Source organism: Rutidosis leptorrhynchoides, chromosome 11 (genome assembly GCF_046630445.1).
Source record: "Rutidosis leptorrhynchoides isolate AG116_Rl617_1_P2 chromosome 11, CSIRO_AGI_Rlap_v1, whole genome shotgun sequence".
NCBI lineage: Eukaryota > Viridiplantae > Streptophyta > Magnoliopsida > Asterales > Asteraceae > Rutidosis > Rutidosis leptorrhynchoides.
The window spans coordinates 353082032-353154120 of record NC_092343.1 but is presented as its reverse complement, the minus strand read 5'-3'; the positions used below and the strand labels follow the sequence as shown (position 1 = coordinate 353154120).

At 34.1% G+C, this 72089-nt stretch overlaps 2 protein-coding genes and 1 long non-coding RNA gene across 4 annotated transcripts; 1 reads left to right on the top strand and 2 right to left on the bottom strand.

The window, feature by feature from the left end:
* The first annotated feature begins 8537 nt into the window (after positions 1-8537).
* LOC139877043 (uncharacterized) lies at positions 8538-26575 on the top strand. 2 transcript variants are annotated; one of them, XR_011768437.1, is made up of 6 exons: positions 8538-8715; positions 8803-9352; positions 12738-12814; positions 12880-12944; positions 14210-14403; positions 26485-26575. It is a non-coding gene; the product is annotated as an uncharacterized lncRNA (long non-coding RNA). The 2 variants fall into 2 exon arrangements; XR_011768436.1 differs by lacking the exon at positions 26485-26575 and having other exon boundaries at positions 14210-14558.
* Positions 9819-11791, bottom strand: LOC139877194 (F-box protein CPR1-like). The gene is made up of 3 exons (XM_071864605.1): positions 11684-11791; positions 11551-11597; positions 9819-10989 (listed from the first exon to the last, which is right to left on the bottom strand). Exons 1-3 carry the CDS (start codon positions 11789-11791, stop codon positions 9819-9821), a joined length of 1326 nt encoding a protein of 441 aa, XP_071720706.1.
* Positions 26576-40626: 14051 nt separating the features above from the next.
* LOC139875848 (uncharacterized) lies at positions 40627-68097 on the bottom strand. Its single transcript, XM_071863141.1, has 4 exons — positions 67525-68097; positions 66228-67192; positions 40950-40956; positions 40627-40842 (listed from the first exon to the last, which is right to left on the bottom strand). The coding sequence occupies exons 1-4, from the start codon at positions 68095-68097 to the stop codon at positions 40627-40629; spliced, it is 1761 nt and encodes a 586-aa protein (XP_071719242.1).
* Positions 68098-72089: the final 3992 nt, after the last annotated feature.

Below are 72089 nucleotides of genomic sequence, written 5' to 3'. Positions count from 1 at the left end.
TCTTTCAACCAGTCCATACCGATTATCACATCAAAACTCCCTAACTCTACTGGTATTAAATCAATCTTAAATGTTTCGCTAACCAGTTTAATTTCTCGATTCCGACATATATTATCTGCTGAAATTAATTTACCATTTGCTAATTCGAGTAAAAATTTACTATCCAAAGGCGTCAATGGACAACTTAATTTAGCACAAAAATCTCTACTCATATAGCTTCTATCCGCACCCGAATCAAATAAAACGTAAGCAGATTTATTGTCAATAAGAAACGTACCCGTAACAAGCTCCGGGTCTTCTTGTGCCTCTACCGCATTAATATTGAAAACTCTTCCACGGCCTTGTCCATTCGTGTTCTCCTGGTTCGGGCAATTTCTAATAATGTGGCCTGGTTTTCCACATTTATAACAAACTACATTGGCATAACTTGCTCCGACACTACTTGCTCCGCCATTACTCGTTCCGACACCATTTGTTCCTTTCGTTCTATTAACCCCTGGTCCGTAGACCTCACACTTCGCCGCGCTATGACCATTTCTTTTACACTTGTTGCAAAATTTGGTGCAGAACCCCGAGTGATTCTTTTCACACCTTTGGCATAGCTGCTTCTGATTGTTGTTGTTGTTGCGGTTATTATTGTTGTTGGGATGATTGTTGTAGTTGCTGTTGTTGTTGTTGTTGTTGTTGGGCCATTTGTTGTAGTTGCGATTGATGTTGCGATTGTTGGGATAATTGTTGCGATTATTGTTGTAATTGCTGTTGTTGTTGTATTGGTGATTCTTATCACCGTTTTCCTCCCACTTTCTTTTGACTTGCTTCACATTGGCCTCTTCAGCAGTCTGTTCTTTAATTCTTTCTTCAATCTGGTTCACTAGTTTGTGAGCCATTCTACATGCCTGTTGTATGGAGGCGGGCTCGTGTGAACTTATATCTTCTTGGATTCTTTCCGGTAATCCTTTCACAAACGCGTCGATCTTCTCTTCCTCATCTTCGAATGCTCCCGGACACAATAGGCACAATTCTGTGAATCGTCTTTCGTACGTGGTAATATCAAATCCTTGGGTTCGTAACCCTCTAAGTTCTGTCTTGAGCTTATTGACCTCGGTTCTGGGACGGTACTTCTCGTTCATCAAGTGCTTGAATGCTGACCACGGTAGTGCGTACGCATCATCTTGTCCCACTTGCTCTAGATAGGTATTCCACCATGTTAACGCAGAACCTGTGAAGGTATGCGTAGCGTACTTCACTTTGTCCTCTTCAGTACACTTACTTATGGCAAACACCGATTCAACCTTCTCGGTCCACCGTTTCAATCCGATCGGTCCTTCGGTTCCATCAAATTCCAAAGGTTTGCAGGCAGTGAATTCTTTGTAGGTGCATCCTACACGATTTCCTGTACTGCTAGATCCAAGGTTATTGTTGGTATGTAGCGCAGCCTGTACTGCGGCTATGTTTGAAGCTAGAAAACTACGGAATTCCTCTTCATTCATATTCACGGTGTGTCGAGTAGTCGGTGCCATTTCCTTCAAAATAGTTAAATGGAACAAGTTAATCATACAGAATGTTAAGAGTAGTTAATAGTATTTCGTAGCATAATATGAACTCATTTATAAAAGCTTTTTCTTCATATTAGCGTTTTATAAGTTTAAATTCGGGTAGTACCTACCCGTTAAGTTCATACTTAGTAGCTAATATACAATTCAACTACTACAATTCTATATGAAAAACTGATTGTAATAATATTTCGCGTTCAAACTTTTATACAATATTTTACAAACTTACAATACCGCTTATTTTACATAAAGCATGAAATATAGCACACAATAACATTGATACAAGATAGTTGTGAAGACAATTCTAGCTAGTACACAAGTCGTTCGGCAAAGGCAATAAAGACACGTAATTCATACGTCCAGAAACAAGTCATGCATTCTGGTTTTACTAGGACTACTTCCCATCCTTGGTCTTGTGCAACATAACCGTTATGGCCGTTGATAAGACAGCGTGTTGTAACGTCATCAAAGGGACAAGGGTTACGTAATGTCCAACAGTCCCGTAATAATCTAAAAACCTCATTTCTTACCCCAATTACCGACTCCGTCACTTGTGGAAACGTTTTGTTTAATAGTTGTAGCCCGATGTTCTTGTTCTCACTTTGGTGAGAAGCGAACATTACTAATCCGTAAGCATAACATGCTTCTTTATGTTGCATGTTAGCCGCTTTTTCTAAATCACGAAGTCCAATATTCGGATATATTGAGTCAAAATAATTTCTTAACCCGTTGCGTAAAATAGCATTTGGGTTCCCCGCAATATATGCGTCAAAGTAAACACATCGTAACTTATGGGTTTCCCAATGTGATATCCCCCATCTTTCAAACGAAAGTCTCTTATAAACCAAGACATTCTTGGAACGTTCTTCGAATGTCTTACAAACTGATCTCGCCTTAAATAGTTGTGCCGAAGAATTCTGGCCGACTCTAGACAAGATTTCATCAATCATGTCTCCGGGTAGGTCTCTTAAAATATTGGGTTGTCTATCCATTTTGTGTTTTTAAACTGTAAAATAGACAAGAGTTAGATTCATAAAAAAAAAAATACTTATTAATACAAGCAATTTTTACATATATCATAAAGCATAAGCACACTATATTACATATATTACACCACACGAATACAACTATCTTATTCCGACTCGCTCGTTTCTTCTTCTTCGGTTTTGGTTCGTTTTGCCAAGTTTCTAGGGATATATGATGTTCCCCTAATACGAGCCGTCGTTGTCCACATTGGTTTAGAAAAACCTGGTGGTTTAGAGGTTCCCGGGTCATTGTTAGAACTTAAGGACTTCGGGGGTTGACGATACATATAAAGTTCATCGGGGTTGGAATTAGATTTCTCTATTTTTATGCCCTTTCCCTTATTATTTTCTTTTACCTTTTTAAATTCAGTTGGGGTTATTTCTATAACATCATCGGAATTCTCGTCGGAATCCGATTCATCGGAGAATTGGTAATCCTCCCAATATTTTGCTTCCTTGGCGGAAACACCATTGACCATAATTAACCTTGGTCGGTTGGTTGAGGATTCTCTTTTACTTAACCGTTTTATTATTTCCCCCACCGGTTCTATTTCTTCATCCGGTTCCGATTCTTCTTCCGGTTCCGATTCTTCTTCCGGTTCCGACTCTTCTTCCGGTTCCTCTTCGGGAACTTGTGAATCAGTCCACAAATCATTCCAATTTACATTTGACTCTTCATTATTATTAGGTGAGTCAATGGGACTTGTTCTAGAGGTAGACATCTATCACATAATATCAAACACGTTAAGAGATTAATATATCACATAATATTCATATGTTAAAAATATATAGTTTCCAACAAAAATGTTAAGCAATCATTTTTAAAGAAAACACGGTCGAAGTCCAGACTCACTAATGCATCCTAACAAACTCGATAAGACACACTAATGCAATTTTCTGGTTCTCTAAGACCAACGCTTGGATACCAACTGAAATGTCCCGTTCTTATTGATTAAAAACGTTCCATATTAATTGATTTCGTTGCGAGGTTTTGACCTCTATATGAGACGATTTTTAAAGACTGCATTCATTTTTAAACAAACCATAACCTTTATTTCATCAATAAAGGTTTAAAAAGCTTTACGTAGATTATCAAATAATGATAATCTAAAATATCCTGTTTACACACGACCATTACATAATGGTTTACAATACAAATATGTTACAACAAAATAAGTTTCTTGAATGCAGTTTTTACACAATATCATACAAGCATGGACTCCAAATCTTGTCCTTATTTAAGTATGCGACAGCGGAAGCTCTTAATAATCACCTGAGAATAAACATGCTTAAAACGTCAACAAAAATGTTGGTGAGTTATAGGTTTAACCTATATATATCAAATCGTAACAATAGACCACAAGATTTCATATTTCAATACACATCCCATACATAGAGATAAAAATCATTCATATGGTGAACACCTGGTAACCGACAATAACAAGATGCATATATAAGAATATCCCCATCATTCCGGGACACCCTTCGGATATGATATAAATTTCGAAGTACTAAAGCATCCGGTAATTTGGATGGGGTTTGTTAGGCCCAATAGATCTATCTTTAGGATTCGCGTCAATTAGGGTGTCTGTTCCCTAATTCTTAGATTACCAGACTTAATAAAAAGGGGCATATTCGATTTCGATAATTCAACCATAGAATGTAGTTTCACGTACTTGTGTCTATTTTGTAAATCATTTATAAAACCTGCATGTATTCTCATCCCAAAAATATTAGATTTTAAAAGTGGGACTATAACTCACTTTCACAGATTTTTACTTCGTCGGGAAGTAAGACTTGGCCACTGGTTGATTCACGAACCTATAACAATATATACATATATATCAAAGTATGTTCAAAATATATTTACAACACTTTTAATATATTTTGATGTTTTAAGTTTATTAAGTCAGCTGTCCTCGTTAGTAACCTACAACTAGTTGTCCACAGTTAGATGTACAGAAATAAATCGATAAATATTATCTTGAATCAATCCACGACCCAGTGTATACGTATCTCAGTATTGATCACAACTCAAACTATATATATTTTAGAATCAACCTCAACCCTGTATAGCTAACTCCAACATTCACATATAGAGTGTCTATGGTTGTTCCGAAATATATATAGATGTGTCGACATGATAGGTCGAAACATTGTATACGTGTCTATGGTATCTCAAGATTACATAATATACAATACAAGTTGATTAAGTTATGGTTGGAATAGATTTGTTACCAATTTTCACGTAGCTAAAATGAGAAAAATTATCCAATCTTGTTTTACCCATAACTTCTTCATTTTAAATCCGTTTTGAGTGAATCAAATTGCTATGGTTTCATATTGAACTCTATTTTATGAATCTAAATAGAAAAAGTATAGGTTTATAGTCGGAAAAATAAGTTACAAGTCGTTTTTGTAAAGGTAGTCATTTCAGTCGAAAGAACGACGTCTAGATGACCATTTTAGAAAACATACTTCCACTTTGAGTTTAACCATAATTTTTGGATATAGTTTCATGTTCATAATAAAAATCATTTTCTCAGAATAACAACTTTTAAATCAAAGTTTATCATAGTTTTTAATTAACTAACCCAAAACAGCCCGCGGTGTTACTACGACGGCGTAAATCCGGTTTTACGGTGTTTTTCGTGTTTCCAGGTTTTAAATCATTAAGTTAGCATATAATATAGATATAGAACATGTGTTTAGTTGATTTTAAAAGTCAAGTTAGAAGGATTAACTTTTGTTTGCGAACAAGTTTAGAATTAACTAAACTATGTTCTAGTGATTACAAGTTTAAACCTTCGAATAAGATAGCTTTATATGTATGAATCGAATGATGTTATGAACATCATTACTACCTTAAGTTCCTTGGATGAACCTACTGGAAAAGAGAAAAATGGATCTAGCTTCAATGGATCCTTGGATGGCTCAAAGTTCTTGAAGCAAAATCATGACACGAAAACAAGTTCAAGTAAGATCATCACTTGAAATAAGATTGTTATAGTTATAGAAATTGAACCAAAGTTTGAATATGATTATTACCTTGTATTAGAATGATAACCTACTGTAAGAAACAAAGATTTCTTGAGGTTGGATGATCACCTTACAAGATTGGAAGTGAGCTAGCAATCTTGAAAGTATTCTTGATTTTATGAAACTAGAACTTTTGAAATTTATGAAGAACACTTAGAACTTGAAGATAGAACTTGAGAGAGATCAATTAGATGAAGAAAATTGAAGAATGAAAGTGTTTGTAGGTGTTTTTGGTCGTTGGTGTATGGATTAGATATAAAGGATATGTAATTTTGTTTTCATGTAAATAAGTCATGAATGATTACTCATATTTTTGTAATTTTATGAGATATTTCATGCTAGTTGCCAAATGATGGTTCCCACATGTGTTAGGTGACTCACATGGGCTGCTAAGAGCTGATAATTGGAGTGTATATACCAATAGTACATACATCTAAAAGCTGTGTATTGTACGAGTACGAATACGGGTGCATACGAGTAGAATTGTTGATGAAACTGAACGAGGATGTAATTGTAAGCATTTTTGTTAAGTAGAAGTATTTTGATAAGTGTCTTGAAGTCTTTCAAAAGTGTATGAATACATATTAAAACACTACATGTATATACATTTTAACTGAGTCGTTAAGTCATCGTTAGTCGTTACATGTAAATGTTGTTTTGAAACCTTTAGGTTAACGATCTTGTTAAATGTTGTTAACCCAATGTTTATAATATCAAAAGAGATTTTAAATTATTATATTATCATGATATTATGATGTACGAATATCTCTTAATATGATATATATACATTAAATGTCGTTACAACGATAATCGTTACATATATGTCTCGTTTCAAAATCATTAAGTTAGTAGTCTTGTTTTTACATATGTAGTTCATTGTTAATATACTTAATGATATGTTTACATATCATAATATCATGTTAACTATATATATAACCATATATATGTCATCATATAGTTTTTACAAGTTTTAACGTTCGTGAATCACCGGTCAACTTGGGTGGTCAATTGTCTATATGAAACCTATTTCAATTAATCAAGTCTTAACAAGTTTGATTGCTTAACATGTTGGAAACATTTAATCATGTAAACATCAATCTCAATTAATGTATATAAACATGGAAAAGTTCGGGTCACTACACCTTCACCACTTCTTTGATAACTTGATTGAACCTTGAACACACCTTGTTTTTCGTAATAACATGTTGTTTTGTATCTTTGAGCTCTTTTTTCTTCGTTAAAGATGTTAAACATGTTCTTGGACAGTGGTGAATTACATTTCCTTGCTTCTCGACTTTGATTGTAGAAGTGTTGTCTGGTGTAGTCAAATGTATATTCAATACACGCTTTGATCGGCATCATACGGGCATGACGTAACACATTGTTGAGGGATCAGCAATATTTGTCGTTGTGTTACCCCAACGACTCCCCTCTTTGTCCATATATACAGTCCACTTGCCTAAATCAGCATCATGCAAATATTGCCAAACCTCCACACTAGCTTTTTTGATGGCTTTGAGGGAATTCTTGTAGAGTATTTAATTGGATGTCGAACCGACTGTCCAACACAAGTGTTTGAGCGCTTTTACTTTAGTATATTACTCAATAAGTTGCTACAAATGTGACGCAAATAGTACCTATGTTCCCAACCGTATGTTTGAGCACCCATTGCATGTAGGATACATGGGTGTCGATCAGAGATGACACACAACTTTCGTTTAGCTAAGGAGTTATGGAGAAAGATTAGAATTTGGATCGATATAGGCACGATGCGTGACTACTCTTCTTGGTCGGATTAGGTCGTTTGGTTTAATGCGTGGAGCATAGCTTATGATTCTAAGGTTCGGGTTTATGTTATTGTTGCTTCCTTGCTATGGCACATTTGGAGATTCCGAAACGACACGTTATTTGGTTCCCGCTCTTTGAAGAAGGATTTATTTGACTCTATTCATAATTTTTCTTATAATTGGTTATGTAATAGAGGTAAATATAATCTTCGTTGGGACCATTGACTCATGAAGCCCTTGTAATCGTTTGTTTTTTGGTTTCTAACTAGCAAAATTGGCCCGCGCGTTGCCGCGGGGCGTTTTGATTGCGTATTCATATTAAACGGAGCGTATTATAGGTGTGTATATGTTTTGAATATAGTCTTAGGTATTGAACGTTTTTTTAGAAGTGTGCGTTTCGGGTATAGTTAGTCCCGTTGTGTTCGTAAGATTTTTTTAAGATGAACAGTGGGTTAAAAAATTTTTACGCGAGTCGAGCGGAAAGATATGTCCCGTTGAAAATATAGGTGAAGTGTGTTTAAGATTTTTAATTAAAATAATAAGTTTACATTTTGCACCCCTGATTTGGGGGTTGAACTTGAAAATTGGTCAAAGTTAGAGGGGGTGTTTGGTTCGTTTTTACCCCGCGATCGTGGGTTTCCCCCGGTGGCGATTCTAGAATGAAAACCTAATGGGGTCCTAATTTTTTTTTTCAAAACTAATTATAATTTGAGGGTACTCTAGTGGTTGTTTACCTTTAAATAACCATAAATTTTAAAAATATATGGGGTCCTATGATTAAATTTATCAGTGTCCTACACGATTTTAATAGTAGACCGTCTAAAAAAAATTTAATTTAATGGGGTCATAGGACCCCACTCCACCAAGGGTGGAGTCGCCACTGGTTTCCCCCCTTGTATCTCCGCGATCGCGGAAGTCCCTTTTTTTCCCACTGTTGTCGTTTTGACCAAGATTTGGGCTGGCGTTGGGCCAAATCGACCAAAATCCGCGTGGTAATTAGTGTATAGGATGATAATGATAATAATGGCTTGCTAGCGAGATATTTTTAATAAAAATAGTTTCCTTTTGCTGGTCAAAAAAATTTATTTTCATATTCTCGCTCTTCAAAAATTAAAAAAATGGACGATGAGATTTTTAAAAACCCTAACGGAGCTCCGAACCAAAAGTGGAACAGATACAAAACCCTAAAATGTTAAATTCGAAACCAAAAGTAATTGTGATAATGGGAGCAAATGGTTCCCGTAAATCATGTCTCGCAATTGACCTAGCTTTACAATTTCCCTTCGAAATCATCAAGCTGATTCAATGCAGGTTTTGTACACAATTATACATACAAATACACTACTATATCTACAGTTTCTGATTATTGTTATATATTAAATTTGAATTTATGATTAGGTTTACCAAGGATTGGATATTATCACTAATAAAGTTCCAGTTCGTCATCAAAAAGGTTCAATTTAATTTCCTAATGCAGTACATTTTGATAAAAGGGTTCACTAAGAACTATATATTGGTGGAACCCTAAGAACTACTCATTTCACACGAATTCAATTCATTTAAGTTTTCGAGAGGATCGTAAAACGTGGAATTCAAATTTTCGGTAAATGACATTTAGATGCATTTATGCTAATGTGAGTTTTTGATTTATTACAATGACTATTGATTCAAAACTTTGACAATCACTTTAGTTAAGCTTAATAAATATAGAAATTGTGAAATTTTCAAATTAGATAGCTTTGGTTTGAAATTTGAGTTGTTCTTAGAGGTTTTAGCAAATAGTTTTTGTTTGATCATTCTGCTATTTATATACGATCTTTTAAATATGTATGATAAATGATAATGATATGCATTGTTTATCGTCGTTGGAGTGCCACATCATCTTTTGGGTTCAATTAGCCCCGTGGTTGAGTTTATTACAAAGGATTACAAGGACTATGCAAACACGGTGAGTTTTTTCACCTTCATATATATATATATATTCACACACAATGCATCACTAATAATTGATAAATCAATAAATCAATCATTTAATAATTGAACTAAAATGAGGAATGTTAAGATAGTGGCTTCATTGTGATTCTCATGTTATTAGGTATACATGAATTTTTTGTTCGTATTGTCTTATTCTTTTTTTTTTCTATATGTTTAAAGTGATTAGACGATAATTGCATTTTCAAGCTTTGAAATAGTTCTGGTGTTACAACAACAGCAATACCCAACCCCATGAAAGTTTTTATATGCGATAAAATTCTATAAGCATATTTATTTATATATCATAACTAAGTCACGCATGTATTTAGCTAACAGGGAGCTACACAAAAAAGACCAAAGAAAAAAAAACATAACACGTCAACCTTTACTTTAAGTCTTTGCTCCTTTTACCAACAACTTCAATTTAAGTCTTTGCTCCTTTAGATAAGAAGGCTCTCATGATAGACACATCTAATTGCATAGAACCCACTGAGACCATTTGGTATGATTGTCTTAGTCTCATTTTCAAGATCATATCGTACCAATAATTTATGGCCTACTTCAAACATAAGTTCCTTACCGTTCTTCAAATAAGTTAGTGGTCTTACACATGGACGAACACTCCTTACGTCAGGCATTGTCACTGTAACCAACTTCTTCCATGATTCTATCACTCTATATGTTCCCATCACCCAAACGTCCACAGTCGCACAATTCGTTTCATGATATCCAACAACACAAAGACACTCATCTAATTTACCTAAGTCGACAGCCATGTATCTGCTAGAGTATTTAGGTTGTTCAACCAACTCGATGTTATGTCTGGCAATGTCAAACGAAACTATCAAATAATCCGTATCTTGAGAGGGATCTTGAGTAGCAACCCAATTGATACAACCACCAATAAACACCCAATGTGAAATTGAACCACTACACGAAACCATACGACCTCTCCATCGTCTTTGTTCGCATATTTCGTGTTCGCATATTCGGTAAGGAAAATCTTGCAATAATAATTGCCAAGAATTCAGTTTCGTACTGTACACACTAATGTTACTACTAATCACATTTGAGTTAGGTTCACAATAGTGTGACAATTCAACTATCTTGTAGTCATCATTTTCATGATCGTATCCCATTGCATCCGTAGTAAATACGTATCCAACATCTGGTCGATAGCCTATTGGCGGTGTTTGTATAAATCTATGCCTTCGGGTGGAAGGGTTCCATAGTAATATATCTCGATGATTTAAACCCTTAGATAAAAATAATAGCCCGTTGCACGAACCTATAATTTGATCGAATGCCACATAGTTGTTTGAGGGAATTACCAACTTATCCGAATCTGAACTCCAATCTAAACATAATGAAGTCGAGTGATTTTTTGGTTCAAGAAGAGTGCAAATTTTTTCTTTTTTCTTCGATTGATTCAGATGAAGATTGATAAAGTATGGACTGTCAATCAAATCTTTCCAAGATTTAGAAACCGATCTAAATCTAAAAAGAGATCTAACTGGCAAATGTGTGAGGATTTCGACTATTACTGGTGGAACGTCTGACATATTTGTAAGAGAATTGGGATCTTTGTTTTGATGAAAAAGAAGAAGATAACTTAGGTATATATAGAAAGTGCATTATATGTTATTAATAATCACAACCACACCATTTATTCAATTTCGTGACTAAAACGCAAACATTTTCCACTTTATTTCCAAAAAGACAAAAACCACCGACTTTACTTACTAACCTTTTTACTTTCCCGAAGAAAGAAAACCAACTCACGCATACATGTCCAAACCCAAGAAATAAATTGTATCTGCATATGTAATTTTCTTAATAACGTATAGGCAAGGTTGTAAAAGTCGTGAGTCGGGGATGAGCTGGTTGGGACCTTGGAGGGACGAGTCGGTCGAGGCGGGGATGAGTCGGGCGTTGACCAATCGACTATTATTAATAAATAAAGTGAACACACACATATACACACATTTGTATACGCATATAAATATCAAACATAAAACATGAAACGTAAATATCATAAAACGTAAATATTTAGTCATATTGGAAGAGGCACACATAAACCATATCTTTAGCTAATTGAGAAAAAGATCAATGCTAACAAGGCAAACTACTTATATCATATCAAGTCATGGGTGGCCCAGCCCCCAGGCATACCTGACAATTGAGACCCATACTCTCAAATTTGGGTCAAGTTTTCGGGTCTTGAAAAAAAAAGCCTCACAATGTAAACCTCAGAGCTTAGAAAAGTGGTATAATGGATTTCCATCCAACCTATCGAGTACTATACGAAATATAAAGCAACAGGTTTAGTGGTATCAATTCCTAAAGCTGAAGAAGTAAAGATAGGTCTAATGGGTCTTATGAATGGGTCAAACTGGTCGAGCATAAAGATCATAGTAAGTTTCATCCGTCAAACATTATGAAAACATTCATGGTTATATAATTTATTATGTGTCATATTTTCTTATACTTATAATAAATATAAATGATAATAACTAAAATATTTTTTTTTTACCAATTTGACTAATGACCCGTTTCGACCCATTACCCAACCTAACCCATTTGGACCCGTTTAAATATCTGACCCGTTTGACCCAATGACCTTTTTCAGTCCAAAACCATTTTGACCTGCTACCCAAACCAACCCAACCAACCCATCCTGACCCGTTTGCCGGGTATAGGCCCGGGTAATAAACTTCAATTAATGAAACCATTCTAATGGAGCATATTACAATGCCAAAATATCATAGAATAAACTTATTAAATATTTCATACTCAATATTTAAGAAGTCGCACAATATCTTTTTGTTCCTTAAGATCTGAACAAACAGAAGATACCAAAGGGCCTTTGACTTAATCAGCGGTATGTGAAACTCATCAGTCTATATATGCAGTATGTAAGTTCAAGTCTCATTTCAGGCCATATGCATATATGTATGGTTTGTATTTAGAATGTGGGATATTTTATAGGTTTGTCGTTCAAAATAAAAGTTGGTGTGACAAAGGCAGTAAACAAAGGATATATGATTGTCGTGTGGAAATCGTGTGCCTTCTCATTTTTAGAGAAGAAAAATCATAGGTCATTAGATATTAAAGTAGCAATTATATTACATCATACTAATATATGAGCAAGATATAATACATGTGCTGGTACTCATTACACCAATGCGCTCTTGTTAGTAGACCCTATTACAGAACTAATCACACAGATTATAAATTTACATATACATGTATATACATGTATAATGTATCATATAATGTTTAAGGACATATTTCTACTACGAATGCAACATGTTATAATAACATTTTTGGCTCATGAAACCTAAATCATACTTCTGCAGATAACTCCTTAGCTTCATTTATACACCTTATCTGGTGTTCTTGCTAGCAAATATTTTCAGGAGAAAAGAGTATGGAGGTTGGTATTGCTTATTCATTTAAAATGCTTTTATGAATAATCCTGATTATTATTAATATAATCAGTAATCTACATTTATCAACTTCATGGTGTTTTAAGGGTAGCAAAATGCACCAGTTGGTCAGATAAGGTAACACTTTTCTGTTATCAGTTATTTTATTTATTAATTGTTAGCTTTTCAAATATGATTACACTTGTTATATTATTTTTTAGTAGTATTTTTGTTTATTTAATAAAAGGATTTAAGAGGTTCTATGGAATAAAACCACACTACAAGCACCCTTCCACCCATTTGTAGTAGTATTTTTGTTTTGATTCATGATGGGTTGACCCGAAACTTGTTTTTATCTGGTATTTATTTAGTTATCTATTTATGTTTTCATAATTTGTGTACTGGTAGAATTAGAGAATATATACGAGTACAATAACAATCTTGTTTTCCAGAATAGTGATTTAGTAGGTTGTCTGTATTAAAAAGTACATATAGGCCTTTACATTGTTTTTGGCCCATTTGGCTCCTCATTTTAAATACACAATTTTTAGTATAACTTAATTGACTCTTAACTCTTAAGACATAAACATAACCCGAAATGCTCACTTTCATACCAACTGGGCTGATGTTGCCACCTTTTTATTAGCCATAACAGACCATTATTAAAATGCTTTACTTATCTCTTGTAAAATTGTCAATGTTTTAGAATTTCTAATAATATTATTCAATAGAAAAAGAAGATTCATTAGGCTGCAAACGTTGTTTTGCTGACAGAATGTCTCTCAGGTATGACTTTTGGTTCCATGCCTCTAATTTAAGTTTAGCGATCTGACGTATAAATATAGTTTAAATAAAGCTTCTGATTATATATTAAAGATTTAGCTTACAGTTTATAATAATAAAAATAAAAGACCGCAATCCACATCATTAACTCATTTGTAACGATCTATCTGAATAACACTAATTTTAACTTGAGCATTTGCTGCAGTTTCTATTGAATGTTGGTTTTTAACTTGATTTTTGATCTAAGCCTATAAGTGTTAAATTTTAGTGGTCTGGGATGTTGTGTTTGACCCGAAAGAGCAATGTATTATTTCACACAGTAGATAATTCTTGACCCATTCAACCCATTTGACATCTTTCCATTTTTAACAGTTTTTTATACGCGTGTGACCCTTCGGAGGTAAATTCTAACCCATCTCCTTTCATTCATACATGGGTGGGATGAAATGACCACATTGGGGTAATTAGTCAAGTGTGACTGTCATTTTATTGGCAATGTGTGATTAACACCTTTTTCTTATTTGATTTGATTTATATTTATATTTATATTTATATTTATATTTATATTTATATTTATATTTATATTTATATTTATATTTATATTGTTTACTTTTATTTAGGCATCTGGGAATAAAGTGCTTAGAGGGGCATACGAGTGTGAACAACATAGACAAGGAAGGAGTCATCGCAAAAGTGTTTGCCGGTTAAGGGAGTCAGGAGTCCTTGAATTGACTGAGTAACATCAGCTAAACTAGGTTTACAGAGATTAGTCATATTTGAGACATTAATATGTGGGGTTTAAAGATCCGATAAGGTTGGTTTAATTAAGGTAGTGTTACATTTGTTTAGGTCTTGATGACTGGATACAAACGTGTCACTCAATCGAAATCTCAAGCAAAGAAATAGAGATTTGATTTAGAAATGACTTTATTGATTTAGTCAAATTACATGAGAAAGGGAGAAATGTTATTACACGATTTTTGTATGAATGAATGCTAATACAAGTTAACTACATATTATGCTACTATTTTGGCACTAACTGCTATGCCAATTTTATAACAACTGATGGAGGGAAAAGCTCTTAAGTCGTTACATCCGTTGAGACTTAGCACGTGATCCCCACCTGAGCAACTAACTCGTAACAATCTTCCAACCATTCTTGACCTCAAGGAATGAGATGGAACAACATTAAGTGCAGGACTCCCATGTTGTATCCGGCCCATAAACCTTGAATTCTTACATCCGGCCCATAAACTTGTATACCCGGCCCCTATACGCGAAAAAAAGATACAAATACCTGTGAGAAAAAGCCCGTTTATCAAATAATTCGTAAGTAAATAGGGACCCGAATACCCGTGGGGAACCTGTTTACCCGCTAGTTAGAAACTAAATGGGGACCCGACGGGTCCTAGTCTGGGTCTGGGACAGGTTTTTTCAATCAGGTTCGGGTTTAGAATTACCTAAACCCGGTCCAAACCCGGTCCGATGCCATCCCTATGAATAACAGGCTTGTTTCCAGTAACCAACTCTTGGTCAAAAATATTAGAGTGGTGATGCGGCTATAAGTTATAACCCTTCAACATTAACACTTGGGAGCTTGCCCATTGTAACCTGATTAGGGATGTCAATGGTCACCCGATCCGATTAACATCCATTCGAGTGAATAGGGTGCTTAGAGATACGAGTGTGAACAACATAGAAAGGGAAGGAGTCATCGAAAAATAGTTTGTCAGTTGAGGAAGTCAGGAATCCCCGAGTTAGATGAGTAACAATGTCAGCGAAACGTGGTTTACAAATATTAGTCTTATATTTAAGGCATTAATACGTGGATTTAAAGATCTGATAACGAAAAGGTAGGTTGATTTTGGTTAATGACATTTAAATTGTGACGACCCACGAGAATGCTCAATATATAATCACATGTTTTTTTTTTTGTTTTTTTGTTTTTTTGTTTTTTTTTTATCATTACCTAGTAGGCTAGTACAAAAGAGAACATCGCAAAAATGCACAAAAATGCAACTCATACGACACCAACATAGCCATTGATTTACATATCTTTTTTCGGACTCAGATCCTCTTGATTGATCACTTATTTGTTGAACAAAGAAATCGCTGTAGCTATAAGCTTCAACAAAATAGACAAACTCAGATAATTATAATTACTGATAGAACACAAGTATTTTCATCTTCGTGATTGCGGCCTAATTGAATCCTTTTACCAAAGGGCTTTGGCCTCAAAGGTATCAAGGAGGCTTATTAACTTTTAGGTTATCAGTTCGAGTCATGTCGTCAACAAAAAATATACTACTTGTGCGTCATGCTCAATGATATATTGAGGTTGCGTAAAGTCTTGCGTTCAAATCTCATGAGGGGTTTTCCCAGTTGGCCATGTTATCTTCTGGGTGCAGGTCCTGTGATTTCCTCCAAAAGCGTGGCACTTATATGATTGGGTGAGTGTCTCCACTTCTAGGGACTCCGTCAGTGACTCCCTAACCACCATTAAAAAAATGAATCATCCTGATACTTTGTCATTGTTCCCTATATCCCAAATATTTTCCATAGTTATTATCACCTTAACTTCAACCGGCCCAATAACATTCTTTCCGTACTTGTTACGGAGTTATATTTTGGCCCATGATATCTTTCTCCAAATTGATGCTTACTAAGCTCGCATTAAAAGCGAATTAGTCGAAATGCTTTAAATTTCAAAAATTTTAACGATGTCTTTAAAATTTCAAAATTGCCTAAATGACATCTAACCACGAAACACACACGGTGTGTGACAGTGCGCCTAACGATATACCTTTGTGTTGTGTTGTGGTGCGGTGTGGTGTGTTGTGTTAAATAATTACTTAGTGAGATTTTAAAAACTTATTCGACAATGCCCCATAATCCCGAAGTGTTTAATGATATGCCCTTAATATATCAAAACGCCCAAATGCCCTCTGACCACGCACGGTATGTGACAGTGTGTTTAACGATATACTTTTATATTGTGGGGTGTTGTGTTATATTGAATAGTTACAGAGTAAGATTTTAAAACTTTTTCGACAATTCACTAATTTAATCTCAAATGAAAACTAAAACTAGAAGTATATTTGTGTTTGTAAATGTGTAAACAAGATAAATAATGTAAAGAACACAAACATAAGGATTTATAGTGGTTGAAGAGGATGTTAACTAATCCTCCTTAATCCACTCTTCAATTTCATCATATTGCGAGTTTGCTTCACTATCAATTTTTCAAACCCGGTAGAGATCCGTTTACAATTCTTGTACCTTTATAAGCCACACCAAAAATCTTTCTATCCCATTGAAAAAGGTCAAGGCTAGTTTATATCAACTTATCTTCACCTTGAACAAATATTAATTTCAAAGGGAATTAATCAACTTTTTAGATCCTATAAGAAAGTAGATCACTAAGCTAAATGATGTTCCTATTACAATGTACAGCAACAACAAAAATACTCAATCTTACAAGAGTGAGGTAGTTGATTAATAAGATTGGTTTCTAGTTCCCTTTAAGAACCAACTTATTATGCAAGCTCAAAAATATAAAAAAAAAAATAAGGAAAGACTTTACAATTTTATTCTACAAGCCTGTGATCATAGAATGTCTCTTGCTAATCACACAAATGAATATAAAATGATGCTCGGGTGATTCTCTATGGAGTATCTGAAGTTTATAATGCAGGAGGTTCAAGTCTTCAAGTTACTCCGAAGCTTGATAGTTATAAGCAAGAGAATGTAAACTTCCAGGCAGTTTGCGGTCGCACCTATGGTCGATCTTCCATCGACCGCATGTCTGTTGCTCTGAAATTATATATGTTACATAGCTGTTGGAAAGTAGTTCGACCTTGATATTTTGGCCTCTTTACTTAACCTGCAAAAGATGGGGAAAAGCCTAGACATATTGTATATGCATAAAGTGTTTGAATTCCATTGGATGTATTCACTGAATGTGACTTGTCACAACTAAAGAGTCAAGTATCTCTTTCTTAGCATTCCATCATGTTAACTAAATTAGCCAAGTTCAGATTTGGTTCATATTAGATCAATGCAAGCACAAATATTTGAATTTCATTGGTTAGTCAATATATCCATATCTTTGCTTTAATCACTTATAACGCAAAAAGTAAAGTTCCAATATGTACTATGTATTTAACCATTCATAGTATTATCAATCAAGGTTATTGATGCTTAGCATAAGATCATAACTATATCGAATTTCATGTGTAGGCTTAGTAACATAATCAAGTAAACACTTAGATCAAGATATTCTTAAGGGAATAAATCATATTCTCAATAAGTTTCACATTGTTATAATTCAGTAGGCTTATAACTACCTTTAGTGGTTTGATTCTTGATGTTATAATTCAGTAGGCTTATAACTACCTTTAGTGGTTTGATTCTTGATGTTATAATTCAGTAGGCTTATAACTACCTTTAGTGATTTGATTCTTGATTTAGAATACTAATAATGAAGTGTAAGAACAAAGATGATAATGGAGAGAAAGAAAGAAACACTTTGTAAGTGTGAGAAATGGTGCAAGTTTAATGCTTGCATTCATGAGTATTTATAGCCTAAAATCTCAATATAAAAATACATACTTTGTGTACCAAAATTGACTATATGTATACACCAAAATTGACTATCCATATCTATATTATTATTATTATTATAACACTCCCCCTTGGATAGCAATTTTATTTTGTTGAAGATCAACTATAAATTACTGCCTCGTTAAAAACCTTGCTAAAGAAAACCCAGTGGGAAAAAACTTTAGCTAAGGGAAAAAGAGTGCAGCATGGAGTTGACTCCCCCTCAAGTAGACATCGCTTCAGCTGTTACATCTTTTGAACATGTCTCATGCCAATGTTATGAACGTGTGTTCTGAAAATAGCAGTTGGAAGTGCTTTCGTGAAAAGATCAGCAGAGTTTTTGCTAGATTGCACATATCTCATTTCAATCTGGTTGTCCTTAATGAGATTTTGAGTGTATGAGAAGAATCTAGGTGGTATGTGTTTTGTTCGGTCACTTTTGATATACCCTTCTTTCATCTGTGCTATGCAAGCTGCATTATCTTCATAGATAGTTGTTGGACTTTTATCGCGTTCTAGTCCACAAGAATCAGTAATGAGTTGTGTCATTGATCTCAACCAAAAACATTCTCGAGTAGCTTCATGTAATGCAATCACTTCGGCATGATTTGACGATGTAGCAACAAGTGTTTGTTTTTGAGAACGCCATGATATTGCAGTACCTCCATTTAGGAATACATATCCAGTTTGAGATTTAGCTTTATGTGGATCAGATAAATAACCTGCATCTGCATAACCAACCAAATCTTGTTTTGATTCGTTAGAATAAAATAATCCTAAATCAGTAGTTCCTCGAAGGTATCGAAATATGTGTTTGATCCCATTCCAGTGTCTTTTGGTAGGAGCAGAGCTGAACCTTGCCAACAAATTAACTGCAAAAGAAATGTCAGGTCTTGTACAATTTGTAAGATACATAAGAGCTCCAATTGCACTAAGATATGGTACTTCTGGTCCAAGAATGTCTTCTTGATCTTCACATGGACGAAATGGATCAGCTTCAACATTGAGTGATCTAACAACCATAGGAGTACTTAATGGTTTTGCCTTGTCCATATTGAAACGTTTCAAAATCTTTTCAGTATATGTTGTTTGATGTACAAGTAAACCATTAGGCATATGCTCAATTTGTAAACCAAGGCAATACTTGGTTTTTCCGAGATCTTTCATTTCAAATTCTTTCTTTAGAAGTTGAATGGCTTCATGGATCTCTTTATTTGTACCTATGATGTTAAGATCATCAACATAAACAGCTATGATCACATATCCGGATGTTGTTTTCTTAATGAAAACACAAGGGCAAGTAAGATTATTTGTATACCCTTTGCTTATCAAGTAATCACTTAATCGGTTATACCACATACGTCCCGATTGTTTTAACCCATATAAAGATCTTTGTAATTTAATCGAATACATTTCTTTGGGTTTTGCATTTGATGCTTCTGGTACCTTAAATCCTTCAGGTATCTTCATATATATATCACTATCAAGTGATCCATATAGATAAGCAGTCACAACATCCATGAGATGCATTTCTAAATTTTTAGAAACTGCCAGACTGATTAAGTACCTAAAAGTAATTGCATCCATAACAGGAGAATAAGTTTCTTCATAATCAATTCCCGGTCTTTGAGAAAAACCTTGAGCTACAAGTCTAGCTTTATACCTTGTAACTTCATTTTTCTCATTTCTTTTTCGGACAAAAATCCATCTGTATCCTACAGGTTTCACATCTTTAGGAGTGAGAATGATGGATCCGAAAACTTTTCTTTTATTGAGTGATTCTAATTCAGCTCGTATTGCTTCTTTCCATTGAGCCCAATCATGTCTATTTTGACATTCAACCATAGATGTTGGTTCTGGATCATCATCATTATTCATGATGTCATATGCAACATTAAATGAAAATTTCTCATCAAGATTTTTCATTTCATTTCGGTTCCATAATATTTTTGAATATGCATAATTGATTGCAATTTCTGTATTGACATCATCAATCTCCTCTGCAGTAGGAGTACTGATTTGTGGTTCTTCTTGAACACTTTCTTTTACTTCATTATCAGCTGATTTTCTTTTTCGAGGATTTTTATCCTTTGAACCGATTGGTCTTCCACGTTTCTGACGTGGCAAAGATTCATGAGTGACGTTATTGCCAGCTTTTGGAATTTCAATTCGAGCTGGAGTATTTACTGCTGGTATATATGATTTTGTCACCGTTTTTGTATCTGTAAATGCATCAGGCAATTGATTTGCAAGTTCTTGTATATGCATTATCTTTTGAACTTCTGTCTCGCATTCTTTTGTGCGAGGATCAAGATACTTTAATTGAGGTTCACACCATGAAACATCATTTTCTTTATTTTTCATTTCTCCCCCTCATCTAGGGAACAATGTTTCATTAAAATGACAATCAGCAAAACGTGCTGTAAAAACGTCACCTGTCATAGGTTCAATATACCTTAATATTGAAGATGTTTCATATCCAACATATATTCCCAACCTCCTTTGAGGACCCATTTTTGTACGTTGTGGTGTCGCAATTGGAACATACACTGCACAACCAAATGTTCTAAGATGGGAAATATTTGGCTCTTGACCAAAAGCAAGTTGTAGGGGGGAATATTTATGACTTGCACTTGGTCTGATGCGAATCAATGCAGCAGCATGTAAAATTGCATGACCCCATATAGATACAGGGAGTTTTGTTCTCATTATCAATGGTCTAGCGATTAACTGTAAACGTTTAATCAATGACTCGGCTAAACCATTTTGTGTATGCACATGAGCAACAGAATGTTCAACAACAATTCCTATAGACATGCAATAGTCATTAAATGCTTGAGATGTAAATTCACCAGCATTATCAAGTCTCACCCTTTTAATGGTGTAATCAGGAAAATGAGCTCTCAATTTAATAATTTGGGCAAGAAATTTTGCAAATGCCACATTACGGCTTGATAACAGACAAACATGAGACCATCTGCTAGATGCGTCTATTAGAACCATGAAATATCTAAATGGTCCACATGGTGGATGAATTGGTCCACATATATCACCTTGAATTCTTTCAAGAAACATTGGTGATTCTTTCTCAACCTTAAGTGGTGAGGGTCTAGTTATCAATTTTCCAAGAGAGCAAGATGTACATGGAACCATTGTATCATGATGGATTTTTCTATCCTTTAGTGGATGTCCATGAGTACATTCAATAATCCTTTTCATCATTGTTGATCCTGGATGGCCTAATCTGTTATGCCATAAACTGAATACACCAGGATCAATATATTTTTCGTTAACTACCATATGTATTTCTGGTACATTTATATGTGTATAATGTAATCCAGAACTAAGTCTTGGCAGTTTTTCAACCACATGACTCTTGTCAGTGATACTTAAATATTTCTCATTTTCTGTTGTCACTGACTGATAATCATACCCGTTAAGGTATATGTCGGAGAAACTCAATAAATTTCTGCTTGACTTGGGAGAAAATAAGGCATCATTTATTAAAAATTTTGTACCATTTGGTAGTATGAAATTTGCCTTTCCTATCCCTTTTATCAAGTTAGCAGGTCCTGATATTGTATGTATAGTTCCTTCCGTTGGTTTTAGATCAATAAAATATTTCTCGGATTTAAGTATAGTGTGTGTAGTTCCACTGTCTGCTATACAGAGATCTCCACCACTTGATTGATGTTGTATTCCAGCAAAATTCATATTGAACTTCATATATAAGAAATAAATAGTGAGTACATTAATATTACACAATATTTTAAACGCAAATAGATAGTACTGAAACATTTAGCAAACATAATGACAAAGACAGACGATATTAAATCGTTTATTTTTCAAAAGACACACAACTTAAACATTCAAGAAATCTTCATATAAATCAGATGGTTTCTCAGTGACTGTTGGATCAATATTATCCACAAAATTTACTTCCTTTTCTTTACCTTTCAGCGAATCCTGATACATCTTAACAAGATGTTTAGATGTTCGGCAAGTATTAGCCCAGTGGCCCATTCTACCACATCTGTAGCAAGATTCTTCAGAATTTTTAGAAGAATTTTCTTCAACATCTTGTTTAATGGGCTTGTTTTGTGGTTGATATTTATATTTTCGTGGATTACTATTTCTTTGACCACCACGGCCACGACCACGACCACGTCCACGCCCATTACCATTACCATAAGGATGGTTTCTACCATAGTTATGGCTTTTGGCATGATGATGGTGATGGTTATTATAACCACGACCTTGCCCGCGTCCTTGTCCCTGTTTATAATTATTTGCAGTATTTGCTTCAGGGATTGCAAGTGTACCAGTAGGACGGGATTGCTGATTTTTCATTAATAGCTCATCATTTTGCTCTGCAACTAAGAGATATGAATTAAGTTCAGGATATGTTTTGAACTTTAGCATTCTCAAATTTCTTTGCACTGTGATGTTTGCAGCATTCATTGTGGAGAAAGTTTTCTCCATCATGTCTGCATCACTAATTTCATGTCCACAGAATTTAAGTTGTGAACATGTATTATACAGAGCTGAGCTGTATTCATTTACTTTCTTAAAGTCTTGGAACCTTAATGTTCTCCATTGTTCCATTGCAGCTGGAAGTAAAATTTCTCTTTGATTATTGAATCTGCTTTTGAGACCTTCCCATAAAACATGGGGATCTTCTACAGTCACATAATTATTTTGTAAGCATTCATCAATATGTTGATGAATAAAGCAACATGCCGTAGCTTGTTCTTTTTCAGAACAAGTGTTGTTTTCATTTATGGTTTCAAGAATGCCCATTGATTTAAGATGCATTTTTACTTTTATAACCCATGGCATGTAGTTGTTTCCAGTTGATTCTAAAGGAGTAAATTTAAGCTTTTCCAGATTCGACATTTTCTATTATCAAAAATTAAAACAAACATCATGATAAATTAGAGTCAATTTATATTCATAAGTATATAAACATTAAGCATAAATTTAATATAACATAAGTGATAAGTAGGTGACAGTGTCGACCATGTGTAAGCAATCATAAATAAATGTTATATAACAAAAATATAAATATTAGTAAACATAAATGAAAATTTGGCGACAGTGTCGACCATATATTTTTTCAGGTGGTATAACCGACCTATATCATTCTGGTGGTATAACCGACCATATATCATTTTGGTGGTATAACCGACCATATATCATTTTGGTGGTATAACCGACCATATATCATTTTGGTGGCAGAGCCAACCATATTTAGTATTAAGATTATCGTGCTGATAACGTGTTATAATTCAGTAGGCTTATAACTACCTTTAGTGGTTTGATTCTTGATGTTATAATTCAGTAGGCTTATAACTACCTTTAGTGGTTTGATTCTTGATGTTATAATTCAGTAGGCTTATAACTACCTTTAGTGATTTGATTCTTGATTTAGAATACTAATAATGAAGTGTAAGAACAAAGATGATAATGGAGAGAAAGAAAGAAACACTTTGTAAGTGTGAGAAATGGTGCAAGTTTAATGCTTGCATTCATGAGTATTTATAGCCTAAAATCTCAATATAAAAATACATACTTTGTGTACCAAAATTGACTATATGTATACACCAAAATTGACTATCCATATCTATATTATTATTATTATTATAACACACATGTAGTTTCATATCTTTAATTTTTCCTTTTTTATGACTTTCTTTATAAATTTTTCTACTTTTATTTTATAAATAAAATTAGGTAGGATAAAGTACAATAATTTAGTATAAAAATAATAAAGGCTTTATTACGTGTTCACATCAAAATATAATATAGTACTTAATTCTTTTTTTTCTTTTATTCAATCCCTGTTTTGTTTATATTTAAGTGTACATACTTGTTTAATTCATTGGACACGAGTCAAGATCATTGCAACGAGCATTGGTATAGAGGGCGAGTGTCGCGCACATATAAAATTGTGAGGGACGATCGATGTAATTTCATAAGAAAATGGTCGTGCACATATAAAACTTAAATATTTAGTCATATTGGAAGAGACATCACATAAACCATATCTTTAGCTAATTAAGAAAAAGATCAATGCTAGCAAGGCAAACTACTTGTACCATATCAAGTCCTGGGTGGCCAATTTGGGTCAATTGGGTCAAGTTTTTGGGTCTTGAAAAAAATCCCAGCATTGTAAATCTCAAAGCTTAGAAAAGAGGTACAATGGATTTCCGTCCAACCTATTGAGTACTATACAAAATTTAAAGAAACAGGTCTAGTGGTATCAATTCCTAAAGCTCAATATGTAGAGATAGGTCTAATGTGGCTTATGAATGAGTCAAACGGGTCGAGCATAAAGATCATAGTATGTTTCATCCGTCAAACATATATAAAAACATTCATGGTTATATAATTTATTATGTATCATATTTTCTTATACATATAATAAATATATAAATATAAAGGATCTTGATCTAGACATCTAGTTATAGCAAATAGAATTCATCCAAATGACCATAGAACGGTAAATGGATCTGTTTAGCTCACGAATTAATTCTTACTTCTGCAGATAAGTCATTAGCTTCATTTATACGGCTTATCTGGTGTTCTTCCTAGCAAATATCTTCAGCAGAAGACTATGGAGGTTGGTATTGTTCTAAGTAACATGCTTAATGAATAATCCTGATTAATATAACTAGTAAGCTTTTTTTTTCTTCCAGTTATGTTTGTTATCATGTAAATCTACATTTATCAACTTCACGGAGTTAAAGGGTAGCAAAGTGTGCCAGTTGGTCAGATTGGGTAAAACTTTATTGTTATAATATGATTGCAATTGTATTAGTATTTTTGTTTACTCAATAAAACGGGCAAGTTTGATTCACGATGGGTTGACCCGAATTTTTCTTTTTTATCAAGTATTCATTTAGTTATATATTTATGTTTTGTTTTCTAACTTGTGTACTGGTAAAATTAGAGAATATATATGAAAACAATAACAATCTAGTTTTCCCGAATAGTGATGTAGTAGGTTGTCTGTATAAAAAAGTACATATTGGCTTTTACTGTGTTTTTGGCCCATTTGGCTCCTCATTTCAAATATACAATTTTTAATATAACTTAATTGACTCTTAAGAGATAAACATAACCTGAATTGCTCATTTTCTTAGCAAATGGGCTGAAGTTGCCACCTTATCAGTCATAACACCACTATTAAAATGCTTTACTTATTTTCTCCTCAAATTGTCATTGATTTAGAATTTCTAGAAATATTATTTATTAATTATTAATTATATTATTCAATAGAAAAGAAGACTCGTTAGGCTGCAAACATTGTTTTGCTGACAGAATGTCTCTCAGGTATGTCTTTTGGATCCATGCCTCTAATTTAAGTTTAGCGATCTGAGGTATAGATATAGTTTAAATGAAAGCTTTTGATTATATATTAAACAGTTAACTTACAGTTTATAATAATAAAAATAAAAGACCGCAATCCACATCATTAACTCATTTAATTTGTAACGATCTATCTGACTAACTGTAATATTAACATTAGCATTTGCTGCAGTTTTTATTGAATGCTGGTTGTAGACTTCAGTTTTATATTATATATTCAGGTTTTAGTGAAGCGTCATGAACTACAAAGGTTTGTTTGACGCTAGTGTGTTTACATTGTAGTTGGTAAGTTTGATCCTTTTACTCATAAATGGATTTATTTTGGGTTAAAAATAGTCTATTTTTTTAGAACAACAAACACACACACTTTTTCTTGTTCATTAAAATTTGTCTAATGAGTCAACATTGCCACCCCTTCCCAAAAATTACTTGATATTTGATCTGAACCTATAACTGTTAAATTTTAGTGATCAGGATGTTGTGTTTGACCCGAAAGTGCAATGTATTATTTCACACAGTAGATAATTCTTGACCCATTCAACCCATTTGACATCTTTCCATTTTTAACAGTTTTTTATACGCGTGTGACCCTTCGGAGGTAAATTCTAACCCATCTCCTTTCATTCATACATAGATGGGATGAAATGACCACATTGGGCTAAAATTAGTCAAGTGTGACTGTCATTTTATTGGCAATGTGTGATTAACACCTTTTTCTTATTTTATTTTATTTGTATTTATTTTGTTTACTTTTATGTAGGCATCTTGGAATAAGGTGCTTAGAGGGGCATACGAGTGTGAACAACATCAGCTAAAGGAGTGTGAATTGAATGAGTAACAACATCAGCTAAACGAGGTTTACAGAGATTAGTCATATTTGAGACATTAATATGTTATATGTGTGGTTTAAAGATCCGATAAGGATAAGGTTGGTGTTTAATTAAGGTAGTGTTACATTTGTTTTAGGTCTTGATGACTGGATACAAACGTGTCACTCAATCGAAATCTCAAGCAAAGAAATAGAGATTGATTTAGAAATGACTTTATTGATTTAGTCAAATTATATGAGAAAGGGAGAAATATAATTACACAAAATTTGTATGAATGAATGCTAATAAAAGCTAACTGCATATTATGCTACTATTTTGTCACTAACTGCTTTCATAACCACTTATGGAGGGAAAAGCTCTTAAGTTGTTACATCCATTGAGACTTAGCACGTGATCCCCACATGATCAACTAACCCGTAACAATCTTCCAACCATTTTTCGACCTCATCTATATATTCACTAGAGTATTGAGGTTGTCGCATTAACTTAATGTTATCTATCATGGTCAACAATCGATCTATCTAAATAATTCGTATTTAGAGTAGGATTTTTTAAAGGTGGAAGATTCTGATGATATGTTAAATAGTTAACTTACAGTATATAGAATGCGAATTAAAGAAATCTTATGGACCACAATCCATATTATTAACTTCTTCGTAATGATTATTATAAGCGATTATGTAAATTTTTACTTGAAATATTGTTGCAGCTTTGATAGAGCGAGGTTGTAAAACTTGGCCGACTAACTATTCAGTCCCGACTAGGCCAAGTCGCTCAAAAGTCACCGGTCAACGCCAAAATGGGTCAAAATTGGTCAAATGTCGGATTTGATCGGTCAAAGATGGTCAAATTGTTAAAAGTTAGTCAAGAAGATTGGTCAAAAACCGTCAAAATTAGTCAACGTCCAACTAGTCCTGACTTGCCTTGACTGACTAGCCCTACAAGGTGCCGATCCACAAATCCCAGACTAGCGACTTTTACATCCGTGTTTCGAGATGGCAATTTTAACCCATTTGCTTTTAAATGGATTTATTCATGTTTAATGGGTCGAATTAAGCCAAAAATGTCATTAATGTACCATAGGACTTTGAAATTCAATTTGTTCTTTAATACGATTTGGTAATGGTAATGGTGCCTTTGAACCTTGATTAGGACTATCTGTTTCCTGATCATATGATTCAAATATCAAATTGTTGTTATTATTGTTAAACTCCCTAATGGGTAGTTCAGGAAAATAGAATTAAGTTATTCTAAAAAATAAATTTTATTATTGAACAAACTGATTGAAGAGGCTTTATATATTTGGAAATCACACATTATGTGACTATCGGTCCATTCGACGCATTTGACACGCTTACCTTCTTCTTTTTCCTCGAATGGCAGAATAGTTATGTTAAAAAATAAGCGATGAACTAGAAAAGAAAAAATACAAAGAGTTCATAGGGTTTTGTAACCACACCACCCAATTAATTCTAGACTTATAATATCTAAGCATTTCTATTTTACATAGAAAAAAAATAAAAATATCTGGCCCATTAGAGATAAGGTACTCCTTTCATTTATATTTAGATTTAGATTTAGGGGATATTCGCCAAAATATATTTTTTTTAAAAAATTTCATTCAAAATACACTTTTTAAAAAAAAATTGTCTTTTTACACCATTAGGTCGACCAACGATATGGTCGACCACCCCTTTACTTGGTCGACCACCTCATTTTTCAAGGTGGTCGACCAAACTTCAATAAGAGCATGGTCGACTACCATGTAAACATGGTCGACTACCACCTCAAATGGCTATGGTCGACCACAAAGCAAAAAAACAACGCGGGCGACCAACTCATTGGTCGACTTCCCTGTATTCAGGTTTCACGCATCCCGAAATCTGCAAAATCCGTGCCAGTCTAGTAACAGTTTTTAATGGCGCTTTTTTTAATTTTTTTTTAAAAAAGTGTATTTTGAAAAAGTGTGACACTTTTTAAATTTTTGAAAAAGTGTATTTTGAAAAAGTGACACTATTTAAAATTTTGAATTTTTTTTTAAAAAAAGCGCTACTAAAAACTGTTACTAGACTTGCACGGATTTTGCAGATTTCGGGATGCGTGAAACCTGAATACAGGGAAGTCAACCAATGAGTTGGTCGCCCGCGTTGTTTTTTTGCTTTGTGGTCGACCATAGCCATTTGAGGTGGTAGTCGACCATGCTCTTATTGAAGTTTGGTCGACCACCTTGAAAAATGAGGTGGTCGACCAAGTAAAGGGGTGGTCGACCAAGTAAAGGGGTGGTCGACCTAATGGTGTAAAAAGACAATTTTTTTTATAAAAGTGTATTTTGAATGAAATTTTTAAAAAAAGTATATTTTGATCAATTACCCTAGATTTAGATATGATGCAATTATCACATTGAGTAAAAAAAATCAAGTATGACTTCATTTTGGTGGCAATGTTTGACTAACACCATTTTTTAACTTTTAGGCATATGTGGGAATAAGGTGCTTAGAGGGGCATCGAGTCGGAACAACATAGACGGGGAAGGAGTCACCACACGAGTTTGCCGGTTAAGAAGGTCAGGAGTACTCTAAGGCTTAGATTAGTTATAAAGTCATTAAAGCAAATTGTAATGTGTGGACAGTGGATTTATAGATCTGACAAGGCAAGTGTTTGTGAAACTAACATTAACAAGTTTTATTATCTCAGATCTTGTAAATTTTGTTTAAACCCCCCAAATTTTATCATAAAAAATCAATGAAAAAGTGGACATATTGGAAAGTATTGTTTTACAAAGGGCGAATTCTATTATAAACAATTATTTAGTAAAACAATCATTTAAATAGTTCAAATCATATATGTTGATTTTATGTTGATTTTTATAGGATATACTCCGTACATATTGAAAACTATTGTTTTGCAAAGGGCGAATTCTATTATAAACAATCATTTAGTAAAACAATCATTTAAATAGTTCAAATCATATATGTTGATTATTTTTTATTTTTTTGAAAAGCAAGTGACTTTTGAATAAATAAACAAAAATTACAAACGAGTAGCAAGAGGCTTAAAGCCATAAAAACACGAAAGAAAACAGATCACGCGACAACTCCACTTTTGATAAGGCAAAATTGAACCCCCACGACTATTACAAATTTAAAAATAAGGAAGGGTTTGTGAGCCAATTGCACCAATCGATATTTTTCCCTTTGATCCTAGCCGAGATCCAATCGAAAGATTTCACTTGAATTTCGTTTACCAACATCGAGACACTTGAGCTTTTGTTATGAAACACCTTCGAATTACGACTTTTCCATAAGAAATACACACATACCCACTCAACGGTGAAATGTCCCGTTCTTATTGATTAAAAACGTTCCATATTAATTGATTTCGTTGCGAGGTTTTGACCTCTATATGAGACGTTTTTCAAAGACTACATTCATTTTAAAACAAACCATAACCTTTATTTCATCAATAAAGGTTTAAAAAGCTTTACGTAGATTATCAAATAATGATAATCTAAAATATCCTGTTTACACACGACCATTACATAATGGTTTACAATACAAATATGTTACAACGAAATAAGTTTCTTGAATGCAGTTTTTACACAATATCATACAAGCATGGACTCCAAATCTCGTCCTTATTTAAGTATGCGACAGCGGAAGCTCTTAATAATCACCTGAGAATAAACATGCTTAAAACGTCAACAAAAATGTTGGTGAGTTATAGGTTTAACCTATATATTATCAAATCATAATAATAGACCACAAGATTTCATATTTCAATACACATCCCATACATAGAGATAAAAATCATTCATATGGTGAACACCTGGTAACCGACATTAACAAGATGCATATTTAAGAATATCCCCATCATTCCGGGACACCCTTCGGATATGATATAAATTTCGAAGTACTAAAGCATCCGGTACTTTGGATGGGGTTTGTTAGGCCCAATAGGTCTATCTTTAGGATTCGCGTCAATTAGGGTGTCTGTTCCCTAATTCTTAGATTACCAGACTTAATAAAAAGGGGCATATTCGATTTCAATAATTCAACTATAGAATGTAGTTTCACGTACTTGTGTCTATTTTGTAAATCATTTATAAAACCTGCATGTATTCTCATCCCAAAAATATTAGATTTTAAAAGTGGGACTATAACTCACTTTCACAGATTTTTTACTTCGTCGAGAAGTAAGACTTGGCCACTGGTCGATTCACGAACCTATAACAAATATGTACATATATATCAAAGTATGTTCAAAATATATTTACAATACTTTTAATACATTTTGATGTTTTAGGTTTATTAAGTCAGCTGTCCTCGTTAGTAACCTACAACTAGTTGTCCACAGTTAGATGTACAGAAATAAATCGATATATATATTATCTTGAATCAATCCACGACCCATTGTATACATATCTCAGTATTGATCACAACTCAAACTATATATATTTTGGAATCAACCTCAACCCTGTATAACTAACTCCAACATTCACATATAGAGTGTCTATGGTTGTTCCGAAATATATATAGATGTGTCGACATGATAGGTCGAAACATTGTATACGTGTCTATGGTATCTCGAGATTACATAATATACAATACAAGTTGATTAAGTTATGGTTGGAATAGATTTGTTACCAATTTTCACGTAGCTAAAATGAGTAGTTTTTAACAATTTTGTTTTGCTCGCCATTTCTTCGTTTCTAATCCGTTTTGAGTGATTTAAGCGGCCACGGTTTCGTGTTGAACTTGACTTTATGAAACTAAACAGAAAAGGTATAGGTTTATTGTGATGACCCGGAAATTTTCGATCAAATTTAAACCTTAATCTTTATATGTTTACGACATGATAAGCAAAGTCTATAATGTTAAGTCTCAAAAATTTTGAACTGTTTCATTTATTCAATTGACCTTCGACCAATCCCGACGATTCACAAACAACTAATTGTAAGTAGATATATATATATATATATATATATATATATATATATATATATATATATATATATATATATATATATATATATATATATATATATATATATATATATATATATATATATATATATATATATATATATATATATATATATATATATATGTATATATATGTATATGTATATGTATATGTATATGTACATGAATATTAATTGTAAGTATATAAGACTAAATATTAAATTTAATCATTTAAAAATATATTTAATATATTTAGTTATATAATAAAACTCGATATTAAAATGTATTTATATATATACAGTATATTAAAAATAAATAATAAAGGATTGTAATACTCGTTTGATGTTCCGATTGATATTTCAACAAGTTAAATTCAAACTTAGGTCTTTCGTTAATTAATGTCAGTTAAGATAAAATGTCCCTCATGACAACATTAAGTCATTATCTATCCCATCCTTTCTTCAAGAAAATAAGGATTTATAATTGATCGTATATATATACATATATATTTTTCTATGACTTTATCTTATGGCAAATCATTGTATTTTAAAAAGATCCACTATATAAAATTTTTGTAATTCCTGTGACTCTTAGGTGCATTATTCAGAAATGAACGAAATTGAGATAGATGTTTTACATCCTTGAAATTTAGGATAATTTATAGGACCACAAGATAGGGACTTTTGTTGGCATTACATATACCACTTGCATTTTTTTTTTCCTTTCTACCTATATATGAATATTATATCTTTTATGAGCAATCAACCAAATGTGATTTATATTAGATTGTCTCTTCCCACAAACCATGTTTACTACTGTAAATACTTAACTCTACATAATACACATGTGCATTCATATCTCACCATTTATCTATTCTAAGAATTATATAATACATATAACATTTACATACATACAGTTATAGAATGAACAAGAGCTTTATCTATCATCTCACCCTCTCTATCGACTCATTTCTTAAATCATCTCCTCCAGCCACCACCACCCCACTTGCAACAACAATAATATCTGTAATTTCCTTATTCGATCCCACATTCACTATATAACAAATCATCAAATCCTACACTGTGTCTGATAAGGCTAAAAAGGAACATATATTTCATAACATTATCCCCCAAGAAAGACAAGATTTTAGTTGTAATTGTTCCATATTCAAGTAATATTCGTTTATATTTAATAAGTGCGAAGACAAAAGGCGTAAACGAAGATTTGAAGACAAAAAGGTCCAAAATGCTCAAATGTACAAGATTCAATCAAAAAGGTTCAAAATATTTATGAAGGACGTCTAAAAATGACAAGAGTACAAGTTGCGGAACGCAAAGTACACGATATAAAATAATACGCGAAGACGTCCGAAAATCCGGAACCGGGACCCGAGCCAAGAAGAAACGCCCGACGCAACGGACCAAAAATATCTAGTCTACTATGCACAAGAATAAAATATAATATATAAATAATTATATTAATTATTTATATATTTATATTTATTTTATATTATGTCGGCAAAGCTATGTGACAAACGTATGTGAGCTGTCCAGCATAGCCATGCGACTCGCATGGATTTATGCCTATTTCCCATGCGAGTCGCATGAGGATCAGATTCAGCTCAGGTTCTATAAAAGGCCAGTTTTCTACTCGTTTTTAACACACCACACACACATAATAATAATAATACTCCATAAGATAATAAATAAATATATATATATATATATATATATATATATATATATAGTATAGATTAGTGTTATATTAGATTAGTTCGGGTTATGTAAAGGTTATTTTACGGGTTTTTGAAGTCGAAATTCTGTCCGTGTAACACTACGCGATAAATACTCAATGTAAGTTATGTTCTCCTTTTTAAATTAATGTCTCGTAACTAAGTTATTATTATGCTTATTTGAGCCGAAGTAATCATGATGTTGGGCTAATTACTAAAATTGGGTAATTGGACTTTGTACCATAATTGGGGTTTGGACAAAAGAACGACACTTGTGGAAATTAGACTATGAGCTATTAACGGGCTTTATATTTGTTTAACTAAATGATAGTTTGTTAATGTTAATATAAAGATTTACAATTGGGCGTCCCTATAAATTACCATATACACTCGATCGGACACGATGGGCGGGGTATTTATATGTACGAATAATCGTTCATTTAACCGGACACGGGAATGGATTAATAGCCACTAGAATAATTAAAACAGGGGTGAAATTATGTACAAAGGACACTTGGTATAATTGATAACAAAATATTAAAACCTTGGGTTACACTCAGTCGACATCCTGGTGTAATTATTAAACAAAGTATTAAAATCTTGTTACAGTTTAAATCTCCAATTAGTTGGAATATTTAACTTCGGGTATAAGGATAATTTGACGAGGGCACTCGCATTTTATATTTATGACCGATGGACTGTTATGGACAAAAACCAGACAGACATATTAAATAATCCAGGACAAAGGACAATTAACCCATGGGCATAAAACTAAAATCAACACGTCAACCATCATGGTTACGGAAGTTTAATTAAGCATAATATATTTTATTTCATTTTTTCTCGTACTTTTATTTATTGTCATTTTAATTATTGTTATTTATTTTATTGTTATTTAAATATCATCATTTACTATACGCTTCGCTTAAAATATAAATCGACAAACCGGTCATTAAACGGTAAACCCCCTTTTATATATTATTATATATAATTATATATATTTTGTACAAATATAGTTGTTTAAAAATATAGTGTGCAATAAGCCCGCTCCCTGTGGAACGAACCGGACTTACTAAAAACTATACTACTCTACGATTAGGTACACTGCCTATAGTGTTGTAGCAAGGTTTAGGTATATCCATTTTGTAAATAAATAATTAAAACTTGTGTAATTTGTAACGTATTTCGTAGTAAAATATAGTACTATCACGTACCCCTCCGCTACCACATCAAGTTTTTGGCGCCGCTGCCGGGGAGTCGGCGAAACTATCTATTTTTCATTTTTGTATATATATATTTATTATTTTTAGAAAAACAATATAAAATCCTAAAAATTAAAAAATTTAAAAATCTAAAAATTTAAAAAATTAAAACCGAAAAGAAAAAAAAATATATATTTTTATATAATTTTAAGATTTTTATTTATAAAATTATCAAATATTTCTATTTTTAGTTTTATAAAAATATTAAGTTTTTATTTAAATTATATATATATTTTATTTAATATTTAAAACAGAAAATATAAATAAATATAAATAATACGGTTGAGCCTGTCATTTGACCCCCCTCATTTGAACCGGCTCTGGAGGTCATGCGACTCGCATGACCCTTAGCCTGAACCCCATGCGAGTCGCATGAGGGGTCTGACAGGGCCACATACAACCCTACTTTCGCATTAAATACGGTATTTTATTTATTATTATTAATATAAACCCTAATTAGTTTATTAATTTAATATTAATTAGTTTTAATTCTTAATTAATTTGTATTTTACTTTTAATTAGTTTTATTAATATATAAATTAATATCTTTAATAAATAATAATATAAAAATAATATTTTTTTTTTATAAAAATTATTCTTTTTCTCAACTTTTTATATATTTTTATATTTTGTATCTTTTAGTCGTTTAGCGTAATATTTGTATTTTGTCGTTCGTACTTAATTTTAAATATAGATTTTGCCGTAGTTTATTTTTATATTTCTAGATTTTTAGGTTTGCCGTAAAATCCCTTAAGTACTTATTCCTTAGACTAAGATTTAGGTGCTTTAGAATTTTGCGACGCCATTTTTCGTACGACTTTCTTACTTTTATTTTTCGACGTCTATTTTTCTACCTTTTTATTTTTCGACACTTTTCGACGCGCAATCTATTTCTTTCTATTTTCTCGACACTCTAGTTTTTAGGACCTAGAATTTTCTCTATTTCTTATCTAATATCTCAAACAGAAAGAAAAATTATTTAAGAAGTTAAATTAATGGACGTTGACATTTTTCTGGTTCGTAGTAATAGTTGGATTTGTTAGTGGCTAGTTGTGGGCTTCCGATTTAAAGGGTCCTGGCTACCTGCTGCATCTTTTGGCTATTCGAAACGTGGGCAAAATCAGAAAAGTCTATTAATTGGACAACTTATATAAGTTTTTCTATTTTTATAACTAATAGGATAATTCGTGAATGCACCACATTGTAGCTAAAATTTGGCCATCGCAATAAAATGGAAAATTTTGAAAACAAGGCCTTGGAAACTCTTTTTGAACTCCAAAATCAATTAAATCAATACTCTCAACCGAGTGTTGATGACAATTCGGTCAGTCAATCTTGGATCGCGAACGACGAAACAATAACTGGTTGTGAAATCTGTGGAGATTATCACTCAACATGGGAATGTTACTATTACGTTCCTACTGAAAATTACGCACCCACAGAACCTGAATGGAACGATTATGAAGAACACAATTCTAATTGGGATTATTCCCAAGAAGATATTCAAACTCAACAACCAGAAGAACTTGAAGATTCTTTAGATTATATGAGAATCAAACTCGAAGAACTTGATGCTCAAAAGGAACAAATGAGAGAGTTTGTAAATAGGCAAGCTGAAACTCTATCAGATTACACACCTGTTGATCTGAGGAGTATTGTGCAAGAAAATCTCAAATCATCGAATTTTGATGAATTCGAGAGCTCCGAAATCACCAACTATCCCGATGATAATTCTTATTCAGCCTTACCAATTTCACAACATATCGACACATTAGCCTCTACCGACGAAGAAGATGTAAGGGTAACAAATTGGTACTCTTGGGAAAACGATAACGTTGAAAATTTTACCCCCGAGACCAAACCGAACTTCACCATTCCACAACCTCCTAACCCAATATTCTCAATAGACGAGTCATCTACTGAAGATGAACCACGAGCTGTAATAGATAATGACACCTCGGATTTCACCCAATTGGGTAATAGAGGTGAAACCTTTGATTCCGAGAATGAACGGAAGGAAATATTAGAAATTGTCCACCCTATAGATATAAGTATGTCGGTGTATATCGATCCATTTGACCAAGAACCAGAAAAGAGACATATCCATTTACTAAAAGCTACACTTAAAAAAGAATTAAGTAGTGACGATCGGGTGAGTCTAAACTTTAAACCCATTGATATATTATACACCACCCGAGATATAAATAACTGGCTCACTATTCTAATTCGTGGAACTTATTCTACCGACTTCACATGTCGTCAGCTAAGTGTGGGGAAGTCTAACCCCACTTAACGTTAAAATAGGGGTTCGGGTTAGTGCATAACTCGTTAATAACCATGCATGATAAGTTAGGGTAAAATATGTATTTTCAAAAAAATTAGCAAACAGTTCAGAAAAGCAACCATTTTTGAAGAAAAACATGTGTGATAAAACAAAAAGGAAGGAACGATGAGGCGCGCCATCTATCATTCGACGAGCTTTGTAAGTACAAACTAGGTATTCTTAATCACTTTTCTACACTAATCACCCTCATGAATTTATAATTAGAGTCTGATTTCATGCAAATGAGGGCATTGCATGATCTCAAGTGTGGGGATATAAAGGGTTATAAATTCTCTCGGGTTTACACTTGGTTTATTTGCCAAATTTTGTGAAAATTTGAAAAATTTTCAACTAAATAAATTTAAAATCTTGTTTATACATATTTATGAACGATGAAAACTAGGTGATAATACCGAAATTATCGGAAAGGACATAAATTGAGAAACAACCTAAAATGCTTGAATTCATTTAAAATGGAATAAAGGAGAATAAAAAGGCAAAGAAAGAAACTAAGTGTGGGGAGAATGTACCAAGTTATTCAATTAAAAACTATCTATCACATGTTTCTGTAAAGTTATTGCAGGTACTTTTGTTTTGGACGATTTTAATCAGTTTTACCCGATTTACTGTAAGAAAGATGGATCTACACGATGAATCAATTCCAGCATTAAAAGGAAGTAAAGTCTTCCGAAAAAGAAACGCGCTTCTTGATTTAGGTCATGAAGTTGTCGTCTAGACCAGCTGTAGGTTGACGAAAAATCTAGAAAAGTCATCTCTAAAATCAGCAGGAAATCCACGGACCTCAGCATCAAACAGGGTCGCCAAGTGGTCAGATTTATCCTAACCATGAGAAGGATTTATCTTGTACAATGGGGAGGCACCGTGCAAATTAGCTTGATAAGACTAATGAATCAGATCCCCAGAAAGGATAATCTCCTTAAAAGATTAAAAATCAGCTTTTAAGCCTGATATTACTCAATCCTTGAGATTGACCTTAAAGATTGAGAATTACAAACTCATGGAATTCGATGATATCTAAACTCGAGCTTGAACGAGAAAATATTTTGATCAAAATTACAAACCGATTTATTTTCTGAAAACCCATTTTCAATGCGTTCATTACCATTGAACGTAAAATCCTAGGAATTTACCTGGAATTCATTAGGTCACCTGAACCAAATCGGGTGTCAACCGTAAGAACGGTGGTTGCATAGCATGGTCAGAGACAGGACCTTGTGCCAGACCGAAAAATCATAGGATGATCTTTACTATTGCTCCTACCAAGGATAGTTCTAGCATCCGACACGTTTTTAGACCATGAACAAATGCATGTCATTAGACATTGCCTTAACAGTTTCTTGTTCATCGCTTTCCTTTACAACTGGACGGTAGTTTACCGAAAGGTAATATACGGAACAAGTAAACTGGATGTGTGCTTTCCGATACCGGGATAGCAGTGGATTACACGAGCCTAAAAGTTTTAGCCAAAATAATGATCCACAAATATATTTTGCAACACCGAATGGTGGGTCAAATCAGAAAACTTGTCTAGGGTAAAATCTAGCTTGAATTTTCAAAAGATCAAATGTTTTCATAAAGATCCAATTTCCTTAAGGATCTAAATTTTTATAGTCATGTGGGACTGTAAACCGCCTTTCAAATGTGCACTTTGCTTTGGAAACCGAAAGTAAATCGGCTATTTGATTGCAAGTGTCGTTGACCTAAACCCGAGGCAACTGTGGATGACACACCCACCTTTAAACCACATCGTTACTATCATTGTTTATACCGCCATATCAAAATCACTAATGTATAAAGTGTGAAGAATAAAGAAGTGATTTGTGTGATGTATTATATTATTTCAAGAGTGTATTGCTTGAGGACAAGCAACGCTCAAGTGTGGGGATATTGATAAGGCTAAAAAGGAACATATATTTCATAACATTATCCCCCAAGAAAGACAAGATTTTAGTTGTAATTGTTCCATATTCAAGTAATATTCGTTTATATTTAATAAGTGCGAAGACAAAAGGCGTAAACGAAGATTTGAAGACAAAAAGGTCCAAAATGCTCAAATGTACAAGATTCAATCAAAAAGGTTCAAAATATTTATGAAGGACGTCTAAAAATGACAAGAGTACAAGTTGCGGAACGCAAAGTACACGATATAAAATAATACGCGAAGACGTCCGAAAATCCAGAACCGGGACCCGAGCCAAGAAGAAACGCCCGACGCAACGGACCAAAAATATCTAGTCTACTATGCACAAGAATAAAATATAATATATAAATAATTATATTAATTATTTATATATTTATATTTATTTTATATTATGTCGGCAAAGCTATGTGACAAACGTATGTGAGCTGTCCAGCATAGCCATGCGACTCGCATGGATTTATGCCTATTTCCCATGCGAGTCGCATGAGGATCAGATTCAGCTCAGGTTCTATAAAAGGCCAGTTTTCTACTCGTTTTTAACACACCACACACACATAATAATAATAATACTCCATAAGATAATAAATAAATAAATATATATATATAGTATAGATTAGTGTTATATTAGATTAGTTCGGGTTATGTAAAGGTTATTTTACGGGTTTTTGAAGTCGAAATTCTGTCCGTGTAACACTACGCGATAAATACTCAATGTAAGTTATGTTCTCCTTTTTAAATTAATGTCTCGTAACTAAGTTATTATTATGCTTATTTGAGCCGAAGTAATCATGATGTTGGGCTAATTACTAAAATTGGGTAATTGGACTTTGTACCATAATTGGGGTTTGGACAAAAGAACGACACTTGTGGAAATTAGACTATGAGCTATTAACGGGCTTTATATTTGTTTAACTAAATGATAGTTTGTTAATGTTAATATAAAGATTTACAATTGGGCATCCCTATAAATTACCATATACACTCGATCGGACACGATGGGCGGGGTATTTATATGTACGAATAATCGTTCATTTAACCGGACACGGGAATGGATTAATAGCCACTAGAATAATTAAAACAGGGGTGAAATTATGTACAAAGGACACTTGGTATAATTGATAACAAAATATTAAAACCTTGGGTTACACTCAGTCGACATCCTGGTGTAATTATTAAACAAAGTATTAAAATCTTGTTACAGTTTAAATCTCCAATTAGTTGGAATATTTAACTTCGGGTATAAGGATAATTTGACGAGGGCACTCGCATTTTATATTTATGACCGATGGACTGTTATGGACAAAAACCAGACGGACATATTAAATAATCCAGGACAAAGGACAATTAACCCATGGGCATAAAACTAAAATCAACACGTCAACCATCATGGTTACGGAAGTTTAATTAAGCATAATATATTTTATTTCATTTTTTCTCGTACTTTTATTTATTGTCATTTTAATTATTGTTATTTATTTTATTGTTATTTAAATATCATCATTTACTATACGCTTCGCTTAAAATATAAATCGACAAACCGGTCATTAAACGGTAAACCCCCTTTTATATATTATTATATATAATTATATATATTTTGTACAAATATAGTTGTTTAAAAATATAGTGTGCAATAAGCCCGCTCCCTGTGGAACGAACCGGACTTACTAAAAACTATACTACTCTACGATTAGGTACACTGCCTATAGTGTTGTAGCAAGGTTTAGGTATATCCATTTTGTAAATAAATAATTAAAACTTGTGTAATTTGTAACGTATTTCGTAGTAAAATATAGTACTATCACGTACCCCTCCGCTACCACATCAGTGTCTAATTGATTTAATTGCTATTTCAAAGTTAACTTTCTATTACATATCACTATCGGGTACAAATCACCATCTGCTTTATATTTTATTTTTGTCTTCTCCTTCTTGGCTCAACTAATTCTATCTACACCACATTCATAATATAATTTGATTAATACAAGTAAGGGATTCATTCACCCTTCTATCTTCATTATTGTTGAAACCCACCATCGCTGCTACATCTCTTCTTTCTAATCAAACACCCATATCTGCTGCTGCAGTCTTTTACAGACATTAATCTGCAACAACCATCGAAACCTGCTGCTTTCTGTTTACTGTTTCTTTGTATCTTCTTCGTGAACCAGCTGGAATCACACCATTGAGCTGCTACAACAGCTGTAACAGTTTCTGCTTGAACCAATAAGTCCTGCTACTGCTACTCCATTGTTACTGTTATTAATCGAACATCAAGGTCAAATAATTGTTGCTGCTACTACCTTTTCCTGTTTCAAACTCGACACAAAAACACACTACCATTTCACTATATCAAACACTCAAATTAAAAATCAAACAAAAAAAAAAAAAACACAATTCACCAATGCTTCTGAAATCATATCAATTTAATTATCATTTTCAATTCATCTCAGATTCTAAAAATCAAAACATAAATATCAACTTCATATAATCAAATCCTACAGTTTCAGTTCTTCGAGTTCATCTGCCTGAAATAGCCAAGCCTTTCGATCCACTTTTCAATTCATGAACAATAAGGTATTCCTGGAAAAATTAATTAATTACGGGTGTTTCTAAACACGTTTCAAGAAGAAATTTATACCTGATGCGTTTTGGATTTCAGTTTCCGAATTTCAAGTTCATCACTCACGTCGCATCTGTTCAAAACAAAATGAGTTGTTGTTGTTCTTGGCCGCGGTCTCTTTCACAGAACTTCTTAAGTGTAGGTCTAGGAAATGAAATCAATTGATCTTATGATATGATTTTAGGGAAACTGATCTTGGATATATTAGGGGTGTCGTGTGATTTGGGGAAGATTGAACTAAATTGGGAAGTTGGAAAGCCAATCGATTTAAGGAGGACAACGGAGTTGGGCTTGTGTTTTTTATTTATTTATTTATTTATTTGGGCCGTGAATTTCACTTGGGCCAAGAACACCCAATTACATAGTCGGGCTTAAGTGTGGGTCTAATGGAAATTATACGGGTTATATCAATTTCTGCGAGATCATAAAACAGAAAAATGGGCAACAGCCCTACGGTTAATTGTCTGTTCGTGGGAGCGAGAGGTCGTGGGTTCGATTCTCGGGGATGGCATAAATTTTTTTTAAGGCCTTTGAGGTAGTTTTCCATTTTCATTATTATTATTATTATTATTATTATTATTATTATTATTATTATTATTATTATTATTATTATTATTATTATTATTATTATTATTATTATTATTATTATTATCATCATTATGGTTATTGTTATTATTATTGTTAGTGTTACAATTATTATTATTATTATTATTATTATTATTATTATTATTATTATTATTATTATTATTATTATTATTATTATTATTATTATTATTATTATTATTATTATTATTATTACTAATAAGTATTAGTTATCAATTATCATTATTATTATTATTACAAGTAAAGTTATAACTAAAAATATTGTTATTACTACTATTATTATTATATTTATTAACTAATAATAGATGAATTATTATTATCATTATGTTAACATAAATACTCTCACTAATATTATTAACATTTTGATTAAGTAACGTCATTAAGTATTATTAGCGATATTATTAGTAATATTAATATCAATATAAATATTATTATGATTAAAATTATTATTATAGATATCAAGAAAGTAATATAAACCATTACAATTATCGGTAATATTAGCATTAGTATCATTTTAGACTTATTATTTTTTTTGTAACAAAAGTATTATTATTAAGACTACCATTAGTAATAAGATAGTTATAAATATTATTATTATTCAGTAATAAGTATTATAAGATTAAAATTATCATTCTCAGAACCATTACCATTATTAAACTTTTCATTTTATTAAAAACTACTGTTATTATTATTATTATAAGATTTAATATTAAAACTATTAGTAGTATTACCTTTATCATTATATTATCATTACAAATATTATCTTAGTATTATTAAAAATACTGTTTTAACAAACAAATGGTATATATAAATAAAATGTATTTAGTACATATAACATAACAAAACTTATATTCTTAAAATATATAAAATGAATATATAATGAAATATATAAATTATTGATATAAAAGTATATCACTAATAATAATATATGTATTTGTTCGATTACAAATATATGTTTTAATATATATATGAATAATATAGGTTCGTGAATCCGAGGCCAACCTTGCATTGTTCGAAATAGATATATGTATTTTTACTACAAAATACATTAGGTGAGTTTCATTTGATTCCCTTTTACTCATTACATTTTTGGGCTGAGAATACATGCAAATGTTTTATTAACTGTTTTACAATATTTATATGCGTGAGTTCCTTTGATCCCCTTTTATTCTTTACATTTTTGGGACTGAGAATACATGCGCAACTTTTATAAATGTTTTACGAAATAGACACAAGTAATTGAAACTACATTATATGGTTGAATGATCGAAATCGAATATGCCCCTTTTTATTAAGTCTGGTAATCTAAGAATTAGGGAACAGACACCCTAATTGACGCGAACTCTAAAGATAGATCTATCGGGCCCAACAAGCCCCATCCAAAGTACCGGATGCTTTAGTACTTCGAAATTTATATCATATCCGAAGGAGGATCCCGGAATGATGGGGATATTCTTATATGCATATTGTGAATGTCGGTTACCAGGTGTTCAATCCATATGAATGATTTTTGTCTCTATGCATGGGCCGTATGTTTATGAGAAATTGAAATATGAAATCTTGTGGTCTATTAAAGTTATGAAATGATTATTTATGATAAACTAATGAACTCACCAACCTTTTGGTTGACACTTGAAAGCATGTTTATTCTCAGGTACGAAAGAAATCTTCCGCTGTGCATTTGCTCATTTTAGAGATATTACTTGGAGTCATTTATGTCATATTTCAAAAGACGTTGCATTCGAGTCGTCAAGTTCATCAGAATTATTATTAAGTCAATTATAGTTAGATATATTATGAAATGGTATGCATGCCGTCAACTTTCGATGTAATGAAAGATTGTATTTTCAAAAACGAATGCAATGTTTGTAAAATGTATCATATAGAGGTCAAGTACCTCGCGATGTAATCAACTATTTTGAATCGTTTATAATCGATATGGACTTCGTCCGGATGGATTAGGACGGGTCTTCACAGTTAGTATCAGAGCAGAGGTCTTAGCGAACCAGGTCTGCATTAGTGTGTCTAACTGATAAGTCGTTAGGAGGCATTAGTGAGTCTAGACTTCGACCGTGTCTGCATATCTAAAGTTTTGCTTATCATTTTTGTCGAAAAATCATCTACTTATCATCCTTAGAAAATTACCTGCTTATCATTCATAGTCTAGACACATATTACTGCATTGATTGCATGAATAGTGTATAGATAAATTCATATCTTAGCGTATCTGACAATTCATATCTTAGCGTATCTGTTACTGTAGACCTTGCCTGATATCTCTCGTAAATTTCTCCTTAATTTAAGGGATACTGGTACTATAGATATCTATGTAATTTATGCATTGAGAATACCATCCAACCATCAATTGCTGTCACTAAATTCTTCGTACCAAAAACCTTTCCTGAGATCGCGTAAGATGGCCTCTACGAATCGACCAAGTTCCTCTGACTCCGAAGACAGCGTGACAGGAGCACACCAACCAATCAACTACCGTGATTACTGGAGAAAAAGGGGGTGGGTTCGCGACATACTCACCCTATGGAGAAGGGAAGAAGGTACTCCATATCATGAATCGAATCTACCACCTAACCTTGGAGTACTCGACCCGCTCACCGGCGAACCTGTTCGCAACACCGTTTATACCCTTTTTGCCAGAATTTTTCATCTTGAGACTACCATTAACGGAACTAGAGAAGATATCCAATCACTACATCACACTGATAACCAACCAGGGTTAGTAGAAGAAGTTAAAGAACTCCGAGCTCGAGTGTTAACTTTAGAGAGCACGGTACACAGTTTGCAAGCACCAACAGTATCACCAACACCAGTCACATCACCAACCTTAGCACCAACAACATTAGTACCACCAACAACAACATCCGCATCACCAGCTTCGACATCTCATTCTGTACCTCGAGTATAATCGTCGTTCTATATGATGTTCTACATCATTTATCTTCGTTCGACATGATGATTATGTAAACTCTAATGTTTTAGAGATTATATATTCTTGTTCAAACGGTAAATCAAATGAATTTAATAACATATTGACACATTAAATCCATGATTACATCTGAAGAAAATATATATATATATATATATATATATATATATATATATATATATATATATATATATATATATATATATATATATATATATATATATATATATATTTTCATAAAGATTGTAATTAAAATTTTTTTGCGTACAAACTGTTAATGGTGAAAATATTTTAACGGGTAGGTAATACCCGAGGAATATTTAGATCTCACATTAATAGGTTACACTCTACATTCTTTGAAGTTAATTCAACGGTCATTTATTATCCTACTTACATCCACCGATATACGAATCTGATTCACCACAGAATAACCATATCCATCCAATTTTATATTTGGATTTTGATTTATCAAAAATCAAGTGGCATAATGAAGGAAACATTTGACAAAATAAAATTTGTTAGAAACAAACAAATTAACTATGAGAAATTTTGTTAAGAATCCACGTTAACTGTTCCGAGCTAATTGTTCCCAGCTAATTAATTACACTTTATTTATCGCAATTTACATTCTCACAATTTTATTTATCGTCATTTAATTTCTATATTTATTTTACGCACTTTAAATATCGGGTCACGATACGTATTAATTAATTCGAATATTATATATTAAACTATATATGAATTATTGAATTGCTAACTGTGGACTATCAACTGAGGACTACCAACATTGGACAATTAAAATGAATTAAAATATTGATTATAACATATGAAACTAAACAATTCTTCAAGTTTGCCACTTGATTTCATCTTAAACCTCATTGTATCTCGACAATTACAATCTGCATTCAAACCTTTCATGACTCTTGAAAACACCTCAATCTAGAGAATGAACCAACCGTACTTCATCTACGAAAGGAAGAACTTATGCATATAGTTATGCATCTGAAAACACTAGAAACCTGAGTAAACGTTTAACACATATTTGTGCTAGCTCCTTTGGTGTTGTTATTACCGAAAATAACTTTGCAACCCCTTTCCAAATTAGCAAATTTTATCACAGCTCCAACAAGTCAACTTCGACTTTTCATTTGGATTAACCTTATTATAACTTTGATATATATGCGTGCTCTTTTATTGTTACCGGGAAACCTTTCATATTCTACCATATTACCAGCAGACGTACCAGCAACCTCGTTGCTTCTTGGTTTAAATCTCTCCGACAAATCATTTTATTTATTCATTGAAACCCCATCATATACTCATCTGCATCTTGTAACGAGAACTGCCATACCAATTATCGGGAGTCAGCAATCAGTACTTTGAAAATGCACAGCATGTCTACATCAACAGTTATATGTATAACATTTATCTTTTAGAATTATGGTCTTTCATTCTGAAATTCTGAACAGCACTCAGTCTACAAATCAATACTATGAATGTTGAAAAAGCTGAATGAAGCAGCAGAAACTGTAGACAACCGTAAAAGACCTTAATCGTCGGAAGTTTAATGATAAAGAATAATATGTTGGAGAAGCTCAGAAAATTTGGAACTGAAAAATGGATTGAGCTAACCATGAAGGAGACCAAGGACAAATACAAGGACCATACCCTATATTCAAAGAATCCAGATAATTATGGATCCGTTGAAATCTTTAGAGAATATCTTGCTCCGAAGTCATGTTAAAATCTTGCGGAAAATCTTTCTTCATCAACCATCGAACTTAGAAATTCCAAAAATATCATCATCAATAGTTTTAACAAGTTTGATTGCTTAACATGTTGGAAATATTTAATCATGTAAATATAGTTTTCATTAAACATATAATTATAGAAAGGTTCGGAAAAGTTCGGGTCACTACAGTACCTACCCGTTAAATAAATTTCGTCCCGAAATTTTAAGCGATTGGAGGTGTTGGCTCATCTTCTGGAAATAAGTGCGGGTACTTCTTCTTCATCTGATCTTCTCGTTCCCAGTGAACTCGGGTCCTCTACGAGCATTCCATCGAACCTTAACAATCGGTATCTTGTTTTGTTTAAGTCTCTTAACCTCACGATCCATTATTTCAACGGGTTCTTCAATGAATTGAAGTTTTTCATTGATTTGGATTTCGTCCAACAGAATAGTGAGATCTTCTTTAGCAAAATATTTCTTCAAATTCGAGACATGGAAAGTGTTATGTATGTAGCGACCCGACCAAATCGTCATTGACGGCGCCGTCTACTTAGGTCCCGTTACGTGGTCATAAGTCTTTAAAACAACGTTTGACCAAAAGATATGTCGCCTTCATTTCAAAATAAAGATTGTTCCCAAAGTTTACAAGAATTGTTCAACCAATAGTTAAGTTACAACGTTATAATACGAATGAAATCTAGGCGACACGGTTTAAAGTAAGGTCAAAAGACGCTCCATGAAATGCACATATACTCGACATCCAATGCAAGTATCAAATAATGAGCGGAAGCATGTATCATGTATCGTTCAAGGACCTGAGAAAAACATAGAAATCTGTCAATGAAAACGTTGGTGAAATCATAGGTTTAAGTAAGTAAGTACAAGTGAACCACAAGATTTGCATCAATGAAATAATAGTAATACATTCCAAAAGTTTGTTTCACGAGCACCCAATTATCAATGCTTAACGTTTCCTTCCATTGAACCCCATCACTTAGTGCTAGAACATACACTGTTTCTCGAAAATATATTTCATTCGTAAACGGTAGCGAACCGTTTGAATGAGGGTTTGTCAAACCCATATGGATCCATACAACATAAGTTCTCGCTTACACCCGGCAAGTGTAACTAATGATAATCGAATTGAGGATTTTGTTCTAAACTCGTATGTAGAATGTTTGTTTTCCTGTACTTGTGTTCACTTAGTTCAAAGAATCGTTTATGTTTTCTCATCCCAAATATAAGTTCAAAAAGAGTAAAAGTGGGACTATGATCTCACCTTGAGTGCACGAGTAGTAAAGTACTTCAACAAGTAAACGTGTGCAAAGAACAATGCTAGTCTTGACCTAAACAATAGGTTGTATCAATAACGGTAAACACGATAGGTCAAAGATGTTCAATTAGTCCTATGGCTCGTTACGACTCGATTATTTAGCATGTGAAATCAAATTGCCAAGTTTCATGCAAGATACAAGTATATAAATAAGTTAGGAAGGTTGCATAATCATTTGGTTAAGTTTGACAAAAAGTCAAACTTTGGTCGGTCAAAGTCAACGAAAGTCAACACGTTCGGGTCGGGTTCCGAACTATTTTTCTAATCTTAGAAATCATATATGAGCATGTTGGCCAAGTTACATGTTAATCGGAGGTGCGTAGCATGCCAAACATTATTCAAAAATTGACCAAGTTGGACAGAATTCTGGCCAGGCCATTTGGCGCGCCGCGCGGGGTAGGGGCGCGCCGCGCCACCCTCTGTGCAGGTCTGATTCTGTTTTTCCAAAGTATGCACGAGCCAAAACCTTTTCCAACCCAACTCTTGACCCGCAAACACTTATAATGCCTATTATATATCGTTGGAAAGGTATTTTGACGAGGAATACAACTAAGTACATTTCATCAATCAAACTTCCACTTACAACAACCAAAAACTGTAATTAAACATTCATAATCAAAGTTTAAGTTCCAAAAACGCATTTTATGATTCGGGCAACCAATTTACATGTACGTTATGCCGTTTCGAAGGTAATCAAACACACATTGCAACAAAACACTTAACAACAATATCTCATAGCATTTGACGCATCAAAAGTTCATGTAAAGCTCATCAAACCCTAATCCAAAATCACAAATTCAACAATCTTGCATATGAAACTAATCCATGTCAACCTACATACCAATTTGAAGCTAGTGATGTTAGGAACACAATTAAAACATGAACTTTCATCATTCAACAACATATGAACACCTAAAACTCAAGATTAAGCAAGCATTCTTTCAATATGAACTAGTTACATCAAAATATCAAAAACGAGCATACAAATCACATAAACAAACTAGACTCGAGCCATAGACACTAATTAACAACCTTATAACTTAAAAATCTCAAGAACACAAGAATTAGTGATTTTAGAAAGTTACCCAAAATTGATGAAATCGGTATGGAAACGAAGAGGAGATCACGAGGAGTTCAAATATGCAATTTGTTTTGATCGAATCCTCCTTGAACGAATTTAGATGATGATTGAAGGTTTGAGGGTTTGAGAGGAAAAGGTGAAGTATTATTTTGGGGGAGGTGATAGAATGAATGGAGAGGAAAGAGTTGACTAGTTGACCTAGTCATCTCTTTCTCCATTTGGCAACTTTAGTCCCTCAACTTAGGAACCGGGTACGGGAATTACCTAAACGAGATAATTCAAACGCGTATTAACGAGATGTGTTATGAACATATAACGGAACTTAAATAGTTAAACGGAAAAGTAAATGGAAAAAGGCGGGATGTTACATTACCTACACCTTAAAAGAAATTTCGTCCCGAAATTTAAGTAGGCGTAGTAGTCGTTGTTTCTTCCTCGAGATCTTGCGTTTCCGAATTCACGAATAGATGAGGATACTTCCTTTGCATTTGATCTTGTCTTTCCCAAGTAAACTCGGGTCCTCTTTTGGCATTCCAACGAACCTTGACAATCGGGATTCGGCTTTGTTTCAATGTCTTGACGGAGGTGTCCACAATTTCAACCGGTTCCTCCACAAAATGAAGTTTGTCATCAATAGTAAGTTCTTCGAGAGGGATGACGATATCGGGTTCGGCAAGACACTTTTTCAAGTTAGATACATGGAAGGTAGGATGAACGGAGTTCAATTGAGGCGGAAGATCTAAACGATAAGCAACGGTTCCAATACGCTCCAAGATTTCGAAAGGACCGATATACCGCGGATTTAGCTTCCCGCGTTTCCCAAAACGGATTACACCCTTCCAAGGTGCGACTTTTAACATTACTCGGTCCCCGACTTGGAATTCAAGATCGTTGCGTCGTTTGTCGGTATAGCTCTTTTGACGACTTCGGGCCGTCCTAAGCCTATCTCGGATTTGAACGATTTTCTCGGTGGTTTCGTGAATGAGTTCGGGTCCGGTGATTTGCACGTCGCCTACCTCGGCCCAACAAAGAGGTGAACGACATTTGCGGCCATATAGCGCTTCAAAAGGTGCGGCTTTAATACTCGCGTGATAACTATTGTTGTAAGAGAACTCGGCGAGAGGTAAGTGCTTGTCCCAAGCTTTTCCGAAATCAACCACGCAAGCTCGTAACATGTCCTCTAAGGTTTGAATTGTACGTTCGCTTTGTCCATCGGTTTGAGGATGATATGCGGTGCTCATGTCTAAACGCGTTCCCAACGCTTCTTGCAATGTACGCCAAAATCTAGAAACGAAACGGCCATCTCGGTCGGAGATAATCGATAAAGGTACACCGTGTCGGGCTACGATCTCCTTAATGTAAAGTTGTGCAAGTTTCTCCATTTTGTCCGTTTCTTTCATGGCAAGGAAGTGTGCGGATTTGGTGAGACGGTCAACAATAACCCAAATGGTATCATAACCGCCCGTCGTTTTTGGTAGTTTGGTGATAAAATCCATCGTTATCCCTTCCCACTTCCATTGCGGGATCTCGGGTTGTCGAAGTAGTCCGGACGGTCTTTGGTGTTCGGCTTTGACTTTGGAACATGTCAAACACTTGGAAACATAAGTAGCTACGTCCCTTTTGATATTCGGCCACCAATATAGCTGTTTAAGGTCGTGGTACATCTTATTGGCACCGGGGTGAATCGAGTATCGTGACTTATGGGCTTCATCTAAAATAAGGCTTCGTAGGTCCCCATAACTAGGCACCCAAATTCTTCCGGCGAAATATCGGAGTCCGGTTTCTTTAACTTCGAATCGAGAGGTGAGGACGTTCAAGTGTTCGAGAGAGATGTTTTCATCCTTAAGAGCCTCATCTTGGGCTACCCGAATTTGGCTATTAAGGTTGGTGTGAATGGTGATGTTTAAAGCTCGGACACGGAGAGGCACCACTCTTTCTTTTCGACTTAAGGCATCGGCTACTACATTTGCCTTCCCGGGATGGTAACGAAGCTCGCAATCGTAATCGTTCAAAGTTTCAATCCACCGTCGTTGTCTCATGTTTAGTTGCTTTTGATCGAAAATGTGTTGGAGACTTTTGTGATCGGTGAAGATAGTACTCTTGGTTCCATAAAGATAGTGTCTCCACATTTTAAGTGCAAAGACAACGGCTCCGAGTTCGAGGTCATGTGTCGTATAGTTTCGTTCATGAATTTTGAGTTGTCGAGAAGCATAAGCAATGACTTTCGTTCGTTGCATCAATACACACCCAAAACCATGTTTTGAGGCATCGCAATATACAACAAAGTCATCATTGCCTTCGGGAAGTGACAAGATAGGAGCGGTGGTTAGCTTCGTTTTCAAGATTTGGAATGCGGATTCATGTTCGGTCGCCCAAATGAATTTCTTTCCCTTGTGAGTCAAGGCGGTTAGAGGACGTGCAACCAAAGAGAAATTTTCGATGAATCTACGATAGTACCCGGCGAGACCCAAAAATTGACGAATGTGAGTAGGAGTAGTAGGAGTCTCCCATTTGCTAATGGCTTCGATTTTCGTTGGATCGACTTTAATACCTTGGTCACTTACAACATGACCAAGAAATTGAACTTCCTTTAACCAAAATTCACACTTGGAGAATTTGGCATAGAGTTGTTCTTGTCTTAAAAGTTCAAGCACAAGTCGGAGATGTTGTTCGTGCTCTTCTTCATTTTTAGAATAGATCAATATGTCATCGATGAACACAATAACGAATTTATCGAGATACGGTTTGCACACGCGGTTCATAAGATCCATGAACACCGCCGGTGCGTTAGTGAGACCAAATGGCATGACAAGGAATTCATAACTACCATAACGAGTTCGGAAAGCGGTTTTGGAGACATCTTCCCCCTTAACCCTCAATTGATGATAACCCGAGCGGAGATCGATTTTCGAATATACACAAGACCCTTGTAGTTGATCAAAGAGGTCATCGATGCGAGGAAGAGGATATCGGTTCTTAACCGTCAATTTATTTAGTTCGCGATAATCAATGCACATTCGTAGGGATCCGTCTTTCTTTTTAACAAACAAAATCGGAGCGCCCCAAGGTGAATGGCTAGGTTGGATAAAACCACGATCAAGTAGTTCTTGGATTTGACTTTGCAATTCTTGCATTTCAAATGGAGCGAGTCTATATGGTGCACGCGCTACGGGTGCGGCTCCCGGAATAAGATCGATTTGGAATTCAACCGGTCGATGAGGCGGAAGACCCGGCAATTCATCGGGAAATACATCGGAATAGTCACTAACAATTGGCACATCATCGATGTGCTTCTCATCGGACTCGACTTTCTTAACGTGGGCAAGGATCGCAAAACAACCCTTACGAAGTAGTTTTCTAACTTTAAGGCACGAAACGAGGTTGAGTCTGGTGCAACTCTTATCGCCATAAACAATCAAAGGTTCACCATTCTCGATAGGAATTCGGATTGCGTTAAGATCACAAAGAATGTGAGATTTCGTTTTGACTAACCAATTCATACCGATTATTACATCAAAGCTTCCTAGTTCCATGGGTATCAAGTCAATTTCAAATTCCTTACCCAAAATGTTTAACGTACACCCCCGGTAATATGTGTCGGCACTTAATAGTTTTCCGTTAGCTACTTCAATGGTATAAGTGGTATCTAATGGAAGAGGTGGAGTGCTAAAAGAATGAGTCAAAGTCTTGGATACAAAGCATTTATCGGCACCCGAATCGAATAAGCAAGAGACATAAGAATTGTTGAGAAGAAACGTACCCGTGACTAGTTCAGTGTCATCCCGGGCTTCCTCGGTGTTGATGTTGAAAGCTCGGCCGCGCGTATTGGTGTTATCTTTCCTTTTCGGGCATGCATTTCTATAATGACCCGTTTGGCCACATTCGTAACAAGTGCCCGTCTTTGGTGCATTGGGCCACTTTCGAGCGACGGGAGTGGCACTTTTACAATCGTTGGCCTTATGACCAACTCCTTGGCACCGGTGGCAAATTATCTTACTACATTCGCCAAAGTGATGTTTGTTGCATTTGTTGCAAAGAGGTAGGTTCCCGGCATAACCTTTCTTGCCGTCGGAGGTGTAAGGCTTCTTAGCAAAGTTGTTGTTGCTTGATTGGGAGGGTTCCCACTTTCTTTTGTTGCCGCTCGATTTATCCTCGGCTTTAGGTGCCAGAACTACGATTTCGTCAACCGTTTCGATTAGTTGGCGAGCCATGTTCATAGCGGCTTGATGAGTAGTGGGTTTGGATGACATCACCCCTTGTTTGATGCTTTTTGGAAGACCGAGCATGTAGAGCTCAATCCTTTGAGATTCGGGGTTAACAAGATTAGGACACATCAAGGATAGTTCGGCGAAGCGTTGATTATAAGCTTTAAGGTCGTTTCCGACCGCTTTCAAAGCTCTTAGTTCTTCCTCAAGCTTTCGGGTTTCTTCGCGCGGAAAATATTCAACAATCATCTTTTCCTTTAGGTCGGCCCAAGAGAGGGCATGAGCTTCATCGGTACCCACCGATTGAACATAGGTGTTCCACCATGTTAGAGCAATTCCGGAGAAAGTGTGAGTGGAGTATTTGACCTTGTCTTGGTCCCGACAACCGCTTATGCTAAAGACGGCTTCCGTTTGCTCAAACCATCGGGTGAGCACGACCGGTCCCCCGGTTCCATCAAAAGTGTGAGGTTTGCACCCCATGAAAGCTTTATAGGAGCATCCCTCGTTTGAGTTTCCGGCTCCATTGTTGTTGTTGTTGTTGTTGTGGTTGTTATTATTATTGTTGTTGGATGAGTGACCGGCCATGGCCGCATCTACGGCGGTAGCTATCATCCGTTCGAGAGCTTGTTCGGGAGTTTCATTGCGGCGTACACGACGAGGAGCCATTGTTCCTTCAAGACACAAGAATATCATTGATTAGTATTCTCAATAATACTAACCGTGATATAGAATAAAGATAAAGAGAAGTTTTTTTTTTTTTTTTTTTTTTTTTTTTTTTTTTTTTTTCCGACTCGCCTTAAATTCTTTATGTCATAATGTCGGAACGTTCATACGAGTCACCGTAATATAATCCCGGAAATTATATTACCCTAATTCATATGTGCATTCGACATCATTTCATATAGTCAAGGTGGCGTGTCAATCAAATTAAACAACGTGAGATTAAGATGAACTAAGAGTAGATATGAGTAGAAACGTTCGAGTATAAATGCACAAGTAGTCAAGTAATTCCTACTTCAAGTCTATATGCCGGTTGTAGTCTAGACTCACCAATGTACCCTATGACTCGGGGTTGACACTAATGAACTCTAAATCCCTACAACCAACGCTCTGATACCATCTGTAGCGACCCGACCAAATCGTCATTGACGGCGCCGTCTACTTAGGTCCCGTTACGTGGTCATAAGTCTTTAAAACAACGTTTGACCAAAAGATATGTCGCCTTCATTTCAAAATAAAGATTGTTCCCAAAGTTTACAAGAATTGTTCAACCAATAGTTAAGTTACAACGTTATAATACGAATGAAATCTAGGCGACACGGTTTAAAGTAAGGTCAAAAGACGCTCCATGAAATGCACATATACTCGACATCCAATGCAAGTATCAAATAATGAGCGGAAGCATGTATCATGTATCGTTCAAGGACCTGAGAAAAACATAGAAATCTGTCAACGAAAACGTTGGTGAAATCATAGGTTTAAGTAAGTAAGTACAAGTGAACCACAAGATTTGCATCAATGAAATAATAGTAATACATTCCAAAAGTTTGTTTCACGAGCACCCAATTATCAATGCTTAACGTTTCCTTCCATTGAACCCCATCACTTAGTGCTAGAACATACACTGTTTCTCGAAAATATATTTCATTCGTAAACGGTAGCGAACCGTTTGAATGAGGGTTTGTCAAACCCATATGGATCCATACAACATAAGTTCTCGCTTACACCCGGCAAGTGTAACTAATGATAATCGAATTGAGGATTTTGTTCTAAACTCGTATGTAGAATGTTTGTTTTCCTGTACTTGTGTTCACTTAGTTCAAAGAATCGTTTATGTTTTCTCATCCCAAATATAAGTTCAAAAAGAGTAAAAGTGGGACTATGATCTCACCTTGAGTGCACGAGTAGTAAAGTACTTCAACAAGTAAACGTGTGCAAAGAACAATGCTAGTCTTGACCTAAACAATAGGTTGTATCAATAACGGTAAACACGATAGGTCAAAGATGTTCAATTAGTCCTATGGCTCGTTACGACTCGATTATTTAGCATGTGAAATCAAATTGCCAAGTTTCATGCAAGATACAAGTATATAAATAAGTTAGGAAGGTTGCATAATCATTTGGTTAAGTTTGACAAAAAGTCAAACTTTGGTCGGTCAAAGTCAACGAAAGTCAACACGTTCGGGTCGGGTTCCGAACTATTTTTCTAATCTTAGAAATCATATATGAGCATGTTGGCCAAGTTACATGTTAATCGGAGGTGCGTAGCATGCCAAACATTATTCAAAAATTGACCAAGTTGGACAGAATTCTGGCCAGGCCATTTGGCGCGCCGCGCGGGGTAGGGGCGCGCCGCGCCACCCTCTGTGCAGGTCTGATTCTGTTTTTCCAAAGTATGCACGAGCCAAAACCTTTTCCAACCCAACTCTTGACCCGCAAACACTTATAATGCCTATTATATATCGTTGGAAAGGTATTTTGACGAGGAATACAACTAAGTACATTTCATCAATCAAACTTCCACTTACAACAACCAAAAACTGTAATTAAACATTCATAATCAAAGTTTAAGTTCCAAAAACGCATTTTATGATTCGGGCAACCAATTTACATGTACGTTATGCCGTTTCGAAGGTAATCAAACACACATTGCAACAAAACACTTAACCACAATATCTCATAGCATTTGACGCATCAAAAGTTCATGTAAAGCTCATCAAACCCTAATCCAAAATCACAAATTCAACAATCTTGCATATGAAACTAATCCATGTCAACCTACATACCAATTTGAAGCTAGTGATGTTAGGAACACAATTAAAACATGAACTTTCATCATTCAACAACATATGAACACCTAAAACTCAAGATTAAGCAAGCATTCTTTCAATATGAACTAGTTACATCAAAATATCAAAAACGAGCATACAAATCACATAAACAAACTAGACTCGAGCCATAGACACTAATTAACAACCTTATAACTTAAAAATCTCAAGAACACAAGAATTAGTGATTTTAGAAAGTTACCCAAAATTGATGAAATCGGTATGGAAACGAAGAGGAGATCACGAGGAGTTCAAATATGCAATTTGTTTTGATCGAATCCTCCTTGAACGAATTTAGATGATGATTGAAGGTTTGAGGGTTTGAGAGGAAAAGGTGAAGTATTATTTTGGGGGAGGTGATAGAATGAATGGAGAGGAAAGAGTTGACTAGTTGACCTAGTCATCTCTTTCTCCATTTGGCAACTTTAGTCCCTCAACTTAGGAACCGGGTACGGGAATTACCTAAACGAGATAATTCAAACGCGTATTAACGAGATGTGTTATGAACATATAACGGAACTTAAATAGTTAAACGGAAAAGTAAATGGAAAAAGGCGGGATGTTACAATGTACAGCCGCGAGTTGTTGAGGTAACTCAAGTCGGTAAGCTACTGGTCCGACACGATCAATAATCTTGAATGTTCCAATATACCTTGGATTTAATTTCCCTCGTTTACCAAATCGAACAAAACCTTTCCAAGGTGCAACCTTAAGCATGACCATCTCTCCAATTTCAAATTCTATATCTTTTCTTATAATGTCGGCGTAGCTCTTTTGTCGACTTTGGGCGGTTTTCAACCGTTGTTGAATTTGGATGATCTTCTCAGTAGTTTCTTGTATTATCTCCGGACCCGTAATATGTCTATCCCCCACTTCACTCCAAAAAATCGGAGACCTTCACTTTCTACCATAAAGTGCTTCAAACAGAGCCATCTCATTGCTTGAATGGTAGCTATTGTTGTAGGAAAATTCTGCTAACGGTAGATGTCGATCCCAACTGTTTCCGAAATCAATAACACATGCTCGTAGCATGTCTTCAAGCGTTTGTATCGTCCTTTCACTCTGCCCATCAGTTTGTGGATGATAGGCAGTACTCAAGTCTAGACGAGTTCCTAATGCTTGCTGTAATGTCTACCAGAATCTTGAAATAAATCTGCCATCCCTATCAGAGATAATAGAGATTGGTATTCCATGTCTGGAGACGACTTCCTTCAAATACAGTCGTGCTAACTTCTCCATCTTGTCATCTTCTCTTATTGGCAGGAAGTGTGCTGATTTGGTGAGACGATCAACTATTACCCAAATAGTATCAAAACCACTTGCAGTCCTTGGCAATTTAGTGATGAAATCCATGGTAATGTTTTCCCATTTCCATTCCGGGATTTTGGGTTGTTGAAGTAGACCTGATGGTTTCTGATGCTCCGCTTTGACCTTAGAACACGTCAAACATTCCCATACGTATTTAGCAACATCGGCTTTCATACCTGGCCACCAAAAATGTTTCTTGAGATCCTTGTACATCTTCCCCGTTCCAGGATGTATTGAGTATCTGGTTTTATGAGCTTCTCTAAGTACCATTTCTCTCATATCTCCAAATTTTGGTACCCAAATCCTTTCAGCCCTATGCCGGGTTCCATCTTCCCGAATATTAAGATGCTTCTCCGATCCTTTGGGTATTTCATTCTTTAAATTTCCCTCTTTTAAAACTCCTTGTTGCGCCTCCTTTATTTGAGTAGTAAGGTTATTGTGAATCATTATATTCATAGATTTTACTCGAATGGGTTCTCTGTCCTTTCTACTCAAGGCGTCGGCTACCACATTTGCCTTCCCCGGGTGGTAACGGATCTCAAAGTCGTAATCATTCAACAATTCAATCCACCTATGCTGCCTCATGTTTAGTTGTTTCTGATTAAATATGTGTTGAAGACTTTTGTGGTTGGTATATATAATACTTTTGACCCCATATAAGTAGTGCCTCCAAGTCTTTAATGCAAAAACAACCGCGCCTAATTCCAAATCATGCGTCGTATAATTTTGCTCGTGAATCTTCAATTGTCTAGACGCATAAGCAATTACCTTCGTTCGTTGCATTAATACACAACCGAGACCTTGCTTTGAGGCGTCACAATATATCACAAAATCATCATTCCCTTCAGGCAATGACAATATAGGTGCCGTAGTTAGCTTTTTCTTCAATAACTGAAACGCCTTCTCTTGTTCATCCTTCCATTCAAATTTCTTCCCTTTATGCGTTAATGCAGTCAAGGGTTTTGCTATTTTGGAGAAATCTTGGATGAATCTTCTGTAGTAACCAGCCAATCCTAAAAATTGACGTATATGCTTTAGAGTTTTTGGGGTTTCCCACTTTTCAACGGTTTTGATCTTTGCCGGGTCCACCTGGATACCTTCTTTGTTCACTATGTAACCGAGGAATTGAACTTCTTCCAACCAAAATGCACACTTTGAAAACTTAGCGTACATTTTTTCTTTCCTCAATACTTCTAGCACTTTACTCAAATGTTCTTCGTGCTCTTGATCATTCTTTTAGTAAATAAGTATGTCATCGATGAAAACAATGACAAACTTGTCAAGATATGGCCCACACACTCGGTTCATAAGGTCCATGAACACAGCTGGTGCGTTAGTCAATCCAAACGGCATAACCATAAACTCGTAATGACCATAACGCGTCCTAAAAGCAGTTTTTGGAATATCATCCTCCTTTACTCGCATAAATCGATCTTCGAATAAACCGACAAGCCTTGTAGTTGATCAAATAAGTCGTCAATTCTCTGCAGTGGATAACGGTTTTTGATGGTAAGTTTGTTCAACTCTCTGTAGTCAACACACAACCTAAATGTACCATCTTTCTTCTTGACAAACAAACAGGAGCTCCCCATGGTGATGTGCTTGGTCGAATGAAACCACGTTCTAATAGTTCTTGCAGTTGGCTTTGCAGTTCTTTCATCTTGCTGGGTGCGAGTCTGTAAGGAGCACGAGCTATTGGTGTAGCTCCTAGTACAAGATCTATTTGAAATTCAACAGATCGATGTGGAGGTAGTCCCGGTAATTCTTTCGGAAATACATCGGGAAATTCTTTTGCGACAAAAACATCATTGATGCTCTTTTCTTCAGTTTGTACTTTCTCGACATGTGCTAGAATAGCATAGCAACCTTTTCTTATTAGTTTTTGTGCCTTCAAATTACTAATAAGATGTAGCTTCGTGTTGCCCTTTTCTCCGTACACCATTAAGGGTTCTCCTTCTTCACGTACAATGCGAATTGCATTTTTATAACATACGATCTCTGCTTTCACCTTCTTCAGCCAGTCCATGCCAACTATTACATCAAAACTCCCTAACTCTACTGGTATCAAATCAATCTTAAATATTTCGCTACCCAGTTTAATTTCTCGATTCCGGCATATATAATCTGCTGAAATTAATTTACCGTTTGCTAATTCGAGTAAAAATTTACTATCCAACGGCGTCAATAGACAACTTAATTTAGTACAAAAATCTCTACTCATATAGCTTCTATCCGCACCCGAATCAAATAAAACGTAAGCAGATTTATTGTCAATAAGAAACGTACCCGTAACAAGCTCTGGGTCTTCCTGTGCCTCTGTCGCATTAATATTGAAAACTCTTCCACAGCCTTGTCCATTCGTGTTCTCCTGGTTCGGGAAATTTCTAATAATGTGGCCCGGTTTTCCACATTTATAACAAACTACATTGGCATAACTTGCTCCGACACTACTTGCTCCACCATTACTCGTTCCGACACCATTTGTTCCTTTCGTTCTGTTAACCCCTGGTCCGTAGACCTCACACTTCGCCGCGCTATGACCATTTCTTTTACACTTGTTGCAAAATTTGGTGCAGAACCCCGAGTGATACTTTTCACACCTTTGGCATAGCTGCTTCTGATTATTGTTGTTGTTGCGGTTGTTATTGTTGTTGGGATGATTGTTGTAGTTGCTGTTGTTGTTGTTGTTGTTGTTGTTGTTGTTGTTGTTAGGCCGTTTGTTGTAGTTGCGATTGATGTTGCGATTATTGGGATAGTTGTTGCGATTATTGTTGTAATTGCTGTTGTTGTTGTATTGGTGATTCTTATCACCGTTTTCCTCCCACTTTCTTTTGACTTGCTTCACATTGGCCTCTTCAGCCGCCTGTTCTTTAATTCTTTCCTCAATCTGGTTCACTAGTTTGTGAGCCATTCTACATGCCTGTTGTATGGAGGCGGGCTCGTGTGAACTTATATCTTCTTGGATTCTTTCCAGTAATCCTTTCACAAACGCGTCGATCTTCTCTTCCTCATCTTCGAACGCTCCCGGACATAATAGGCACAATTCTGTGAATCGTCTTTCATACGTGGTAATATCAAATCCTTGGGTTCGTAACCCTCTAAGTTCTGTCTTGAGCTTATTGACCTCGGTTCTGGGACGGTACTTCTCGTTCATCAAGTGCTTGAATGCTGACCACGGTAGTGCGTAAGCATCATCTTGTCCCACTTGCTCTAGATAGGTATTCCACCATGTTAACGCAGTACCTGTGAAGGTATGCGTAGCGTACTTCACTTTGTCCTCTTCAGTACACTTACTTATGGCAAACACCGATTAGACCATCTCGGTCCACCGTTTCAATCCGATCGGTCCTTCGGTTCCATCAAATTCCAAAGGTTTGCAGGCAGTGAATTCTTTGTAGGTGCATCCTACACGATTTCCTGTACTGCTAGATCCAAGGTTATTGTTGGTATGTAGCGCAGCCTGTACTGCGGCTATGTTTGAAGCTAGAAAAGTACGGAATTCCTCTTCATTCATATTCACGGTGTGTCGAGTAGTCGGTGCCATTTCCTTCAAAATAGTCAAATGGAACAAGTTAATCATACAGAATATTAAGAGTAGTTAATAGTATTTCGTAGCATAATATGAACTCATTTATAAAAGCTTTTTCTTCATATTAGCGTTTTATAAGTTTAAATTCGGGTAGTACCTACCCGTTAAGTTCATACTTAGTAGCTAATATACAATTCAACTACTACAATTCTATATGAAAAACTGATTATAATAATATTTCGCGTTCAAACTTTTATACAATATTTTACAAACTTACAATACCGCTTATTTTACATAAAGCATGAAATATAGCACACAATAACTTTGATACAAGATAGTTATGAAGATAATTCTAGCTAGTACACAAGTCGTTCAGCAAAGGCAATAAAGACACGTAATTCATACGTCCAGAAACAAGTCATGCATTCTGGTTTTACTAGGACTACTTCCCATCCTTGGTCTTGTGGAACATAACCGTTATGGCCGTTGATAAGACAGAGTGTTGTAACGTCGTCAAAGGGACGAGGGTTACGTAATGTCCAACAGTCCTGTATCAATCTAAAAACCTCATTTCTTACCCCAATTACCGACTCCGTCACTTGTGGGAACGTTTTGTTTAATAGTTGTAGCCCGATGTTCTTGTTCTCACTTTGGTGAGAAGCGAACATTACTAACCCGTAAGCATAACATGCTTCTTTATGTTGCATGTTAGCCGCTTTTTCTAAATCATGAAGTCCTATATTTGGATATATTGAGTCAAAATAATTTCTTAACCCGTTGCGTAAAATAGCATTTGGGTTCCCAGCAATATATGCGTCAAAGTAAACACATCGTAACTTATGGATTTCCCAATGTGATATCCCCCATCTTTCGAACGAAAGCCTTTTATAAACCAAGGCATTCTTGGAACGTTCTTCGAATGTCTTACAAACTGATCTCGCCTTAAATAGTTATGCCGAGGAATTCTGACCGACTTTAGACAAGATTTCATCAATCATGTCTCCGGGTAGGTCTCTTAAAATATTGGGTTGTCTATCCATTTTGTGTTTTTATACTGTAAAATAGACAAGAGTTAGATTCATAAAAAAAAATACTTATTAATACAAGCAATTTTTACATATATCATAAAGCATAAGCACACTATATTACATATATTACACCACACGAATACAACTATCTTATTCCGACTCGCTCATTTCTTCTTCTTCGGTTTTGGTTCGTTTTGCCAAGTTTCTAGGGATATATGATGTTCCCCTAATACGAGCCGTCGTTTTCCACATTGGTTTAGAAAAACCTGGTGGTTTAGAGGTTCCCGGGTTATTGTCACAACTTAAGAAATACGGATGTTGACGATACATATAAAGTTCATCGGGTTTGGAATCAAATTTCTCTATTTTTATGCCCTTTCTCTTATTGTTCTCTTTTGCCTTATTAAATTGTGTTGGGGTAATTTCTATAACATCATCGGAATCCTTGTCGGGATCTGATTCATCGAAGAATTGGTAATCCTCCCAATACTTTGCTTCCTTGGCAGAAACACCATTGACCATAATTAACTTTGGTCGGTTGGTTAAGGATTTTCTTCTACTTAACCGTTTTATTATTTCCCCCACTGGTTCTATTTCTTCTTCCGGTTCCGATTCTTCTTCCGGTTCCGACTCTTCTTCCGGTTCCTCTTCGGGAACTTGTGAATCAGTCCACGAATCATTCCAATTTACATTTGACTCTTCATTGTTATTAGGTGAGTCAATGGGACTTGTTCTAGAGGTAGACATCTATCACATAATATCAAACACGTTAAGAGATTAATATATCACATAATATTCACATGTTAAAAATATATAGTTTCCAACAAAATTTGTTAAGAAATCATTTTTCAAGTAAACACGGTCGAAGTCCAGACTCACTAATGCATCTTAACAAACTCGATAAGACACACTAATGCAAAATTCTGGTTCTCTAAGACCAACGCTCTGATACCAACTGAAATGTCTCGTTCTTATTGATTAAAAACGTTCCATATTAATTGATTTCATTGCGAGGTTTTGACCTCTATATGAGACGTTTTTCAAAGACTGCATTTATTTTAAAACAAACCATAACCTTTATTTCATCAATAAAGGTTTAAAAAGCTTTACGTAGATTATCAAATAATGATAATCTAAAATATCCTGTTTACACACGACCATTACATAATGGTTTACAATACAAATATGTTACAACGAAATAAGTTTCTTGAATGCAGTTTTTACACAATATCATACAAGCATGGACTCCAAATCTCGTCCTTATTTAAGTATGCAATAGCGGAAGCTCTTAATAATCACCTGAGAATAAACATGCTTAAAACGTCAACAAAAATGTTGGTGAGTTATAGGTTTAACCTATATATTATCAAATCATAATAATAGACCACAAGATTTCATATTTCAATACACATCCCATACATAGAGATAAAAATCGTTCATATGGTGAACACCTGGTAACCGACATTAACAAGATGCATATTTAAGAATATCTCCATCATTCCGGGACACCCTTCAGATATGATATAAATTTCGAAGTACTAAAGCATCCAGTACTTTGGATGGGGTTTGTTAGGCCCAATAGATCTATCTTTAGGATTCGCGTCAATTAGGGTGTCTGTTCCCTAATTCTTAGATTACCAGACTTAATAAAAAGAGGCATATTCGATTTCAATAATTCAACCATAGAATGTAGTTTCACGTACTTGTGTCTATTTTGTAAATCATTTATAAAACCTGCATGTATTCTCATCCCAAAAATATTAGATTTTAAAAGTGGGACTATAACTCACTTTCACAGATTTTTTACTTCGTCGGGAAGTAAGACTTGGCCACTGGTCGATTCATGAACCTATAAAAAATATGTACATATATATATCAAAGTATATTCAAAATATATTTACAACACTTTTAATACATTTTGATGTTTTAAGTTTATTAAGTCAGCTGTCCTCGTTAGTAACCTACAACTAGTTGTCCACAGTTAGATGTACAGAAATAAATCGATATATATATTATCTTGAATCAATCCATGACCCAGTTTATACATATCTCAGTATTGATCACAACTCAAACTATATATATTTTGGAATCAACCTCAACCCTGTATAGCTAACTCCAACATTCACATATAGAGTGTCTATGGTTGTTCCAAAATATATATAGATGTGTCAACATGATAGGTCAAAACATTGTATACGTGTCTATGGTATCTCAAGATTACATAATATACAATACAAGTTGATTAAGTTATGGTTGGAATAGATTTGTTACCAATTTTCACGTAGCTAAAATGAGTAGTTTTTACCAATTTTGTTTTGCTCGCCATTTTTTCGTTTCTAATCCGTTTTGAGTGATTTAAGCGGCCACGGTTTCGTATTGAACTTGAATTTATGAAACTAAACAGAAAAGGTATAGGTTTATAGTCGGAAATACAAGTTACAAGTCATTTTTAAAAGAGGTAGTCATTTCTGTCGAAAGAACGACATCTTGATGACTGTTTTGAAAAACATACTTTCACTTTGAGTTTAACCATGATTTTTGGATATGGTTTCATGTTCATAAGAAAAATCATTTTCCCAGAAATATAGCTTTTAAATCAAAGTTTTTCATAGTTTTTAATTATCCAAACCAAAACAGCCCCCGGTTGTAACTACGACGGTGTAAATCTGCTTTTATGGTGTTTATCGTGTTTCCGGGTTTTAAATCATTAAGTTAGCATATCATATAGATATAGATCATGTGTATAGTTGATTTTAAAAGTGTAGTTAGAAGGATTAACTTTATTTGCGAACAAGTTTAGAATTAACTAAACTATGTTCTAGTGATTACTAGTTTACCACTTCGAATATGATAGCTTTTTATGTATGAATCGAATGATGTTATGAACATCATTACTACCTTAAGTTCCTTGGATAAACCTACTGGAAAAGGGAAAAATGGATCTAGCTTCAACGGATCCTTGGATGGCTCGAAGTTCTTGAAGCAGAATCATGACACGAAAACAAGTTCAAGTAAGATCATCACTTGAAATAAGATTGTTATAGTTATAGAAATTGAACCAAAGTTTGAATATGATTATTATCTTGTATTAGAATGATAACCTACTGTAAGAAATAAAGATTTCTTGAAGGTGGATGATCACCTTACAAGATTGGAAGTGAGCTAGCAAACTTGAAAGTATTCTTGATTTTATGTAACTAGAACTTGTAGAATTTATGAAGAACACTTAGAACTTGAAGATAGAACTTGAGAGAGATTAATTAGATGAAGAAAATTGAAGAATGAAAGTGTTTGTAGGTGTTTTTGGTCGTTGGTGTATGGATTAGATATAAAGGATATGTAATTTTGTTTTCATGTAAATAAGTCATGAATGATTACTCATATTTTTGTAATTTTATGAGATATTTCATGCTAGTTGCCAAATGATGGTTCCCACATGTATTAGGTGACTCAAATGAGCTTCTAAGAGCTGATCATTGGAGTGTATATACCAATATTACATACATCTAAAAGTTGTGTATTGTACGAGTACGAATACGGGTGCATACGAGTAGAATTGTTGATGAAACTGAACGAGGATATAATTGTAAGCATTTTTGTTAAGTAAAAGTATTTTGATAAGTGTCTTGAAGTCTTTCAAAAGTGTATGAATACATATTAAAAAACTACATGAATATACATTTTAACTGAGTCGTTAAGTCATCGTTAGTCGTTACATGTAAGTGTTGTTTTGAGACCTTTAGGTTAACGATCTTGTTAAATATTGTTAACCCAAAGTTATAATATCAAATGAGATTTTAAATTATTATATTATCATGATATTATGATATATTAATATATCTTAATATTATATATACATTTAAATGTCGTTACAACGATAATCGTTACATATATGTCTCGTTTCGAAATCCCTAAGTTAGTAGTCTTGTTTTTACTTATGTAGTTCATTGTTAATACACTTAATGATATATTTAATTATAATATTATCATGTTATATAAAATATAATAATGTATTAATATGCTTCATATATACTTAGTAAGACGTGGTTATAACGATAATCGTTATATGTATCGTTTCGAGTTTCATACGTCAATAGTCTCCTTTTTAAGTATATAACTTATTGTTACTATTTTTAATGAGATACTTGATGATCATTATATCATGTTAAACATATATATTTATTCATTTATGTATCATCATGTCATATACAACTTATAGCGTTCGTGAATCATTGGTCAAACTGGGTAATCAGACGTTTACAAAATTTCCGTTTCAATTAACCAAGTCTTAACAAGTTTGATTGCTTAACATGTTGGAAACATTTAATCATGTAAATATAGTTTTCATTAAACATATAATCATAGAAAGGTTCGGAAAAGTTCGGGTCACTACAAACGGCTTGCCAAATTTTTTTCCCGAGGGGAGTCATGTTACATGTAGATTTCCCATGGAGAATATCACAAGTATTTGAGAAAGAGCAAGAGCCAAAGTTCCACCACTTGTAAACACGATTCCACACGTCCAACGATTCTTTGCAATTGAAAAACAAATGTTCGACCGATTCAAGATCATCATCGCAAACAGGACAACGAACACTATGAAGGTCGATGCCCCGTTTGTCTAGTTCGATCCGCACCGGAATTCTACACCTCAAAGCCCTCCACACGAATATTTCAAGTTTTTTTGGGACAAGGTTATTCCTCAATGTCATGCGTGGAGGAGTAGAAGGAGTGCCAAGTATATGATCATCAAGTAAGGAAGACAACTTTTTAACCGTAAACACACCATCATTCGCGAGAGACCATTTTACATGATCTTGTGATTCAAAATCAAAATGAATAGATTTAATCAAATTCTCTCCCTCAATTAACTCATCCAATGTTCTTCCAGTTGGATCCCGAGACCAGTTCCAAAGAAATAATAACGATTGGTCATTAGAGACTGAAGAATCTGATATGATCGAGTTATGTTGAGCTGTTGGAGTTGTTGTCCTCATAGGATCAGGAGGTTCTGGATCTGTGATACCTGCAAAAAAATCAGTAGATAAATCGGCCGTATTTGCAGAGGCAACGAAGGCTGCAAACGAAGGAGTGATTGCATTTGTAGGGGCTGTAAACGAATGAGTGACTGCATCGGGAGGAGCTGCATCAACATTGGCAGAAGAGACTGCCTCAGGGATTTTCGTCTCCGTTGGAACCGCATCAGAATTTGCTGCTGGAACTAAGATTCGCTCTCTGATCGAAACATTTTGGTTTGTTTCAAGCCGGAAAATCCTTGGAAATAAATCTTTAAAACACGTGGAGCCGCACCAAATATCTTTCCAAAACAAAGTGTTTCTTCCATCACCAATCGGGTTGTTGAACGAGTGCTGGAAGGAACATTTAATTTATCAATCTGACGACCTGCAATAATGATGTTATACCACACACTCGAGGTCGAGGAATGAGCACGCCCATCACCCAGCCTCAAGCCACCATCAATTCCATAAATACTTTTAATAATTTTGGTCCAAAGACTATTGGTTTCGGATTTAAACCGCCACCACCATTTGCCCAAGAGAACAAGGTTTTTGGCTTTTAAAGAACCAATATTAAGCCCCCCCCCCATCCAGTAAGGCATACAAGTATATGCCCATTTAACCCAAGTAATTTTGGATCCCGAACTCAAAAAATCCCCACCCCAAAAGAAAGTACGTCTCACATTCTCGAGAAGCTTAAGCACACAAGGCGGGGCACGAAAAAGTGCGAAATAATACAATGGAAGGCTATTAAGAACCGAATTTAAAAGAACCAATCTACCACCATAAGACAACGTTCTCATTTTCCAATCCGATAGTCTCTTTTTAAATTTATCAATAACCGGATCCCAATCGCTTATTTTCTTCATTTTTGCACCAATAGGGAGGCCGAGATAGATGAAGGGAAATTTTCCAGCTTTACAACCCATCCGAGAAGCTAATCCTTCGGTTTCATTCGGATTTACTCCCACACCATAAACACAACTTTTATGAAAATTTACCTTTAGCCCCGATGCTAGTTCAGAACACTTTAGAATGTTGATGAGGTTTCGTGCATTAGATTTAGACCACTCACTAAAGAACATAGTGTCATCCGCATATTGAAGATGGGACACCATGATTTTATCTTTTCCAATTTCAATCCCTTTGAAAAGACCCCGATCAACCGCGGCTTTTGTGAGAATATTGAGACCTTTCGCGGCTAAAATGAAAAGAAACGAGGATAATGGGTCGCCTTGTCTTACACCTCTACCCATCGAGAACTCCCTAGTAGGTGAACCATTGATAAGAATAGATATGGTGGGTGACTTTAAGCATGCAAGAATCCATTTACATCATTTTTTCCCAAATCCCATACTAGACATCACTTCCATCAAAAAATCCCAATTCAAACTATCAAACGCCTTTTCAAAGTCAACTTTAAAGATGAGTCCCTTTTTCTTATGGTTTCTCAGATAATCAATGGATTCGTTAGCTACAAGAACACCATCTAAAATATATCTTTCTTTTAAGAACGCGCTTTGTTCCGAACCTATAAGCCCAGGGATGACTTTTCTCAATCGATTGGAAAGAATTTTGGCCACAATTTTGTAAAAACTCCCGATAAGGCTAATGGGACGATAGTCACTAAGACTAATAGGGTCATTTTTCTTTGGGATTAAAGTAACGAAAGATGAATTGTAGCCCTTTGAAAATTCTCCTTTTTCCAAAAACCATGCGATTGCATTTACAACATCAACCTTGATTATGTCCCAAAATTTTTTAAAGAACCTCAAGTTGAAGCCATCCGGACCGGGGGCTTTCGAACTTCCCCAATCATTTATGGCTTCGATGATTTCTTCCTCACTAATGGGAACTTCTAACCCGTTGGCCTCATCATTCGACAACATGGGATAAGAAAGGTCCGTAAGACTAGGTCTTGAACCCGACTTTTCCTCAAAAAGATACTTGAAATGATTAACTGCCGCTTCTTTGATATTATGTGGATTTCCGCACCAAATACCATTAATGGTTAGACCTCGGATATTATTCTTATTATATCTGTGACGACTCGGAGATTTCTGATCAAATTTGAGCTTAATCTTATATAGTTTCTACATGATAAGCAAGTCTATTTAATTAAGTCTCAATTTGTGGAACGGTTTACATGAATTCATTTGACCAATGACTATTTCTGACGATTCACGAACATTGGTTGGTAAATTAATATGTATATATTTTATAAATATATATATATATATATATATATATATATATATATATATATATATATATATATATATATATATATATATATATATAATATGCTGAATTAATAAAGTATACTTTAATTAATTGGAATTTAAAATGTAAAATAAAACTTGGAATAACTAAATTATTGTTACAATAAATATATATATGTGTTATTATGAATCTATTTTTTTTAACAACTATATGAAAACATTAACTTTTCAATAAATGTCAACATATAATATAAATAAAGGATATTATATATATATATATATATATATATATATATATATATATATATATATATATATACACTATGTATAAATAATATTAAAGATATAATATAAATAAAATGTTTAAATAATAAATAATTAATATATCTCATCATATAATATTAATGATTAGAAAAATTGAATATAGTTGATAGATTAAAATCATTAACAATATTTTCATTATAATTGATAATATTAATATTTGTATTATTAATATTAATACTTCTAATATATAATATATATATATATATATATATATATATATGTAAAATTTGATATATACAAGTATTGATAAAACTATTGATATTATTATCATTATTATTATTATTATTATTAGTATTATTTATTAATAAAATTAGTAGAATTATCATTATAAGGAATTACGTAGTGAAAATTGAGTTGGTTACAGATCCCTATCTACCTGTATATGATTTGTACTACTGTCCCCAATCCAATTCAGTATCAAACGAAAGTTGTTGAGGGTAGATATCTGATTTCATTTTTTTATTTTATTTTATTCCTCATTCGTACCAGAGGGAACTGTAAATGACGACTTCAATTGATAAAAAAATTCGATTAATAATACAACATAGATAGATGATATGCAAGACAGATATCTGAAATTATATGTATCTACACTATCTTGCATCTTAAAGAATAATAACCATCTTTCTCTTTCTTTCATTACTTCGCTAGTAAACACCACCTTCACCAACTCACCACTACGTGTTTATGCTCTTGAATGAACAAACCATCACCCTTGAAAGCAACATTCATCCTCTACCATGAATAAATCACGGCCACCATTCATTACCATCTACCTCTGTCTTGTTTCTGTTTCTATCCGAGGCTATTAACCACCATTCCAAAGAATCACCTACAGCTTCCTGTTCAACAAAGGTTACAACTATTATTCGCTATTTACTGCTTACGCTTCTGTTTTCTTCTTATTTGAGCAACCACTATTTTCACTCTCAACTGTAAAGCACAACACTTCAACCCGTCACTTTTATTTGTTTGCTGCTGCTATATGTAGCTGTCACTGCAGCTGCTACCAGAATGTTATTGTTACTGCTATGCTGAAATATTTCTGTTTCGTTCAAACCATAAATCACCTCCGCCACCCCACAATCCTACCATCGGGAATACCCAAACTCACCACCTCACGATCATCACCCAAACTGCCATGTTAAACACCATAATCAAACCAATGAACATGTTATTGTTACGCTGCTATCTCAATCCTAATTGACTACTACTCATTGGAACCCAGCTGTCTACCACTTTACCGAATTTTTTTTTATTATGATAGTGGATTAGTTGGTGGGTCTTGTTGCTATAGGGAAAAGATAATAGAACCGGGCCAAAATTTTAAACACTAGTGTTGATCTTTTTCTATTTTATGATACTAATTCAATGAGTTAATGCTATGTGACATGATGATGCGCGAAAATAAACAAACCAAACAAATTTTTTTTTTAAATCTATATCTTTAATTGTTGGAATAGGCTGCCGTGTTTCTAACTTGTTTTCAGTAGGCCTTGTGTATCGATCTTTATAGTTGGGCCAAAATGGTGATGGGCCGAGAACCCAATATACGTTTTTCTGTTGGGGTTTTATTCCCCGGAAGTTACAACCGTGTTATGAAATTAGATGATGATTTGAGTTGATTAATCAAGAAAAAGATGAAGAAACTGATATATGGTATAAATAAAATTAAAATCAAGGTTATAACAGAAATAGAGAAACAGATGGATGGTTAGGAGTGTTGTTTGTTGAGCGAAAGGTTGCGGGTTCGAGTCCGGGCGGTGACATTGTAATTTTTGAGCCTATTTCTTTGAGGTAGTCATTTATTTATTTTTATTAGTATTATTAGTATTATTATTATTAGTATCATTATTATTATTATTATTATTATTATTATTATTATTATTATTATTATTATTATTATTATTATTATTATTATTATTATTATTATTATTATTATTATTATTATTGTTAATATCATTATCATGACTAAAGGTTATTAAAATGTTAAGATTATGATTAAAATGTGAAGATAGGACTAAATTTATGATTTAAAAATATGATTTAAGTAGTATTATGAGCACAAATATATTTTGATAAAAGTTATAAACTTTAATACTTATATTAAGATTATAAATATAGTTTGATATGATATGAGCTTAGAAAAAGATATAAACTTTACCACTTATGTTATGATTATGAAGAACATGTTTTACGAATTTAATTAAAAATAAATAATATAAGTATTATTATTATTATTAATATCATTATTATTAATATTACAACTATATTATTATTAAAAGCATCATTTTAGTAAAATTATTTTTTAAAGTTATTATCTTTATTAAAATTATCATTTTTTAAAAATTAACATTTTTATTATTACTATTATTATTATTATTATTATTATTATTATCCTTAATCTAGTATTATTACAATTCTTAATTTAATAAATAAATGATCTTTATATAAATATATTTAACTATATTAATATATCTAACACATATAACCTAACTCTATTTTTTTTTAAAGTAAGATATATAAAATGAATATATACTTAAGTTACTAAGGAACATATAGATCATAAATAACATATATATCACTAATAATAATATATAAATTTGTTAAATTCCCATTATATGTGTTAATATATATATATATATATATATATATATATATATATATATATATATATATATATATATATATATATATATATA

Bases quoted from the DNA above. Each gene is read 5' to 3' on its own strand.
- LOC139875848 (XM_071863141.1), bottom strand. From the start codon at position 68,097: ATGGGTAGAGGTGTAAGACAAGGCGACCCATTATCCTCGTTTCTTTTC. The intron at 67,193-67,524 runs GTGAGACGTACT...TGTTCCTTCCAG, and splicing joins TGCTTAAGCTTCTCGAGAAT to CACTCGTTCAACAACCCGAT.
- LOC139877194 (XM_071864605.1), bottom strand. From the start codon at position 11,791: ATGATCTTTATGCTCGACCAGTTTGACCCATTCATAAGACCCATTAGA. The intron at 11,598-11,683 runs GTATAGTACTCG...TTTTTTTTCAAG, and splicing joins AACCTGTTGCTTTATATTTC to ACCCGAAAACTTGACCCAAA. The intron at 10,990-11,550 runs GTATGCCTGGGG...TATATACCTAAG, and splicing joins GTATGGGTCTCAATTGTCAG to TTATCTTCTTCTTTTTCATC.